General features: G+C 37.3%; 1 protein-coding gene across 1 annotated transcript; it reads left to right on the top strand.

The window, feature by feature from the left end:
* The first annotated feature begins 6,691 nt into the window (after window positions 1-6,691).
* LOC113357018 (protein PIN-LIKES 7-like) lies at window positions 6,692-11,659 on the top strand. Its single transcript, XM_026600272.1, has 10 exons — window positions 6,692-6,909; window positions 8,837-9,147; window positions 9,298-9,377; window positions 9,762-9,886; window positions 9,981-10,102; window positions 10,185-10,409; window positions 10,501-10,623; window positions 10,718-10,818; window positions 10,928-11,166; window positions 11,291-11,659. Exons 2-10 carry the CDS (start codon window positions 9,013-9,015, stop codon window positions 11,413-11,415), a joined length of 1,275 nt encoding a protein of 424 aa, XP_026456057.1. The 5' UTR covers window positions 6,692-6,909; window positions 8,837-9,012; the 3' UTR covers window positions 11,416-11,659.
* Window positions 11,660-72,089: the final 60,430 nt, after the last annotated feature.

A 72,089-nucleotide genomic window follows, 5' to 3' on the forward strand; every position in this document is an offset into this window, starting at 1 on the left:
GAAAAAAAAAAGTGATCAGGATTCTTTCGGTGTTTCCATCACGAGATATGGCGAAACTACCATGTTTTTTTTCTAACACCTGAGCTCTGTGCTTTTATGAATAAACTCTTAGATTGGTTCCTCAACTCTTACAACAAAAATGTCCCCATCCACTTAGATTGGTTAGTGCCAACCTTAATAACCATAAATTTCTAGGCTCTGGAGTTTATTTATCGCAACTAAAAGCTAGCAAAAAGTTTCTTCCCCACCCCCAAACTTAAATCTAATATTGTCCTCAATGTTTCTAATGATAAAATTAAAAGCATATGAACAAGGAGAAACTGTTACCATTTGAAGCAAAAGAGTTAAGGAAAGATATTACCGTGTTGCATGAGATTGGGTTACCTCCCAAGAAGTGCTAAGTTTAAAGTCTTCAGCCAGACATCGGAAGGAATTAGTCACCTCATAGAATCATAAAGTAATAGCCGGAATAACTGCGGATCACCAAAACCAAATAGGGCTATCACAAGTAAAAGGAATCTGCAACATCCCAAGAAAATTAGCAAATAAAGCACACCCTTGTCTAGTTTCCTGTTTAAGACAACTACATCTAACTATGGTTCAGGCTCAGGCTCTATGAAAGGGTCTAAATAAATGTCTTTGGGATTGTGTTCCTCATAAGTAAGATCCAAATTACCAGGTTGTAGAGTCTGGAAAAACTCAAATAAAAACTTTGAAATACATAATAATAACCTAAATAACTGCGGATCCTTAAAGTCAATCAGGTTTGACTCACACAATTGACCACGATGAAAGTGGTGGTCAATCTTAGGCAAATGTGTCGATTCTAATCTCCTAAAGTACTTAGGTTTAGTCTCAAAACTAAATAATTGACACATCTGAAACTTATACGTTCCCACAATTGGTTGAAAAATATTTGGTGGGAAAACAAAGTCGATCTTGGTATCATATCCTGGGCTAACCATATCAACCAGAGGATGGGTTTCTAGCAACCGAACTTCTTCCTGGACATTATTAGGTTCGGGAGAGCTATCATGAAGGTAATCTGACACAATGGTTAAGGCACATATATCAAGTCCCAAGTGAGGGACCTTTCTAAGAGTTAAAGCATATGGAGAATGATAATCACCCCCAAACTTAGAGTGTTCAGTGTCTCTATAAAGACTAGTCACAACTTCCCTAATTTCAAGGTCATTAGATTCCTGAAAATGGTCAATTGATTTTTCTAAGTCTGGTTCATCCTCACTCATCTCTATGAGTTCATTTTCTTTGTCTAAGACTAATGTTTCTAAATCGCTAGACTTTAAAATAATATTCTCAAAAGAAACTCGTTCCTCTAAACCATTATTAGCATCGTAATCAAAAGGAAATACTACATCGTCTAAAACGGGGTATCTCTAGTCAAATCCTCGTTCTTTTGAATAGGTGAATAATTATTAAAATTATTTGGATTTGAACTAGAAATAATATTATCATTATAAAGCTCAATTGGAGTAACAAATTCCTGATCACTATGCCTATATGTGTCCGATTATTCATCAACACTATCCTCATCACAATCATCATTATAATAACATGAAAATGGTTGAACCTTATCTAAACAAGTAGTGTTACCAATTATAACCTCGTCATCTTGATTATGTGAATATCTATCTTCATGTTCAAGGGTACTACCGGAAACACTATATTGAAAATTAAGATTATTTCGAGCAGTTCTTTTCTGGGCCTCTAACAAAATTTTCTGAGTCGACTCACATGACTTCCTGATTTTATCTAGGAAAGAAGGTTCACATGTTTCATTGCTTTCGTCCATGACTAAGTTATTTATTTCTGCTAAATTACGTGTTGACTCTAGTAAAGAGGAATTATCAGAATTTTGCTCGTATGATCGGTGGGTATGTGGATAGTAATTGGGCTCACAATGGTATGGACCATAAACTTCAAAAGTTTCGCGTTCTCAATCACTATTCACATTATGGTCATAAAAAGGATAATGTCCAAGCTGCTCAGTCGGATACTCATTGTATTGGCTATTATAATACCAGTTCGACATCCTAACTGCAAGGGAATTCTAAACAAACACAAAGAAGGCTGACTCGACCACAACAAGCCTATTTTATCTATCAAACAAAAAGCATGAAGGCTCCACTTATATTGTTTATAGACCAGCTTCAAATCCTTCAAAAGGGAATTCGTTACAATTTAAGCAAACCCCTCTGGAATCAATCCGAGTCAAAGTAAGTTGAATAGAGGCGAGGGAAGATCGGTGGAGCTTTGATACCCAAGGCCTCGCCGGTATTACAAGTCGGCGCAGTCACGCATTCAACTCACAGAAACCATCATGAACTTTGAAGTATGCTTAAAAGAGTAACCAATATTTTTCGAATGACTTTCCTATTAAGCTCGTTACCCTATCGGTCTCGTTCTAGTCAGTATTTTAAGCTTAGGTTCGCGTAGGTTACGTGTTCCTAAGGAAGGCAAGAAGGAAACGGTGATGAAATCCGAGTCCTTATATTGATTTGGCCAGGCCTTGCCCTTTACTAGAAAATTAAATTCGATTTCAGGTCCTCAACATATATGCATACAAAATCATCCAGTAAACCCGCTGACAGGGGATTCGCGGGTGTTTAGAATTCTTATCTCCCGTTCCAAACGGGGGATGAAACGTTGAAGTCGACTCGGGCCACGACTCCTATGTCATGTACGAACCCGAGGGCTCGAGGCGATATCGTAATCGTCGTCCTTCTCTGCAAACAGTTTATTTAAAACAATCCTTCCGTAGGGTTTTTAAAAATAGAATAAAGTCCAATGTCCAAAAATAAAGTCCAAAAAGAAAAAGAAAAAAAATGTCCAAAAAAAAATTACAAAAATATAACCCTAACTACAGTTTCTAAAAAAATAAAAATTATTTACAAAATCTTCTTCTTCACTCCTTTTAGATTTCTTTTTTTTCCTTTTTGGACTTTGCCTTTCTTTTCAGCACTTTCTCTTTTTCTTAAACTTAGCTCCAAATCTGAAAGCAAACAAAAATACCAAAACGCGTAAAAAATAACAAATAAAATAAAACTTAAAAAAAAATCTATAAGCAAATCCGCATCGGCGGCGCCAAAAATTGATTGAATTTTGAATAGTGATAAATAAGGTTGTCGTTCACTCGGATTTTGTTGGAATTGATTCTAGGCTTAAATATAAAAAATACTAAAATAATAAAATATATACAAAATAGGTCACAAGATGAAGAATTTACTGGGACTCGGGATTTCACTGTTTTTTCATGTTCAAGTGGTTCAGAAATTAATCCTAGGCAATTATAGCTCAAAACAAAAGAAATATTAACTCTATTCTTTGCCAAAATAGATTTTGTAAAACATCAATTGTAAATTACAAGCATAGTGTATCTAAAGCACCTAAGACTAAACATACACTATCTAACAAGATAACAATTGATTAATAGAAATCATAAATCATTTAAAATCGATGCAAAAAGTAAATAAGGAATTAATTAAATTACCCCAAGGATGAAATACAACTTCCTCCGTTGTTCCAGTGACAGGGTTTAGCTCATCATGTTGTTGGAAACACGCTAAAAAATCATTATTATTGCTTAAAGGGTGTTTACAGATGATGAAAATGGAGAAATAATTCAAAATCGGGTTTGTAACAATTATATTTGTTACAAACCAAAGAACGATACAGAGGATGTGTCACTGTTACTGTTTCTCTAAGACCCACGACTCTGTGCCGCAAACTCTGTAGCAAATAAGTCTGTCGTCCTTGTGTCGCTGTCACTGTAGCATGAACGACAGTGCCTGTGGGTGAATGTTCTTCGTGTTCTCGTGTAGCAGCAGCGATGAAGGTTTCTGCAGCTTGATTTTTCGACTCTGTGGTGCTCTATTCCTCTCCCAAACTCTTCATCCCCCACTCTACTGATCCTCCACGACTTATATAGCCTCACTTCCCCCAAATATCCCCTCATAACTACATGTAATTCTCCATTGATTGCGATTATTCTCAATTGCCAATCACGGGAATAATTTCCTTTTACAGATCCTTCACGCGTTATTTTCTCTCTGACATACTCCAAACACATTATTTCACGTCCCAACTGGAGTATAACTCTGTTAATACACATATTATCTTCTATTATGCACAGGAAATCGCATGAATATCTCGTGTGAATATTTCTACACTGTTTTGTATGTTGACACGATTTCTCCCTGTTTTTGCGGAACTAAAAGACTTACCATTCTTGTTATGGTAAAACATGATATTTCCACTTAAATTGCAGGAGAATATCTCATGAAATCACTACCAAATTAATTCCAGAATATTACGTAGACGCAAAGAATATTTTCCCGCCAGAAAGAACTTCAAACGTGGAAGAAAGGCTGCCCCCTAACCAGATTAGGGTGCGAATAGCAATGGGTGCTGAAGACAAATTTGGGCTGCACATACCCGTGGGTGCCCCTTAGCCAAATCTGGGGATCCATATAACAAATGTCTTTCGAGGGTGCCCCGGACAACTTTACGAGCCGAATTTTCCAACAATATTTATTTCCACAAAATACCTACAAACACACAAAACACCATAATAAGCACGAAATCGAGACCAACAATACAGAAAATTGAGGACAATCTTAGACATAAAAATGTGTCTATCAAGAAGGAATGGTATTCGGAATTATAATTCGACCATTTTGATTTGTTTTCTTCTTTGAAAAGAGGTGCTCCTATGAGAGAGGAGTAATTTTCCCAAAAAATCTTCATGTGTAGCGAATAACCCGAAAAATTTAGATCTATTTTTTTTATGAACACTTGATCTTGTCTGCGTTAAATCGCCGATGTACTTGTATCTCGATAACGAATCACGAACAAATCTAAGGAAAGAAACACTATGAAAGTGTAAATAGAATCGCCCTAATAGCGAAAATAAAATCGCCATAACAGCGAAGAGAAAATCACTCTAATAGCGAAAAATTTATTATAATCGATTTCTAATCACGATTAACTACAAAACCAAAAAATCTTTGCTCAGATCTGGCCCCTAAAGGACCAGATCTGAGCAAAGAAGGAAAAAGATGAAGAGGTTTTTTTTAAGGATATGAGAGGAAGGATTGAGATGAGAGAGATGAAGAAAAACTTATGGGTCTTGCGATATCTTAAAGCCACTAATCAATTGACACCTACAACAACTCATGGTAATAATTCTCTCAATGTATCATTATTGCCAACCTGAGGGATCTTGTTTTTTTTTTTTTTTTTTGCTTTTTTGAAGCATATATTTATTATAAAAAGATTTAGTTTACAACTTGTCTTGGGTATTTGGTACCCACAGAATCTTGAAATAAAATGTGACTAATAAAAGATGGGATTACCTGGTTCCAGATTTTGGTTGAGTAGTTTCCTGTTTGACTTCCATCCGCTGCATGGTTTGCCAGTCCGTCCACTACTTGATTTCCTTCTCTGTAGTTGTGTTGTACAGCGACTTGCGGAATTTGTCTCAGTCTGTTTTTTATTTCTTTAATCATTTCTGCTATGTACCACGGTGGTGTTGTAGTTGGTTTTTCCATTAATTCGGAAAATTATTTTGTTCTCACATTCGTGAGGGATGCAGTCCTCGCGGTCGGGTATGAAGTACGATCTGGTTAAAGTTCCTTTTACGTTTTTGTTGTTTGAGCATCTCAGACTCCAATAATATAGGTCTAATAATTCAATGCTGCTAATGGGGTACCATTTTGCTTGGGATGTACCAAATTGAAGAAAAGACAAAACATATTTTGGTAAGGGATTGGTACATCCGAAGCAAAATGATACCCCATTAGCAGCCATGTAATAATTCAATGGGGAAGTCGTTAAACTTTCATTTGCGAAAAACATCATTAACCCGTTGATGTTTTACGGTTTGAGAATTCACTTGGGAGGCGAAATATCGGCCAGGTACGTATATGTATGGTTTTCTTTTATTTTCGAAAATCTCAGATGGACGTTTGAGTTTCCTTCAAGATATTATACAACCCGAAGCGGCAAAATAAGTGTTTTTCACACCTAAGTGGTATTTTGCTACTCAATGAAGATTTCCGGGTACTACTTCATTCCAAATGTTGTTGGAAATATTAATGTCTTCTCTGATCTCATAGTGGGAGTTAATTTGATCAAATTTACCACGCTATTCACTTTAAATAGTGTTCTACTCCCCGTAGCCTTGCTCTTAGATGAGAGCTAATTTGATTAAATTTACCACACTGCTTCCCTTTAAAGTAGTGTTCTGCTCTCGGTAACCCCTGCTCTTAGATGGAAATAGATGACTAGAATCGATCCTGCCTTATACCCCACATTGATAAACTAGCAAGAACCAACCATCCTGTCCGATGCATACGTGGATATAGATATATATGCTTATTTGGAGAGAGTTTTTTTATAAGGTAGTGAATCAAATCAATGATATCTTCAAGATCTTTAATTTAATTATAGGGATAAAATTACTAATTGAATGCGTTACAATTTTAACTCACATACAAAAAAAAAAATACACGTAAACCAACAAAACATGGTATTATGGCAATAATGATAAAGGTCAATCTTGTCATTCAGCCAATCAATCATGCATAACCACCGCCGTATAATGACGCTAGCTAAGGCCTGAATACGCCTGATGGTCTGTCTTCGTATGAAACTATAAATACCTCCACACTCACAACCAGGTTTGCCACACCATTTCACTCTCTCTAATCAACCATCCAATATCCATATACAACCTTTCTCTCTGCAATCTGGATACCAAAAATATACTTAGATCAAATTGGCACTTTTGATGGCATTTTCTGATTCACGGTATAAAATATCGATTAAAACTTTTTTGTCGACTCGGATGTTTTCTGAATCCTTTACTCAATACACACCTGACTGCAGGTTCGTCTCTTTCTCTCTGTTATCAATTATTTCCCTATTTGTTTCTGCTTAAGGGACTCCGAACGTTATATACATATATATGATATAGTAGCTGATTTTCTGTTCTTCTTATTACTTGTGGCAATCAAAAATTTCAAATTCTTTGAGTAGTTTTTATTTTTTAAATTCAATAAATATACTTTTTATATATGTTTTTTGGTTTAATCAGTGTGATTATGTTAATTTTTTTTAGTTTTACTCTTCTTATAAATTAGAATAGAACATAGAGTTTGGACTTAGTCATCAGTACCATCAAAAGATCAGGTGGAGTGTTGGAGATTCATCAATATTCTCGCTGCTCAGTGCGGAATAACAAATTCTTTTTTTCTTTCCAGCCAAACCTTTTGAGTCTTGTTGATGATTCCTTAATAGACAACTCCTGGATCAGAAAGTTGCTGCTCTCTTGGTCCCATTATTTAGGAAAAGTGTTTCACCAACAGGGATAGTCCTTTTCTATCTATCTCCTTCTAGTGACACGGAGGAGATAGGTTCCGTTAGCTTAGCTGTCTGCAGATAATCACATTGAATGTTTTAGATGCCTTAACGAAATTATTACTTACCCAAATTGGACACTGGTCGAGTATTTCCTAGAATGTCCATATTCAATTCAGCCCTATCTTTTTTTTTGATAAAGAATAAGGATTGTAATCATATCTCTCGATGATTTCAATCTTTTCCTTTTCCTTTTCCTTTTTACTGAGAATTATTGGCAGGTGCTATAAAACTACCTTTCTAGTGGTTGGTAAACCTTTATGTGAATGCCAAGGATAATAGCATCGTACAGTTGTTAGATGGTAAATACTGACTTAAAAGTAACGCGGGAAGTAACAAATTTCTTTCCCAATTAACAATTTAATTTACCAAGTTTTTCCTCTATCGGCTGATCTATGTCTACATCTATCCGAAACAAATAAGAGTACATTTGCAATTACAAACAGATTAAAATCCTAGATATTGTTCACCGTGGCATATGCCGCATGTCTGAGCGCCAGCGCGGATCTGACCACTCAAATTTCTAACTAAACCCAGCTGTATTCTATTTGATTTGATTGCAAGAATTGCTGATTGTCAACTTCATGATTAAGCACTTGGAATCGGAGACTTTCACGTTCTTTGTTTTTATATTTTATTAAGCCGCCCCCTATTGTTTGTCACATCGACAGAACTTCACGTACCTTTATTCCAACATGTACAACATTCTAAGAAGTACTCCATCTCTGTAAACAAATTACCGACCAATAGAATGTTTAGAATTTTTGAAGCATCCAAAGTAGCATATTTTTAATATTTCACTTTTGAGATTCTTAAAAATAAAAAATCAATTATAATTACCGGATCTAGAATACCAAAACTATGTTTTAGTATGAAATCTAATGGTGACTCGGTTACATAATATAATCAAATTTATGCATTATTGGTTGGCTAGCTAAGCCACCTACTGTCACTTAATTAAGTAATCACTGTATTATTTATAATCTTGTACTGAGCTTTCAGAAACCGGGAATAACTCTGAATTATTTAGGAAAAAACAAAAGTTTTGTTCAGCAGTAACGTGGCATAATAAATAAACGTAGGAAGGGTTTCGTGGCATGGGTCTATTCTTGCGAGCATGTCGTTTTCTTGCTGATCTTACGGATTTGTGTTTCGTGTGAGCATGTCAATATACATGCTGATGTTTATATAATGGTGGCAGATTTTGGTTTTAGCAGCGGTACTAATTTAGAATGTCTGTAACAAAAATATGCCGCCTACGTTGTTACTTCTTCGCAAGACCAATTCAAATCTAACTTGGGTTTAATTTTAGTTCATTATTTAGAGCATCTTTCTGTCGATTCGGGATTAATATAAGTAGACTAGTGACGCTCATTCTTTTGTTTTCTTTTGTCAGGAACTTCTTACTCTTCTACTAGAGAAGAAACTTTACAAAGAAGTAGCTAAGAAGAAACAACCAAAGAGAGAAATAAGAAAAATCTCAACTCGTCTTCAAGCAGTCTTTATCTTAGTTATTTCGATTCCGTTTTGAAAAAACAACAACAACAACAGAGAAAGAAAGAAAGTAAAAAAATGGGATTTTTTACGCTATTAGAGGTGGCAACCATGCCTGTATTACAGGTTCTGATCATCAGTATTCTGGGGGCTTACATGGCTACTAACTACTGCAATCTTCTTACAGCTGACGCTCGCCGACAAATGAACAAGGTAACCTCTTAACATAAAACTGACCCTTTCCCTGTATTTGGTTGAAATATATAAAAAAAAAACTCATTTTAATCGGTTGCTGTGAATTATGTAACTTTGTTATTGTATATAATCTGATTAAGGATGAGATGTTCTTGTTCATGAATGCAGATTGTATTTGTTGTGTTCACTCCATCTCTCATGTTTGCAAGTTTGGCTAAGACTGTAACCCTCCAAGACATCATCTCATGGTAAGGCCGTGAGAATTTACTTCCTTACAAGTCACATGCAAATATAGGTGTATCGCCGAGCGGCCTTTCCAAAAAATAAACCAAATTCTAAGAGCAGATAGATGGTAGGGCCAGAAGGTCCAAATCACGATCTCAGAAAAAATAAAAAATAAAAAAAATAAAATAAAAAACAATTACCTAAGAGCACTTGGGGACCAAATGTCATTTTTGTTTCAGCTTCTGTCTCCAGAACCTTTCGCCTATCTCCGTCGATGGGTGGCCCTCAGATAGGTTCATTCTATTACGGCATCCACGCTAGGGAGAAATGCGCATGACATAATCAACTCGATGCTGAAATTCAAAATTTGCTGGATAATGATATTATCTCAATTTTGTTACATGCAGGTGGTTTATGCCAATCAATATTGGGCTAGTATTTCTAATCGGGGGAAGCCTCGGATGGGTAGTTGTTAAAATCCTGAAACCTGAGCCTCATCTTGAAGGCCTTGTCATTGCTACATGTTCTGCAGGTGATCATTCGTTCCCTCTCTCTGTCTCACTGGATTCGATCTGAATTTGAAGTTCTTGGAGTTAACATGATTTTTTACTTATCTATTTGAGCAGGAAACTTGGGAAACCTTATGTTGATAGTAGTCCCTGCAATCTGTAATGAAAAAGGTAGCCCATTTGGTGATCAGAATATTTGCAACAGTGTCGGGCTCTCGTATGCATCATTCTCAATGGCGGTAATTGACTTATACACTGACGCCTGAATTGATATTCAATGAGATGAAACTAATTTCCTGTTTGCGATTGATATTGACGCAGCTTGGAGGCTTCTTCATTTGGTCCTACACCTACCATCTTATACGAACCTCGGGCATAACATACAGGGCAATGCAATTGGCTAAAGAGACTATCCCAAAGTTACCTAATAAGGATTTTGATGCCGATGGAGAAACTAAACTTCTAAAAGAAGATGACGAAGAAGAAAAATTTGCTGTAGTTGTGTCATCTCCAGATCTCTATGACGAACAAAATGAAACCCTTGCTGTAAGTCATCAATTTTTTAACTCTAAAGATCTGTTTTGGTTGATACATTTCAAACTAATTATTATGTTTTGTCGAAATCTCCCAATTTCAGATTATCACACAAACATCATCTGGAAAAGTAGTTGCCGACGAGAAACAATCGGTCTCTGACAAAATAGTATCAGTTCTTCACCAAATCGTGGAAGAGTTGCTTGCTCCTCCAACTGTTGGTGCAGTAAGTTCGCAGATTGATTTGTATGTGCAAATACAATTCTCCTTGTAAACTGTTCAAACTTTAACTCAACAAATGACTTGTCCTTTCTCATCAGATTTTGGGTTTCGCTTTTGGAGCAACCCCATGGCTAAAAAGTCTCATCATTGGTGATGGAGCTCCTTTGAGAGTCATCCAAGATTCCATCAAATTACTAGGGTATGTATCAATTTCTCTTCCACTCTTGGCAATCAAAACTATTTTCATTTGAATCAAGTGTTCATTTTATTCCTGTCAATGTGAATAGTTTTTTCTTTTTTTTGTTTAGGGATGGAACAATACCCTGTATTACTCTTATACTAGGAGGAAACCTCACCCAAGGTTTACGTTCAGCAAGATTAAAGCCTATGGTGATCATCGGAGTTATTGTCGTGCGATATATGATCCTTCCAGTGATCGGTATGGGTGTTGTCAAAGCAGCAGGTGATTTTGGTCTACTGCCAGCTGACCCATTGTTCCGATACGTCCTAATGTTACAATTTACTCTGCCACCTGCCATGAATATCGGTATATAACGTTTTCTTCTATCTGCATTTGTATCAAGTTCTTCTTTTTTTTTTTTTTTTTTGACATCATAACCATTATATAATTCAATACTTGACTCAACATTTTCTGATGCTAATCAATGTAGGTACCATGACACAATTATTTGATGTGGGTCAAGAAGAGTGTTCCATTCTGTTCTTGTGGACATACTTGGTTGCTTCTCTTGCCATTACCCTTTGGTCAACTGTGTACATGTACATCTTATCTTGAGCATCTATATGTACGCGACATCCTCATGCTACAGATAGAGCATTACCATCGATCCCCGAGACAAAGCTATCATTGTTAAATTTAATCAGTTATTTGTGTTCTATGTCTGTAATACTTATTCTTTATATTGAAATTGTAACATTGGAAGTAAAAGTTCAGGGGTCACTTCAATGAGTTTAGAAAAGTTATGTTTGCATTATTTATAAGAAAATTTATGCGGAATAAGTATGGATCATGTGCCTCATTCTTGATTTGATCGGAATGAATAACTGAAAAATTAAAGAACGCCAGAAATCTAATTGCTTCAGGGATTAATAGAACTAGATTTGTGCCCGTGCTACGCACCAGGCATTTTTCTTCCTGTAACTTGGTGCGCACGCGGTTTCGCCCTGTCCCGTGGCGATGATTCGGTATGCGCGGGGCTTCGCCCACCCCGTATAGACGTATATTTGATTTGATGTGCGCGGGTCTTTCTCACGTTCCGTGGAGATGTATATTCGATTTGATATGCGCGGAAGCCCACCCCGTGACGATACATTTTTGATTTGGTGTGGCGGGGCGAACACATTAAATAGGTAGAAAAAGAATACGAAATACGTGCAGATTTAACATTTTTTTCTTTTTATTTTCGAAAATTAATGTTTGGATTTTTTTTTCTTTATCTATTAATTTGGAAAAAAAAAATCTTAATATGATATAGGTGCCGACTATCCGATTAATTTTGGACTCGCATAATATTCCAAAAACCGTAAGTGAAAAGTCTGTCTCTTTTGAAGGCACAATCTTATCTAGTTTCACTGTGATATTGAACAACATGCAAAATTATGTAAAACGTAATTCTTTAATTACCATTCTCAATCAAGAAAAGCACATGTAAAACGTAATTCCTTAATTACCATTCTCATTCAAGAAAGGCACATCTGTTTTACTCACTACACAGGATTCTATCCTACCGTTAAAGGAAGAAAAAAAAAGGATTTTATCCATGCGTACAATGTGGGTGTTTGATTAACTTCAACATAGAAGTCACTAACAAGCTGGTTAGGACAAGATTAGGAAATTGATGTAATCCTAAGGGAATTAGAAGTCATCTAGTTCTAAGAAAAGGAAAAACATGTAATAAGGTAATAGGACTAGGAAAAGGAATTCATAGTTCTATATATATATGATCACCAAAGTTGTGGTTGATCATATGAGCAAGATTAGAGTTTGTGTTTAGTTTTGAGAGATTTTCTAAACATCAATAAAGAGAGTTGTCTTTATATAAGCTAAGTTTCATCTTGCAGTTGCCATTAATTGGTATCAGAGCGTGTTTCTGAGCCATGGAAAACGAAACCACCATTGTGGGTGCAAAACAGTTCACGCCACCATCAATATAAGTTCCAATCCTCAACGCCACAAACTACACAGTATGGGCCATGAGAATGAAGGTACTGATGAAAATCTACAAAGTTTGGGAAACAATTGATCCTGGTACATTGGACCCAGACAAAAACAATGTTGCCATTGGATTACTCTTTCAAGCAATACCAGAATGTCTTGTTCTACAAGTTGGTGAACATGAAACTTCAAAGAAAATTTGGGATGCAATAAAGGCACGTAATCTCGGAGCTGATCGAGTTAAAGAAGCCCGTCTGCAAACCTTAATGTCTGAATTTAAAAGAGTGAAGATGAAAGACACTGATACTATTGATAGCTTTGCAGGAAAGCTATCAGAGATAGCCTCAAAAGCTGCGTCACTTGGACAATCCATTGATGAAGATAAACTGGTAAAGAAGTTTCTCAATAGTTTACCAAGATCCAAGTATATTCATATCATAGCTTCTCTCGAACAAGTCTTAGATTTAAAGAAAACTAGCTATGAAGATATAATTGGAAGATTGGAAGCATATGGAGAGAGAATCCTTGATGAAGAAAACAATGGAGAAACTCAAGGAAAACTCTTGTACACAAACTCTTACCAACAAAACTCTGCGACAAGAGGAAGAGGTCGTCGAAGAGGTGGTAGAGTAAACAGAGGCCGAGGAAGGGGAGGAAGGTTTAACTCACAAGATAGAACAACAAGTCAGAATGATCAAAACTAAGGGAAAGAAAAGAAGGATAGATCAAACATTATTTGTTACAGATGTGATAAACCAGGACACTTCTCCTCTGTATGCCCTGAAAGAATACAAAAGATGGAAGAAGCAAACAAGAATGAAACAAGGGAAGCCGATACTTCTCTTTTCATGCACGAAGTGGTATTCTTAAACGAAGGGAAACTAATACCAAAGAACTACGAATCAAAGGATGGAGAAGAAGGAATCTGGTATTTAGATAATGGAGCCAGCAATCACATGACTGGTAAGAGACACTACTTTTCTAAACTCAATGAGAAAATCAAAGGACAAGTGAAGTTTGGTGACGGATCCTTTGTAGAAATTGAAGGGAAAGGATCAATTCTATTTCAGAGCAAGACCGGAGAACAAAAGTTTGTCACAAACATCTACTTCATCCCAAACTTACAAAGCAACATTCTAAGTTTAGGACAAGCTACAGAAGTTGGATGTGATGTTAGAATGCGACAAGATTATCTAACAGTTCATGACCCAAGTGGAAGACTTTTAGTTAGAGTCTCACGCTCACAGAATAGACTCTACAAGATAAGTCTCATGATTGGAAGGCCATTGTGTCTGAATATGAGACTGGAAGATCAGACATGGAAGTGGCACGCAAGGTTAGGACACATAAGCTTTAGAAATTTAAAGGCAATGTCTCAGAACAAGATGGTTCGAGGACTACCACAGATAAATGATGAAGCAAAAATCTGTGAATCATGTTTAGTTGGGAAACAAACTCGTCAAGGTTTCCCAAAAGCAACAACATTCAGAGCCTCAAAGCCATTAGAGCTTCTTCATGCTGATTTATGTGGTCCTATTACACCACAAACCCTTGCAAATAACAAATACATATTTGTTATTATAGATGACTTCTCAAGATATATGTGGTCTATTCTTATGAAAGAAAAGAATGAAGCATGTAGAGAAGAAATTATTTCAATCAACAGAAACAAGACTTGGTTTCTAGTTGATAAGCCAGGTGAGGTAAAAGTGATTGGTCTTAAGTGGATCTTCAAGGTTAAAAGAAATGCTGATGGAACTATTAACAAATACAAGGCAAGACTTGTAGCTAAGGGATACGTTCAAGAATCAGGCATAGACTTTGATGAAGTTTTCGCACCAGTTGCTAGACTAGAGACAATTCGTCTCTTAATAGTAGAAGCTGCATCAAACTCATGGGAAATTCACTACTTAGACGTTAAGACAACATTCTTACATGGTGAATTGCGAGAAGATGTGTATGTTGAACAACCAAAAGGTTTTGAAGTAAAAGGACAAGAGCATAAGGTTTATAAGTTATCAAAATCTCTATATGGTCTAAGACAGGCTCCTCGAGCCTGGAATACAAAGTTAGATCAAATCTTAAGAGAAATCAGATTTGTTAAGTGCTCTAAAGAAACATCAGTATACAGAAGAGAAGAAAAGGGAACGCTTCTTGTGATTGCAGTCTATGTAGATGATCTATTTTTGACTGGCAACTCCCTTAAGGTGATCCATGAGTTGAAGAGAGAAATGTCATCAAAGTTTGAGATGTCAGACGTCGGAAAACTCACTTATTACCTTGGCATAGAAGTCCATCAAGGAGTAGATGTGATTCAGATTAAACAAGAAGCTTATGCAAAGAGAATTCTGAAAGAAGCATGACTTGAAACTTGTAATCCAACTAAGATACCAATGGAGTTTGGAATTAAAGTTTCAAAGGAACAAGAAGAAGCAGAGATTGATTCAACGAGTTATAGAAGAAATGTTGGATGCCTAAGATACTTATTACACACAAGACCAGATTTGGCTTTCTCTGTGGGAGTAGCAAGCCGTTATATACAGAGTCCACGCAAGTCTCATGGTGATGTAATAAAGAAGATATTGAGATATCTAAGAGGAACAATCAACTATGGATTGAAGTATGGTCGAGGGGGATCAAAAGGAATTGCTGGGTATAGTGACAGCAGTCATAATTTTGACCAAGATGATGGAAAAGGTACAACTGGTCATATATTTTATCTAGGAGAAGCACCTATTACATGGTGCTCATAGAAGCAAGACACAGTAGCTCTCTCATCATGTGAAGCTGAGTTTATGGCTGCAACAGAAGCAGCTAAACAATCAATATGGCTTCAAGAACTGTTGGGTGAAATCAAAGGAAGAGAACCTGAAAAAGTTATCATCAAGATTGATAATAAGTCTGCAATTGCACTCACTAAAAATCCAGTGTTTCATGGGAAGACGAAACACATTCACAAAAGGTATCATTTCATACGAGAATGTATCGAGAAGGAGATCATCAACGTTGAACACATACCAGGAACTGAGCAGAAAGCAGACATATTGACAAAGGCATTAGCTCGGATCAAGTTTGAAGAAATGAGACAACTGATTGGAGTACAAGATATGTCACGGGTAAGGTTGAAGCTTAACGGGGAGAATGTTGGATTAACTTCAACATAGAAGTCACTAACAAGCTGGTTAGGACAAGATTAGGAAATTGATGTAATCCTAAGGGAATTAGAAGTCATCTAGTTCTAAGAAAAGGAAAGACATGTAATAAGGTAATAGGACTAGGAAAACGAATTCATAGTTCTATATATATATGATCACCAAAGTTGTGGTTGATCATATGAGCAAGATTAGAGCTTGTGTTTAATTTTGAGAGATTTTCTAAACATCAATAAAGAGAGTTGTCTTTATATAAGCTAAGTTTCATCTTGCACTTGCCATTAGTGGGCTCTATATCATGAGGAGCTCATCAGATGGGGTTGTTTCCTTTCTAATCAGATCAATTTGCATGAACTGCGTAAAAGAAGTTGTACTCTTGTGGTTTTAGTGGCTTCGGATCGTCTGTTACAAAATTCCACTGTTCCTCTATTCCAACCAATCCCCTATAGCCAAGTGTCTCCTATTATAACTACCCCATTTCCCAAATTTAGACGTGATATACTTGACTAAATTATCAGATTTTCTAAGAGAAATATTAGGAAATATTTGACTTACCTTATATCTCTACTGTCCATCGTTAGCATATACTCCATAATGTCATCTTCTTTATTTTCTTAACATTTTACTTATTGTTCTGTTTCCTTAGAACAAATTGATAGAGACTTTTGTTAAACTATGTAAAATAGGAAATCTATGAATTGCCTTACTAAACATTTTGATCCTGAAAGAATAGCTCCAGTTTATGTGCAAAAGTTGCAGGGAAGATATTGTCTACTGCGCGTGCTTGCATTCACACAATCTTTAGCAAGTTCTCCGATGGGAAAATGTAACTGGTCTTGAAATGCTCGCAGGCACTGTTGGAGTAAAATAAGTTTGATTAAGTACTTTGCTGCTTTGTCAGTGGTAACCAGTTTAGACAGTTTACGTAACAGTTGATAAGCAGACTATCAATGACTAGTTCATGTTCGAAATCCATATAAGTATTTACTGCTAGCATAAAATGACCTTCAAAATTGCACGGTAGTGAGACAAACTTTAATTTTAGATAATCACACTTAAGAGTTAAGACTAGGGAAACCGTGTAACATCCAAAGTTTCCCATTTGATTCTCAAATCCTTTAGCACATAAACGAACACAATTTAAAATATAATTATCCTTAAAAATCTTACAGATCCTTGTCATGGATGTTAAAAATTCAATTGATTTTCCAAACGAGGTTCCAGGATAAATTAACTGGGAGGACTTGCACGTTATCGCAGCAAAAGCAAATACAGTTAAGTTGGAAATGTACTTAATAGGCATGAATGATTTATCAACTGTCTAGACTAGTTGGGAAAATATATTGGTTGCATTTCCAAATGTCAGAAAAAAGAACTGCTACGGGGATCATTAATTCATTATTAGGAACTCTTTGGTGTTGAACTGTAGACAAGCAATGCTCGCAGGCACTGTTGAATTCTTCGGTCTTAAGCTCTGCAAAAATTCAGATTACGAACTAGACTGGGACTGGGGATATAAGTTGCTAGACATGGAAGTTAGGAGTATTCTATGGACAAAAGAGAGATAAGGTACACAAAATATTTCCTAATTTTTCTCTTAGAAAATCCGTTAATTCAGTCAAGTATATCACGTCTATCTTTGTGAAATGTGATAGTTATAATAGGAGACACGCGGCTATAGGGAATTGGTTGGAATAGAGGAACAGATGGATTTCGTAACAGACGATCGGTAGCCGGTTTTAGTACTGCACATGCCCTACCGTTAATGGCATGACGAGAGACATTAAACCACATGTTCCGTATCTATCGGAGATAAACTCAGCCAGGGGTCGGTCCTTCGCTGAGGCCAATTTTGCCTCTCTTGTTCGCTAATAAAACTTCACGTAAGCCCTTATTTACTTTATCGGTAAAAAGAAAGAAGTGCATAGGACACCTTTGAGCAAACTGCTTTTGATTTTTTACCGATCAAGACTTGGCAGTTGTGCACTACTTTAATATTTTGAGATACAACAACATCGTAAATAGCGTAAATAGCCCACTGTCAGCTCAAGGCCACGACCGCTAGAGGTCAGCACTCTTGTTTTTGACTGGTTGTTTTATGTTCCCGTGCTATCATATTTGATCAGAAGATATCTTCGTAATCATCATGCAGCTAAGAAGTTCTTGCAAAACTTCTGTTGCACAGTAACATTTGTACGATGTGTTTCATCAATTTAACTAAAACGTATATGCAAATTACGGTTAATATCTTTACCCTAGAGCAAGAAAAAAATTAAGATAGACAACTAATTCTGAATAACCTAGAGTTTTAACCATCATTTGCTAATAAAATAAAGTCGGGTGCTTGACCTGTAGAGACATGATGACGATGCATTGCACCTATATATGGCAAACTCGGAAAGAAAGAAAGAAAGAATGCGCTTCTCCCCTCGTGACGTGATAATATCTAGGAGCAGTGGTATGTAATATTTGATGGGTCACATTAAAGCCTTTATATATATATATATATATTAGATTTCTCTTTTGAGCTGAGCTGAGTTTAGTTTCCTATCCTAGTCGGTTCTTGAATTCCACATTTTCACGGTTTGACTTCCAAATTTAGTTTGGTTTTCTTTTTCTTTCTTCTATTTCTTTTCTTTTTCTAACTAATAATACGTTGCCAAGCGTTCTCACCACAACTCCCGTTTCACAAAACTCGGAAAAATCTTATTTCGACCAATAGGAAGTGAGGAAGTTTTATTTGTATAGGCCTTTAAGTTTTTAGAATGCCGTCGAACTAGGGATGGATTTGGCGTTTTATTAGCCGGGCTTAAGGCTAGATTTATGCTAGGGGAAGCCGGGCCCTGGAACCAGTACATCACTGTTTTCTTTACTACCCAATCATCACCTACTGCATGTAAGGAAACCGTTTCCGTCTCAACCTTAGGCTACCTATATAAACTGTCTTTCTTTCTTTGTGGAGATTCTTTTTTCACAAGGAGAGGAAGATCAGAGAGAGTGAACCGGGAATCGTCCACCGCAACCGACAGACAAGATGAGGAGGACTCCAGCGAAACGTAAGACAGACACTCCAATGTCTGCCGATGGTAAAACCCTATAACATACATAGTTATATATTACAGTTCGTCTATGCTCGGAACTCCATTTTTTTTAGGTCTTAATTCCGTTTTCTTAATCTTTCTCTGTTGATGTATAGATTATTATACGCGATATTTTGGGGGAGTTGAACTACCGGACTTGGAAGGACCATTACCGGAGAATATGAGTAATAATGTGGCCAATTAAATTTTTTCAACACAAAATCGGTTTCGTTATCCGTTTTCATTACCTCGATTATAATCCTTTTATTTTTCTTGGATTCTTCGCTTTGTTCTTTAGGTATTTTTGATTATGAAACGATGCAATATGAACAAATTTTGCAACAACAACCTGAAAAGACCAAAGAAGAAGAGCTACTGGCGGAGGAACAAAAGCGCCTGGCAGTGAAACAAAAGAACGAAGCCGAAAAGAGGGAACAAATTCAAAAGAGAGAAATGAGGAAGTACTTTAAGAATAACCCGTTGGATGAGAAATCTTTCGTACTGGATATTGGAAAATACAGTAGCCTCTATGTTTTCTGTTTCGGTTATGCAAAACTTGAAAGTCCCGAGTACCAGAAATTCATGAAATCTCTCAACGACGACTTCTCCAGCAAGTATTAATATTAATGACTATTGCATGCAATAAAATACTGTAATTATCTCTGTGCAATCTAAATTTATGATGGTTTGGTTTGTTGCAGGGTTTATTTTGGATTTAATAGATCTCTGTCAAGGATTGTTGGAATGGCACCTAAAAACAAAATCGACAAAAAACTCAAGCCTGGAGATGGAGGACATAAAACTGAAGAATTGCAACGTGGCCTCCATAAGATTGGAATTGTACTGAAAAATATGCTAATAGGTACTTTTGATCTTTGCACGTTTTATCTAGCTCTTTAATTATGCTACTATTGTATCCTTATTAGTTGGGCCTTTTAATTTTGGAAAAATTGGGAAACTGACCCAATTTGGACTGCAATCTTGGAAAACTGCCCCAACGTTAAAAAAGGTTGGAAAACTGCCCCACTGTTAGAAATTTCAGTTAACTCCGCGTGTGCGAGTTCTCACGTGTCAAAAAAGACAAAAATACCCCGAATCGCTAAGATGTTGCCACGTATGCGAAAGATCTGATGGACTGAGATGAAGAAGTAAGCACGTGACTCGCACGTGATATTCAGTGAAGTTCATCTACGAGACGTGTCACCGTCCAGTCACGACACATGTCACCTACGTGTCGACTTCTTATGGTGAGATGTGTCACCGTCACACGTGATATCTAACATGGTTGTAAGTTCTGCCCTAAAAGATATCGAGAAGATATTTTCTTCTTTGTTTCATTTAGATCTAACCAGAGACGAGAGAGGAGAAAGAATGAGAAGAATATTAGGTAAGGTGACTGGCACTACAATTTCATCTCGATTGAACTCGAAATTTTTTAACTGTTAATGATTAAGATTCTTCTCTTAATGTTACAGCGATGAAAGATCCTGAAGAACATACTTAGAGACGATGAAAGTATAAGTTTGAAAAATTTGCAGTTTAATTGGTCGATAAACAAGTAAGTTATTGAAACCCAATCGTTGTTTATGCTTGAATCAGATGATATTTTGTGCTAATTTGTAAACGAAATGAAATTATAATTTAAGGGTTTCATGAATTTTTTTTTCTTTTGTAATTTAGGGTTCAATTTGTGTGAAACTGAAAGTTTTGATTGTTATTTAACATGAGTTGTATGTAATATTTTGACTTGCTGGTGTGGATTTTGACATGCATGTATTGAATTTTGTTTGTATATATATCAGGGTAATATGGATAGGAACATCAGAGTTACTGTGAGCAATGGAAATAATAAGTTTACACCTATGTATTTTCCAAATGTTGTTGCTGGTATTAGTGGTCTTGGGTTTATACAAATGGTGAAGGATAGGATGATCAAAATGGGTATGGAAGAAAAGTTTAACCTTATGTTGTTTGATAAAGAAAATTTTATGTGTGAAAAGGAAAATGACTTTATTAAAATGTGGAACAAAGCTGTCCCAGATGAAGATGGATTTGTTGAGTATAAAGTGTTTATGGTTGATGGTGATGTACCATTTGTTGTGGAGTGATAAGGTAAATAGTTCAGTTGGTGGTGCACACAGTGGCAGTGGTAGTGGTTTGTCTAGTCTACATAGTACTCCTCCAAAAAAAAGGGTTAGTAAGAAGCTTAATGTTAGGAAGAGTCCAAGACTAGCTGAACTAGCTAAGAAACAGTCTACAAAGCAGCAACAGAAGACAGAGTTCAGACCAACTAGATTGAACTTTGGTAATGAAGATGTGCCTGAAGTTATGACAACACAAGCTAGTGTGGCAAACAATATACATGATCAGCAAGAAACGGAGTTCTGGGATGATGCTGTTACACAATGTTCAATTATTGAAGATGCTAATATTAGTGAAGACCTAGTGAATCTGCAGAATGAAGCGGAAGATCAGTGTCATCCAGATGATAGGCCAGAATTTCAGTATGATCTTAGTGCAGATGATGAGGACGATGAAGACGAAGACGAAGATGCTGTTGATAGTGCCTATTATGAAGAATTTTTGTCCAAGTTTTTTAATAATGAAGATGTTAGGGATGGAGTTGGTGATGTGGAATGGAATTTGGATGGGTCTGGTGATGAGATTTTGCCTGATAGTGGTGGGGCTGGTGATGAGAATTTAGCTGGTGGTACTAGTGGGGCTGGTGATGAGAATTTAGCTGGTGGTACTAGTGGGGTTGGTGATGAGAATTTAGCTGGTGGTACTAGTGGGGATGGTCATCAGTATGAGATGGATGAAGATGAAGATGAAGAATGGGAAAAAGACTATGGTGGCTATATTGGGAAACAAACTCTGACAATGGAGAATGAAGAAGCACCTGACCCTGAACCTGGTGTGTTGTGTACTAAAATGGCATTTCCAGACATAGTTGCTTTCAAGAAACATCTAAGAGAATATGCAGTACTGAAATTTATGCAGTATGAAATTAAGAAGACAGATAAAGAAAGATGTTATGCTGTTTGCAAGTTCAGACACATCAATGACTGTGAATGGAATGTGAGTGCAAGAGCAATTCCTAATTGTAAGACTGTAACTGTCAGGAGATGCAACTTAGAACACAAATGTAAGAGGACTGGTGCTGATAAAAACCCAAAATGTAATTCTAGATTTGTAGCAGATTACTTGTTGAAGACAATGACTGCTTCCACTTCTTTGAAGAAGGGTAGAAAAATCATGAAAAAAATCATTTGGCCCCAATTAAAGGTTGACATACCTTATTGGGTTGCAAATGATGCAAGGGTATGACATTTTTTAACATTATTTCTTCTTCAGTTTATTGGTTCTTTGTTTAAGAAATTCACATGGCTAACTTAAGTGAAAATTCAATTTTTTTGTGTAAACAGAATCTGGTCCTAGGCAAGTTGAATGGCACTTTTGAGGAAAGTTTCACCAAAGTTCCACAACTTTGTACTGCTGCTACAACTTTGAACCCTGGAAGCATTGGCCACTTCACTTATGCCAAAGATGGAGATGTTGATAGATTTGAGAGTTTATTTATATCATACAGCGCACAACTTAAAGGATTCTCAAATGGTTGTAGATTGGTTATAGGGCTTGATGCAATGCACTTGACAGGTAAATTAGGTGGTGTAATGATGGCTGCTACAGGTTTAGATGGTGAAAATAGCATATTCCCAATTGCTATGGGTGTTGGTACGGCAGAGACAGAGGCTAATTGGTACATTTTCTTGAAAGAATTGAAGACAAAAATACCAGATCAGTATGGATTGACATTTATCTCTGACAGACAAAAGGGTCTTACCGAGGCAGTGGCTGAGTTATTTCCACTGGCAAATCATAGGTTTTGCTTTAGGTAATACAACTTATGTTTATTATTTGTACCACAACAATTTTATTTTGGATAATTTGGATAACCGTTTGTTACCTTTTTTGCAGACATCTATACCAGAATTTCCAGAACAATGGATACAAAGGGGAAAAACTGACAACCCTTCTATGGCAGGCTGCGAAAGCCTATAAGTATAGTCACTGGAAGGTACGTACTATTTGTAAATTTGTACTTTTTTGTGGTAATTGTCAGTAGTAATTTACTACACTATTACATATTTTTTAGGTACATATGGATGAAATGCTAGAAGTTAATAGTGATGCACATGAGTATTTGATGGATTTGGACCCAAAACACTGGGCAAGGTCATGGTTCCCACACGATGTTGCTTGTGAACATATAAATAGCAATTTTTCAGAAAGCTTTAACAACATGGCTAAAAAACTTAGAAACAAACCTATCATCAAGTTGGTCACCATGTACACACGGTTAATGGATTGTATTACAAGAGAAGGAAACTAGCTCAAACATGGCAATCTGGTGATCTGGTACCTGCTGCCAAAGATCTCATTGAGGTGATGGAGTCCCTTAGAGGAAACTTTGATGTTGACCCTGCAGAAGAGATGAAGACATATGAGGTGACTAATAAAATCACAAAGAAGGTCTTTACTGTTGAAATTGAAGAAAAAACTTGCACTTGCAGACAATGGCAACTAAGAAAATTTCCATGTGTGCATGCTACCTGTGTTTTGCATAGATTGAATCCCAATTGGGCAATGTGAGTAATCTTTCACAATAATAATCCCTACAATTTATAGAATATAGAGCTTCAATGAATGAGTGGTGTGTGTTATAGGTTGCAGTAACCAATGAATGGGTTATTTATGTTTGCAGGTACTGTAGTAAGTATTATACTGTGGACATGTATAGGACCACTTACTCTTGGTCAATAACTCCACTAGGAGACATTGATGAGTGGGAAAGTCAGGTGACCTTTATTGCTTGTTTTGAGAATCTTTTTTTAAATAACATTATCTTATTTGTACTTTTTCTTTATAATTTTTTTTGTTTTCTTTCTAGATCTAGGTATATAAAGAATACTGAACATAATCCCTTTCTTCATCTTGTGTAGTCTAAGGTGGATCTGGTTGCTCCAATCAGATTAAGATATCCTGGAAGACCTTGTGTAAGAAGGAAGAAATCTTGGATGGAGAAGAATAAACAAAGCAAACCTAGGCATTGTAGTACATGTGGTGCTGATGATCACAACAGCAGAACATGCAAGGGTGGGCCTGTTGGATCTAATCCAAAGAAGAAAAGAGTGAGAACAGAGATTCTTGTTGATGGAGATACTATTGTTGTAGGAACTATAGACACAAAGAAGATCAGGAAGAAATCTGCATTAAAATCTGCATCAGCAACTGCATCTTCAAGCAAAAGTGCTGCTACTGATAGAGCTACATCAACCTCTGCTGCTGTTGTTGCTGGATCTACATCTGCTGCTGGATCGAAAAGGAAGGCAAATGGAACTGCTGCTGCTGCACGTTCAACCTCTGTCCCTAAAGCTACATCTGTTGCTGGATCGAAAAGGAAGGCAAATGGAACTGCTGCACCTTTGACCTCTGCCTCTAAAGCTACATCTTCTACTGGATCGAAAAGGAAGGCAAATGGAACTGCTGCACCATCAACCTCTACAACACCATCTACATCTGTTTCAAAAAAGGTAACTACTGCACCAACCACCTCTTCCGCAGGTGGTGCTGGTTCTTCTTTAGCTGCTGGTTTGTTTAGTCAAACTTACCATGGCACAGTTAACATACAGAACCAGACAAATAATATTTGTGAACCATCATCAAAAAGGCAAAGAAAGCCTAACTCAAAGTATGTCTAGTCTAGTTTTTCTTTGTTCTAGTGGTCAGTGGTATTATGGTTGTATTAAGACTTACGGTTATGTTATGCTTCCCAAAAACTTTGAAGACTGGCTATGTTATGCTTCCCAAAAACTTTGAAGACCGGTTATGTTATGGTATGGCCTTTATTATGGTATGATGGTATGATCTTTATTGTTATAAAATTAGTAGTGCAATTCATATGTTATGCTTACATAATGAAAGCATTTTACTTTCAAATTGTTCACGTAGAGCATTTTCCTGATCAGCAAATTTCTTGTGCTGTGCAACAAAGTGTGCATCGGAAACCCTTTGGAATGCCTTGCATTCTTTACATGACACGTGGAAGAATCTGGTAGTGTTATCAATCAACGGCTGTAAGCATTTACTCCGGCGACGTGTCGCAATTTGAGACAATGGTCACATAAGTCAAAATGGGAAAAGGTAATATTGTTTTGGTAATTTCACTGAATATCACGTGCGAGTCACGTGCTTACTTCTTCATCTCAGTCCGTCAGATCTTTCGCATACGTGGCAACATCTTAGCGGTTCGGGGTATTTTTGTCTTTTTTGGCACGTGAGAACTCGCACACGCGGAATTAACTGAGATTTCTAACAGTGGGGCAGTTTTCCAACTTTTTTTAACGTTGGGGCAGTTTTCCAAGATTGCAGTCCAAATTGGGGCAGTTTCCCAATTTTCCCTTTAATTTTCCAGATGCTTGATGATGATGATGTCGGTGTTCTTTTAACTGACAAAACCAAAGAAAAGGTACTCCGGTAGGGTTGAAGTTTTGGTCGCTAGAATGTTGTTATTAGGAAATTTGCACTTTGTCCTGCTTCCTTTAATTCCCGTTATATTTACAGTAAGTTTCGCGAGTATAGAGAATTGGACTTTGTAAAGCCAGGCAACACACCAATGGAAAAGGTAAGGAAAAGTTATTGTCTGAGGTGCTTGTATGGTTTGGCAATTGTGTTACACTTTGATTTTCTCACCATTTTTTCCTTGGAATTATCTTTGTTGCAGCTGGATTTTGAGAAAGATGATGTTTTATCTTTACCTCCCGGTTCAAGTACAACGAAATTGTGTCCCAAATTAAAGGAATTAGGCATGCCTGTTGAACTCAGTGGCGGGTTTTGTTATATAATGGTAATTGGCAATTTACTTATACACTCGTAACTAGTCGTTGATTGTCTCTTATTTGGCTTCTTCGTAGGCGGGGTCATTAAGCTGACCGAAAAATTTATTGTTTGTGAAGATGGAGTACGTGTGACAGAGAATGCAGCTAAAATTCTGGTATCTACAAATCCTTGAATCTAGCAAAGCCTTGGCTATAAGAGGAGCAGTGGGCCTTCGCCGCATTTGGGATGCCTAGCCTAGTTTTAATTCTTCCTTGCCCAAGTCCAAGTCTAGTGCAATTCACATAACATTTTGTTTGATGTGTTGTTTTTTTTTTCTGGGCCATTTACAGAATGGTCATACTTTTTGTAATTGGGTCATAAAATTGTCACACTTTTGTAATTCGTTCAGGGAACAATCATATTTCCATCCGATTTAACACTTTTGAATAAAACGGTGTTATCTTATCCTAAAATACCCTCATTCAAAATACCCTTCCCATTTAACTAATTAGTTGAAGTGGTGGTGGTGAAGCGGTGGTGGTGGCGGTGGAAACTTAAGAATCTTCACTAACCTCGGAGGGGAAGCGGTGAACCCTTTGGGTGAATGCTGTGTAACGAACCTGAATGTGGTCTAACGATCTTGAATGCGGTGTAACGGTGTGTAAGTGGCGGCACCACCACTTACAAATAGCACCACCGTCAAAATAATTACAATGAAAGCAAAATTTAAAATTGTGTGCGGAGGGATAAATAGGGATGACACATAGGTAATTTGGTTAACATATTTAACTGTGAGTCATCACTTAACTCTCTTTGTAACAGAAGTGTGACCATTTTTTTAATAGTTTGTAACAGTATGATGGTTTTGTGAATCGGGTCCTAATACTAGTGTAGGAGTGGAATATCGCACATATCAATAAGTATGCGAAGTAAGGATTATCTGATGTAAGCGAGGACTATCGCACATGTCAAAATTGAAGTGACGTATTGGATGATGTCAGCGAAATCACGAGTAAAGTGTGATGTTCTATGCGAGGTATATTCTGTGCGATAATGAGTGATTATAAATGAGCGAATGTATCGCACAATGATTCCGAAAATAGTGGATCTCTTAGCTTTCATCCACTATGAGGAATCACTATATAAAGGAAGGAAGTCATCAAGAAGAGAGAGATCATTTAGTGAGTGTTAGACAAGAAACTAGGAGAGAGAAAGTTTATTTGGAGAGCAAGTAAGGTCATTGTAAAATCATTGTAAGGTCAATATATCCAATTATAATCTTTGAAAGTCAATAAAGAATTCATTATGATTACTTGAGTGATAGTCTAGAAATATTGGGGTGTGGTTGTAGGTTTTCCTGCAACTACATTTTTGGCGCCAGAAACAGTTGTGGGTGATAAAACCTGATAGTTAATTCATAGAATCTTGGAAAAAGTAAGATCTGGAAATTAAAGATGGCAAGACTTGGATCTACTATTGAACAGGGAACAACAGCCAGAAGGAGCAATAGAATTGTTGAAAGAAAAAGAATTACAAATCTTGACCAACAAGAAGACAGAATAAGAGAAAATCAAGAAACAAAAATCCATTTGGATCTCGGCGTGAACAAGAGTGTAACAATGATATTGATTATGATAGAGTAAGTGTTCATACTTCACAAACAAGTTCAACTGAAGAGGAAATACAAAGAACTGGAGATACAGGAAGAATTGAGAAGAATGATGAGAATATGACAATTGCAGAGCTTAGACAAAGATTGCTTACAGAACGAAAAAGAGAAGATGAAGAGCGTGCGAATTTGATGCGTCAGAATGATGACTTAAGAGAAGAGAATCTTAGATTACAAGAACAGAGATCGAGAAGTACTACACGATCAAGGTCAAGATCAAGCAGGAGTTCATCAAAGCAAAGTCGATCTAATCAAGAAGATACTAGGAGAAGAAAACGCATGGAAGCTATTGAAGAAAACATGCAAATAGATGATAATCCACAGTACCAACAAAAGAGAAGGGATGTATTTCCAGATTTGGGAACTAATCGATATGAGCATCCGCGTGAACTTCTACGTCACACATATAATGATTTTGAAAGAGAAGAAGAGGATCGGAGGCAAGCGCAAATGATATTGCATGGAAGAGAAATATTAAGAGAAAAGAATGAGCGTGAAAGGGAAGTTACACGTGCGAGGAACGAAAGAGACAGACAAAGATGAAGGGAAGAAATTGAAGAGAGAGAATTACAAGAAGTATTACGCCAAAATAATCATGATAATCGAGTAAGGAGGCGCAAACGTCATCGCATGAATAATATAGAGCAAGGATGGGTTGCACCACAAGAAAGAGAAATGTCAAGACATCGACATGATCTCACAGGTGAAGAGGAACGACATGATAAAACACAGATCGAAACGAACACTGACATGCGTAGGAGAAGGAGAGAAGAAGCTGAAGAATATGAGATACAAGAGGCAGTACGTCAGAATAATCATGAGAATAGAATGAGGCAAGCAAGATTAAAAAGACTTATGCGAGAAGATATATATCAAAGCTTCAGTGAAGAAATTCTTAAAGAAATGGCGGAATTAAGAGAAATGATGACTGCGAAAAGAAATGGTGGAAGGAGACAATTAGAAGAAGCAGTGGAGGAAGCTGGGAAAACTCCCTTTACAAAGCAGATTCAAAGGGCAGTGATACCGTCTAAGTGCAGTTTACCAGCATTCACTAGCATATTTGATGGAAGCACCTGTGCGATACAACACGTAAAAGCTTACACACGATCTTTATTGCAGTGGGAGAACAATGATGCAGTAATGTGTAAATATTTTGATGCGATCCTGACAGGAGAAGCTCTAAAATGGTTTTAAGGACTACCAATAGAATCCATTGGATCATTCCACCACTTACAGAATGTCTTTTTAGGACAATATATCAGCAATAATATGTCAAGACCAGGGATTGAGACGACATTTGGACTTCGCAGAAGAACAAATGAGAGTTTGCGTCATCTGACAACACGCTGGAGAACCATGTGTAGTGAAATGGGAAGACGATTGGATGAGCGACACCTTATTCTTGCATTTATTAATGCTCTTTTCGCTACAGATTTATTATATACACAAATCTTTAGGATAAATGATACAATAACAATGTCAGAGCTGCGCGAATTTCAAGAAGAGTACATAGAACTTGAGGAGAAACAAAGAGATATGGAGTCATACCCGGTTGTGGTACCTGATGAGAAAGGTGGAAATGCAAGTTTACTCCCAAGACTAACAAATGTTGTTGCGAGTACATCGCAGGGAAACCAAGGAAGGAATATTACAGAAATGGAACAAAAGCTAATAGCCATGGGAAGTGCAGATCAAGCAGAATTTGACAAAGAGTATAAAAATAGACAATTTCAAAATCATGGAGGTAGTAATAAGATTGAAAGAGTGGATAATCCGCCAGAAAGTTCAGAACGTCAACAACCATATTATAATAAAAGACAAGGAACTGGAAGGATAGTATGGGAACAGATAATTCTGCCGAAGCTGAATACTACAATAGATAAAGTATGGGAAGCTGTCATCCTAATGGAAGAAATCCCGGAACCACATAATGTAGGGGATGACCAGGGAGGAGAAGCAGAGAATTTTGTGTATATCATCGCTTTCATGGTCACACAACAAGTAATTGCAGAAATGTGAGGAAAATCATATTGCGAATGACTGAACAAGGAATATTGGATCATTTCTTAGCACAACAACCAAGGAATTTACCACCACCACCATCGGGAGGAAATATATATGCAAAGGAGAAAGAAAAGAATACATTTGTAATTGAAGTAGGTGCGAAAGCAAAGAACCTTTATTGTAATTCAATTGTACATTCATTCAGAAGCATAGAAGACTTCCATGACAATGTCTTAAGAAGGGTGTATGCGAGAGATACTGATGTAAGGGAAATTCTTTATCTTGCGAAAATATCACCATTGAAGGATTGGCAAAAACAAACTATCTCATTTAGTGCGGAAGAAACACCAGGAGGAGGGGAATCACATGAATGTCCATTGGTAGTGAGATTAGGAATTAATCCGAAAGCGAAGGTAGAAGATGATGAGGAAGATGAAGCAAACACTTGGGGAATAAATAGAATACTTATAGATCCCGGAAGTTCTGTTGACATTCTCTTTTGTTCTACATATAAAACCATGGGTGGAAGGGACGACGAATTGATTCCTTCAACGTACAAAATTTAAGGCTTCAATGGAACCGCGAACAAGCCAAAAGGTGAGGTGACTATGAGGACTCTTCTTCAGCATATGTGATAGACACATTTTTGTGTCTAAGTTGTCCTCAATTTTCTATATTGTTAGCACTCAATTTTGTACTAATTTTGGTATTTTATGTGTTTGTAGGCATTTTTGGGAAACAAACATTTTTGGAAAAATCGGCTCGAAAAGTTGTCTACCGCACCCCCCGGAGGATATTTGCTATGCGGACTCTCACTTTGGTTAAGGGGCACCTCAATTACTAAGGGACACCCCAATTACTTTTTACACCCCAGGGGCACCAACTGCTATTCACACCCCCATCTCTGTTAGGGGGAGGTCGTCCCCTTCTTTTGAGTTTTCAGTTTGGCGGGAAACTATGTGCATCAATGGAAGAATTTAGGGTTCGCGTTTTGGGCAGAATTGAAGGAGACTCAATGGCTGAAATTTCATGGGAAGGCATGTTTAGGCTTAACAGGCATGGTATGATCAACGTTTTGAGTTATAATTGGCTGGAGATTCAGATTGAAGAAGTCAGGGAGTTGGGTATTTTTCTTTTAAAAACCCGATTATCTCTGTTTTGGATTTGAAGGAGTTTTAAGGAGATTCAACGGCTGAAGTTGATTGGGTTTGTTCCTCTGAGTGTAACATACGTCGTACAGTCGTTCAGTTCAGTTAGATTTGACTGGAGAATTTGTTATAAGTAAAACAGGGAAGTCATACACGGTGGCTTTATTCTCGGGATTTTGGTGATATTTTTGGGTAGCTGGCATGTGGATAGGCAGTGTTTTGCTCCGACTGATATGAGGATCAACGAGTATGGCGTGTGTAAGCCTCCAACATACGCATGCATTGAAGAAAAAGGAATAAAAATATAATACGGAGCTGGCAGAGTTAATGAGGATTACTCGGATTAGTGATCGAAGATTTTTGATGTTGTCCAGTATATATGGGCTGCTGGGATGTTGTAGAGGGGGAATGGAGAGTTTGGGAGAGGAATAAATCACCACAGAGTCGAAAAATCAAGCTGCAGAAACTCCATTTCTGCTGCTGCAAAGCTGAAGAACACGAAGAACAGACTTACCAGGATAATCGTTTTCCAACAGCGAGAACGACACTTAGCCGTGGGTCGTATAGCTACAGTGGTTGCGACACATAGTGACAGTCGTAGAAGCTACAACGTCAGTAACAGTTTATTGTTGTATCTGTAACAATTATAACTGTTACAAAGGCCCTGTTTTATACCTTTTCTCCTTTTAAACACCTTTTTGAGCAATGAAAAATTCTCTTGAGTGTGTTTTCACCATGCAGAGCTAGACCCCATCACTAGAACAACGGAGGAAGCAACTTTTCATGATTGTGGTAAATGAATTAAATTCTTTTATTGACTTTTTGCATGGATTTAATTGTTTTATGATTTCTATTAATTATTTGTTATTTTTTTAGATGCCGCATGCTTAGTTCTAAATACTTTAGATGCATCATGCTTTTAACTTACAAATAATATTTTACGAAATATATTTTTGGCAAAGAACTAGAGTCACAACTTCTTTTGTTTGAGCTATATTGTCTAGAGTTAATGACTGAACCATAACAATATGAAAAGTAGTGGAATCCCGCGTTTCAGCGTCTCTTCATCTTGTGACAAATTGTGTATATATATTTTTCCTTATTTTCTTTTTTAAGTCTTAAAACAAATTCTCAACAAATCTGAGTGAACGAATCATCTTACTACAACATCATCGAAAAATACCATCAATATGCCTACATATATTGTGTTCTGTGTTGTAGATGTTGAATCGCCCTATAATGCTCTAATTGGAAGACCATGGCTGCATAGTATCTTGGGTGTGGCCTCAACATTTCATCAGTGCATAAAATTTCCTTTACCTCGGGGTGTTGGTATTATAAGAGGAGACACGGTTGAAAGTAGAAATTGTCAAGAAATTGACATTGACAAGTGCGAAGAAAGAGAGAGTAAGCGACGAAATTGGAAAAAACATGCTGCAGATAGTCAAATAGCTGAGAGGTTAATGGTGGATACAGTATAGTTGAGAGTTGAACAAACAGAAAAACAGAGTACTGAAACAGGGTTTTTTGCGGATAATGATACTAAACGAACCAGAAATATTACTTCTACTGAAGGAGGAAAAATACAGAGGCGGAAGTTGTGTTCTCAAGACAAAAATAAAGGGTGCAATAGTTATCGCACAGAGAAGATTGAAAGGGGTATGCGAAATAGTATTCTGAACAGTATTTGCGAGCTTAAAAAGATACAAAAAATGAAGGGGATAAATGAGTAATAGGGAGAATGCAAATGTCTTTCTTTATGAGAAACAAGTTCATAGAAATCTATGTACTCAAAATTTGAAAATGGAATGAAAAATTCTAGTTTCATGAAGTGATACCATGTCGAGAAAAGAAAAATTAAAATCTTTATAATAATACCTTAATAAAAGACACCAGAAGTGATTTTAATCAGATTGGCTAGGAATTCGAATGTGGCGTGCAACCTAGTTCGCATACATGCAAGAGGCAAAAATGTAAGACCTATCGCACGTCATAGTCGGAGAACCTAGAAAGAGTGACTCAAGGGAAAGCTATACCGACCCTGGAACTTGAGTCATGGATATTTGGGGTGAGAACAAACGAAAATGCCCATCCGGGAGAGGTACCTTAAATTTTCAGTCTAAGATAATAATCTTAGATTGAGAGACTAAGGTGAGAAAGTCTCTCCTAAGGAGTGCAGAAACTCGATCAGGGCGCCGAGGTACACGGTTGAGTCAAGAGTGCCTGGGGCGTCTGGAGCATACCTTGTCATTCTTGACAAGTCCTGACTATGATGCACTCGGTCCGAAGATACCCCACTTAGGGTGTGGTCTCGCAACCATAAACCTCATTGGTGTTGGAATGTGAGACTACGAAATCAAATGGTTGCTGAATTAACCAGATGGGAAGATCCATAACCTTAACCCGGTAGAGGTAAGCTTCCTTGAAGGGGCAATCAGGGGGAAGATAAGGACAACACCCTCCATTAGAGAGCTGAATTGTGTCAAAAGACGAAAATGTCATAAGACTTTTTACTCAAGGGAGTATTAAGACTTATCATATTTATGTGATAAAACCTGAAGTGGAAATAATACAAGAAAAAGATAAGATGAGGTCAATGGTTCGATACATTACAGTGTAAAGACCGCCTGCGATTTCATCGCACAGAATTGAGGCAAGATAAGACCTTTACATAGGAAGGAAAAATAAGACCTTGTGAGAAACATAAAATTTTATACTAATTTTGTTTTGCAGGAATTTACAGGGAAAAAGGAATACTGCGAACGCATTCGCACCAAATGCATGAAGAACTATAAAATAGAATTAATCATACCAAGTCTATCAAGATATGTCAATTAACAGAGGCAAGAATGGGAATGCAAAAGGGAATGTTATTAGCCCCATTTGATAGACTCATATACATGCGAGAGAATGATATTTTGGACGCGAATGCGAACATAGGGAATTTGTATTAAAGGAGTGAAAATTAATGCTCAAAAAGTGCATGTTTTTAAGGTTACATGAAAATATTCAGAAGGCAACGAATTTACAAAGAATTTACAACAAGTGAAAATAATTAATTTTCATCTCGCTCAGCCTCAGAACCACTTATTTCTTCTTCAGATTCTTCATATTCTCCCTCACTGTCTGAAATATCATGAATATGTTCATTATCAGGGATTTCTGGAAATTTATACTTTGTTAGAGGGATGTTATTCTCAACGCAGACTTTCTTAACAGCAGCTTCGCGAGCACGATTAGCATCATTGTTATTGTTTGAAACCATGATGATGAAGTTCTTCTTCAATTGCTGATACTTAGAGTTGCGAGCAGATAAATCTTTTTCTTCAGAAGCTAAGCGAGTTTCTAATTCTTCAATCTTCTGAAGATAATTCTTCTCCTTGTCTGCGGAATATGAATAAGCAAGTTAGAATACATAAAAAAAAATAAAAAAAAATGTGTTATTCTCAGAGAAAAGATAAGTATTAAAAGAGAAATATTTGACCTTCATAATTGGAAACAATGTCTGTAACCAATGCGGAATGTTTAGCTTGAAGACTCACGTTTATGGCTATGTCCTTTCTAGCATCATTCAGAACCCTAGCAACCCAACTAAATTCATCTTCGCTTTCTATGAGAAGGCAAGAGAGAATTAAATTTCTTTCTTAGACAAGTATGTTCTTTTCGTTCAAAGCTAAATCACGTTCTTTTTGAACCTCAACAATGGATTCTTGGAATTTTTCTAGTGCTTTCGCACCCTTAAGAGTGATCTTATCTTTCTCATCAATAAGCTTATTCTTCTTTGTTTCCAAAACTTGAATTTGTTCTTGACTCTCATGAAGGCAATGTTTAGTTATTAAAAGTGGTCAATAAAGATCTATGGCTTTTTCTAAGAGCAGCATATTTCAATCTTAATTCTTCCAAACTCAGATTTTCAGATCCTTAGTTGGGATAACTATTTAAAGAAGAATTAAGGTGTTCTAAAAGGGTTTCATCATCAGGGAGATTGGCAGCTTCATCCGAAAGGTTATAAGGTCTGCGATTATAGAAAAATAAGAAATGTGAATTATCGCATAAAATTAGAAGAACAAGTAAAATAAAGGCTACATACCAATGAGTTCATCATTTCTTTTTCGGGCTCTGCGAATCAAATCAGAATTGGTCGAATTTTCAGCTTTAAAGCATTTTTTTTTCTCAAGCTTAATAAGTTTTCTTTGGTAGTCCGAGGAGATTACATAAGATAAACGCGCTCCATGCTAAAACGAAAGAAAGTATTACGGTTATGAATAAAGCAAGATTAAAGAAAAGACAAAAGGTAAAGTTGCAAATATTACCAAAGAGCCGATTGTGAATTGAAGGTTTGGATTTATCGCAAAGGAAGCTCCACGAAGAGATGGATCATCTAAAGTAGGAGCATCACATATTTTAGAGACCATTCTAAAGGTAGGATTTAATTCTTCATTATCAACAACAGTCAAAAGATCTCCAACAAAAAGATTGGACAATTCTCTCAAAGAAAAAGGAACTGATGAATCCTCAGAAGCAAAGATGTCATCCTCACTAGACTCCGAACTTGAAGAAGAATCGTATCTTTTACGCTTCCTAGAGAGTTCATCCATTGTAGATGTCGTGTTTGATGAAGATTTAGACGTAGGCCTTTTAGGAATATACTTACCTTTACTTGAAGTCTTATCACCCAAAGATTTCACCTACGTGAATAATCAATATAAGAAACAGAGGCAACAATATTGTTAAAGTTAAAAAGAATGTTTCATACTTTATTATTCTGCGAAGCTGATACATTGTGTGAAGTCTTGACCCTCTTAGCAGCCTGCAAAAAACGGGACCATTATGCGAGATTGAGAAGATTTATGCGACTATAAGAAATTGGAAGGAAATTATGTGAAATTGAGAACATTTATGCGAAGCCCCATACCACTTTCTTTGTCTCAGCTTCCGAAAGTACAAATTCCCAAGGTTGGTAAGAAGATAACTTTTCGGGAAGAGGAATATCAGAACCATCTTCAGTTTTACCAGAAATATAAGGACCCTCTAAAATGACAGGGCAATTAAGCCAGCTTGAGTCATTAGATCTGCGAGTAGAAATGTTAAATTTGTCATTCCAATCAACATCTCGCATGATCCCATCACCTTCGGCGATACCATCTTTTCTTCTTAAGCGAACGACCCATTTAGTTAAATTGCTTTTCATAATTGCAACATAATAATTTTTGAAGAAGTTATCAAGAGTATATTCGGAAAAATCAATGACCTTATCACGATGTGATTCTTTTCGCACCTCATAAGTGTAAGAAGTCCCTAAACCAGCTGCGCGACGAGAACATTCATATGCTATTCTGATCGCATCACCACTTAGTTGGAATATTCCCCGTGTGAATCGAGCATCAACAAGAATTTCATAGAATAAGGGTATTTCTGGGTTAAACAAGGGAATTGGAAGAATGGAAAGTTGTCCCAATGAAATAATAACTCTTTGATTATTCCAATGATCGGAATTGATCAAATCAAGACTGAGTTTGGATGAATAGTCAGATGATGGGGGAAGAGAAAGTGAGTAACCTCTCGAATGGAATTCATTCTTCAACCTATTGAATTTTGTATCCATCTTCTTGCCAGCAGGAGCCATTTTTAGAATGGGAATGAAGATGGATATATAAAAAAAAAGTAAGTTGTTTAATGAAATGAATTTAACTTTGATCAGAGAAAGCAGTAGCAGAGAAGATGAAACAAGAAAGTAGAAAGAAGAAAGAAGAAGACGAAAGAAGATATATAAGGAAAGATTAATCCCATTTTTCAAGATTTCATTAATGCGAGGAATGAATGGATAAAAACAGGCGGTTAAAAGGACGTGTCAAATAATAAGTGGTTAAAAATACACGCATAATTAAGAAAAACTGGAATTCCGGAGGAATGTCGGCAAGATAGAATACGAAAAGATATACACATGCGATATTATAGGATGAAAATTTCTCATATCGCTCACTTCACAATGTAAGCGAAATGAGAAGAGGAAAAATGTAGGAGTTGAATATCGCACATATCAATAAGTATGCGAAGTAAGGATTATCTGATGTAAGCGAGGACTATCGCACATGTCAAAATTGAAGTGACGTATTGGATGATGTCAGCGAAATCACGAGTAAAGTGTGATGTTCTATGCGAGGTATATTCTGTGCGATAATGAGTGATTGTAAATGAGCGAATGTATCGCATAATGATTCCGAAAATAGTGGATCTCTTAGCTGTCATCCACTATGAGGAATCATTATATAAAGGAAGGAAGTCATCACGAAGAGAGAGATCCTTTAGTGAGTGTTAGACAAGAAACTAGGAGAGAGAAAGTTTATTTGAAGAGCAAGTAAGGTCATTGTAAAATCATTGTAAGGTCAATATATCCAATTATAATCTTTGAAAGTTAATAAAGAATTCATTATGATTACTTGAGTGATAGTCTAGAAATATTAGGGTGTGTTTGTAGGTTTTCCTGCAACTACAACTAGGACTGTTTTGTACATTTCCTTTTTTTTTTTCTGAAATAATCTGTTGCAGGAACATTTTGGAAGAAGGATGTTCGATTTTGTCCTTGTACCACTTGGCTGCTGGCATTCCTCCACCGGAAAAACTGAACATTTTGAGTAAGAAGTTTCCTCTTGTTATTGTACTTCTGCTGCAGCTGTTATCCTCACTACTTCTACTTATTGAATGCTATTTTTTTTTTTTTGTGGTTGTTATAATTTGTGCAGTTTGCACCTACCTGAGAGACAGTAAACTGGGCATCTCCACATTTTGGTTTGTAGCCAAGTAGGCAGATCTTTTAAATGACGATCATGCCAAGGGTGAAGATTTGAGTATGTTGGTTTATATTAAGCTAAATTAAGAACATTTTCAGTTGCTTCATGCTTATTATTTCCCAGTGAGTTAAGATTACGATAACGGTTTCCTCATTGTTCAATCTGTGTGTGCAGTTATTTATGTTCTTTTTGTTGTTGTGACCCAAGTATGATCTTACACAATGATTCTTAAATAAGCTGCCTAATGTGTCAAGAAAAGGTCGAGGTTGGGGTAAAAGATTTTCTATAAAATGAGTCAAATGACTGATATTGCCAATATCCACCGATTTTGTACACCATGCACCTTCATCCCTTCTGAACACTCTCCACCAACGCTCGGTGAAAATAAAAGATGTAACAAATCCCATGAATGTCCTTGGGGTTTCAATACTAGAGAACTTATGTTCACCACCTTTTTCATTCTTGGAAGACATGGCTAAAGAGAAAAAAATAGAGATAAGCAAGACTTGTGAAGCACAGACATACCGGTATTGGTGCCGTGTCCGCGTCCGACGTACGTCGGATACAGGACACGCGTTGGACACCGACACGACGCACATGTAAAAAATTATACTATATTTTACTAGTTGGGTACTCTAATGGATCATGGAAATTAATATAATTGATACGGGACGTATTTGGCAAGTCACGTATATTCCAGGATCTAGCTAATATCTTGGATATTCATTAGGATATTTGTTAGTTTTTGGTATTTTAATTATTAGGATAATTAGTTTCTTTATTAGATTTATCCTATTTTATGAAAATAATATATTCTCTAGGCTAGTTTAGGAGCATTCTAGATTTCTAGGTTTTATGTTTGGAAACTATAAACAACCATTTCCTTTATCATTATAATCAGCTGCGGCTCGTCATTATTATTGATTATTAAACTATTAAGTTTGTTTGGTTAAACACCGTCGTTATCATCCTTTAACTCTTGGATTAGAGTCTTTGCTCCTGGATTGGAGTGTTCTACCATCACCCTCAAGGAGTGGATTCTCCTTGTCTTTTATCGCTTCCGCTTGTGCCATACCAATAATAGTTAATTTTTCTACATGTGGACTAATCTAACAACATAAAATTGAGTTTTTATCGTATAATTGTGTGATTAATGTATTTGATATACCATAACACTATGATTTTAGTATATAAAAATTATTTAATTAGTATATATATTAACGTGTCCGTATCCTGATGATTTTAAATTTTGGAGGTCCCTGTGTCGTGTCCGAGTCCCGTGTCCGTGTCAATGCTTCCCAAAGCAAGATAGATGTACAACTCTACAAAGCTGATGATTTAGACACGGTTTAAACTATATTTTAGCTTTTGAGTCCCATAAAAGTGGACACTAGTAGCAGAGAATCTTCAAAGTGTCTGGTGCCGTGCCGGCCTATTATCAACTTTTAATTTGGAAAGTCAATGCAGTATAAGAGTTGATCATGCAGTGGGTCAGGGCCGTCAGGAGTTGGAAGTTAAACCAAGATATGGTGATTTGGTTCGTGAATCAACATATGATGTTGATCCACTCCAAGTGGATAACTGCTGTAGTTGACGCAATCAAGTTGGATCAACATACAATGTTGACACAGTGTGCGATATTTGGAAGTTGGAGCTAACTTGAGAAACAAGTTGTGTTGGTTGTTGTGTTTAGAGTTTCTTTGTGTTTCTAGAAGTGTGTTTTATTTAGAGTTTGTTTTTATTAGGAAAGTACTTTGAGTGATTGTCAAGTTTGTGAGACTATAAGTAGGCTATTGAGCCATAAGAATTGTACACCAAACTGATTATCAATGTAATCGTTTTATTGCTTCCGCGTGTGCTCTCCTCTCTTGCTCGATCCTACATTTGGTATCAGAGCAAGGTGAGAGGAAGGGAGAGGAGAAGGAGAAAGAAGAGAAGTTCCGTTGTTTTTCGTTCTTAAGGTTTAAGAGAAAAGTTGAAGAAGTTGTGCGAAATTCTGATGGTTTAAAGTTCGAGAAGAAAGAAGCAGTGTTAGGGTTTGAGAGTTTGAAAGAAGTTTAAAAAAAAAAGTTTGAAGCTGTGAAGAAGTGGTGCTGGATGTTGTACCCGTAAAAAAAAAAAAAAAAAAAAGTTGAAGGTCTGGAAGACGTGTTGCTGTGTGGGCTAAGTCTTCACCAAGGATTCAAGAGTTTTAAAAAAAAAAAAAAGACGAGTTTGCTTGCTGTTGTGAGCAAGTACAAGGAAGAAAGCTTTGTCGCTGTTGTGGTTGGATTTTTTCATCCCAAGTTTTCGAACAAGAAGATGATTTGGTGTTGCTACAAGGTGAGGATGCTGGAGATAGGAAATTGTTTGGGTGAGTTGGACAGAAGTTATGACTGTTGTTTAAACAAGGAAACTTGGGGTTTTATCTCGAAAAAAAATAAAATAAAATAAAGAGCGTTGAGATGTGATGCTGCGAAGTAAAACAGAGATGGAGATTGTTGTTGTCGTGTTTGTGGCTTGTCCGCGAAGATTGAGTTGCTTCTGCTACATCAAGCTGGGAATCGAATTGTCTTGAGTTGTTGGTGATTCTCGATGCTGCTGCTGAAGAACGGATGATATGTGCTTATGCTATGGAATTCTTGAGTATGCCATGAGCTTGCTGCTGATGGTGATCGTGATGGTGATTACAAAGAAAGAGCTCGAGCTGGTGATGAAACTCGATGGAAGAGAAGAGAAGCTGCTGGAGCTGTGATGGCGTTGACGAGTTGAGTAACTTGTTTAACTATATGTTAATGGAAGAACTAGAGAAACCAGGGACGTGCCATACTACTGCCCTACATTTCTTGGGTATGTTCGCTTTCAAAGTTGGCAACAAACTGCAGTGATGAGAACCCGATGCCAAGATGGTCACAAGGTTCGTAAAAAAAAATGTATGGATGTTACGTGTGAAGATACAGAAGTGTGACTGAATAATTGTCACAGTTGGACAGAAGTGTTACTGGGAGATAGTAACAGTATGGGGTTACAAAAGTTACAGAAGAGTTGTTACAGTTTAGCAGAAGTGCGACAGAAAAAAGTGTCATAGTTTGTAACAGTTGTAACAGTGGGGAGGTGTTACAGTTTTTCTGGCAGAGGCGTTGTAGAAAGCAGATTTGATGTTGGTTGAGGTAAGAAGCTTTGGGAGAGTGGTTGATTCGAAGGGTTAATCTATGGATTCGAAATAGATGCAAGAGAGGATCAAAGTTGGTATTGCAGTCAGTGAGGACTGGTACAGTGTGATGAAGTTGATCGAATTCAGAAACTTAGAATGACAAAGAAAGTTGGGTGGTGATGTTTGAGCTTAAAGGAGGATTATAGGAGTTTAAGCTCAAAAATATTAAGCTTAAGTGTGGTTGAAGAGTTTGTGAGAGAAACTTGGAAATCCTACAAAGTGTGGCAGACTTTGTGTTAGTTATCGCTTGTGACAGAAGCGTAACACGAGAAATATTGTGAGAGAATCTTGAAAAGAAAAGAAGTGTGAAGGTTTTGTAACAATAGCGTGACTGGAACAAAGAAACAAAGAAGAAAAGAAGAAACAACAACAAGGTTGTGAAGAAAGAGAAGTAATCACCAGGTGATGATGAGAGATTGAAGAGAAGAGACGTCACAAGAGCGTGATCATGAGAAGTGAAGCAATCCCAGTGGGGATTTGGCTAGAGAAGTTAAGTAATTCCAGTGTGGAATTTGTGTTTGGTTGAGTTGCAGTTGGTTCTGCAATTTGAGAAGAGAGTGATCAACAAGAGGAGGTTATAATACCTATGAGTTGAGGAGAACATCACAACAATTAACAAGGTTGTGGTCGTGAAGATATGGCAACATGTATACTTTAGAAGAGAAGAAAGGTTTGTGAACTGTGAAAGATCAGTTCTAAACATCACTAACTGACGGTTGTAACTCTTTTTAAAGTAACATGTGAAGAGAAGATCAAGAGATGAAGATGATCTACAATGCTCGGTGATGAGTTTAATAATTTGGTTTTGTGTTTGGTTAAGAATGGTGTTCCTCTGCGATGAAGAAGAATGTGAAGGAAGAAAAGAGGTTTGTGAATTTGTGTTTGCTGATTTGATAGTGATGACGGAATTCAGGAATGATAAAAGACAAGAACGTGTTAATGTTTATCTATGGAAGAAGAGGAATGAAAAATGAGAAAAGACAAGGACGTGCAAACGTCGATCAACGGAAGAAGAGGGTTACAGAATTCTCGTTGAATGATATCTTAGTTTAAGGGAGGATGTTGGAAGTTAAACCAAGATATGGTGATTTGGTTTGCGGTTCAACATATGATGTTGATCCATTCCAAGTGGATCAACTGTTGCAGTTGACGCAGTCAAGTTGGATCAATATACGTTGTTGACACACTGTGCGATATTTGGAACTTGGAGCTAACTTGAGAAGCAAGTTGTGTTGGTTGATGTGTTTAGAGTTTTATTATGTTTAGAGTTTCTTTGTGTTTCTAGAAGTGTGCTTTACTTAGAGTTTATTTTTATTAGGAAATTACTTTGAGTGATTGTCAAGTTTGTGAGACTATAAGTAGGCTATTGAGCCATAAGAATTGTACACCAAACTGATTATCAATGTAATCGTTTTATTTCATCCGCCTGTGCTCTCCTCTCTCTTGCTCTATCCTACATCATGCATTGTCTTATTGATGTCAAAGTTCATCTGAAGGCCTAAGAAGTGATTAAGATTGTCTCATAGGAAGGTTGTTTTAGACGTTGCTCAGATTGTTGGAGTTTTATGGGACGACTGAAAGGAGTCTGTTTAGTGATGAGAAATTGTAGTATATACGTCGGTCATATTTTTGTTACCAAAAATTAATTTTTTTTTTTTTAAAAGAATCATCCAATGAAAGGAATTTGTTAGATCGAAATTTCAACAAATTTCATCCATAGAGAGGAGGTAATCTGCACCCAGATTTTAAAGGAGTGCGTAATTTGCAAGGATAAAAAGAAAAAAATTATTGGAAGGCTAAATGTATTAACCTAATGTAGATTATCAATTTCTTGCTTTGTGAAAACATTGCATGAAATAGAAGACTTGTACACTTGCTGTTCAAGATTTGTTGAAATGCATTGTAGACTTTGAATCCTCACTACCATCGAGTACGTTGTTGTGTTGTGCTTCTTGTTGATGAATTTTATATGTGCTTGAGGAAGGTCTGCCAAAATCGGAGCAGTGTTTTAAATACCCCTCAAAATCTACCTCTTGAAATATACTCTTATATAATTTTAAAAATACTCCTACCCTCAAAAAGTTGAAGCAACTAGCACAAGTTGTTTCCAGAAGTGGAGGCAACTAGCACAAGTCATTTCCAGAAGTGGAGGCAACTTTATACAAATTGCTTCCAAAGAAGAAAGCAATTTTCTCAAGTTGACTCCAAAAAAATTATTTTTTACCCCTCGGGGGTATTTGTGCAAGGTCAACTAAAATGAACGGTATACATTCCCACTATTTTCAACTAGTTATTGCAATCCGTGACAAAATATTATTTTTTAGGTAGTTGCTTGCAATCTAGAGAGCATGTCCTTCTGCTTGTAAAGCAGAAAAATCCAGCTAGATCGTGCCTCAATATGCACAAAAGATTCTTGGTCTGTAGAATAAAGTAGAAAAGCGTATCCCGTAAATAGATCCAACTCCTTAGAGGAGGCATCTATAAACATAATCCAGTCTGTATCCTGGTTAGACCACGAGGTTTTAATTAAATGATGAGTGCTAAAAAGTGCATATTTCTATATATTTTTCTTGGCATTTAACTCATCTTTTGTGCATTAATTCTACATTTTATCCCATATTCTGTATTTTCTTTGTTTTCAAGAATAAATATTTTTATTAATTAATTTTGCATTTTTAGGTCATAAATAAAGTTTGGATGAATAGCGGAGCGGAAAAGAGCAGAAAAGCGGTGAAAAGCCGGGAGGAATTACACAAGGAAACCGCGAAGAATGTTGTGCAAAAGACCAAAAGGCTAGAAGTGGGCTTGAAGAGGAAGAATTGTTCTTAAAGAAGATATGGGCTTGGCATACCCAATGCCCAAAACCCTCACCCAAGTCCATTTCCTATATCCATACCCGTTTCCCTTTCTAGCCGTCAGATTGGATCATCTCAGCATCCTACGGTCGCAGCATCGCCATTACATCAAAGTCTGAAGCTCCTGTCTAACACTACAGCACCTAACTCCATCTTGAGCCGTCAGTTTCGTTGTATCAGGCATCCAACGGTCGCTCATGATCTGTCTCCATCTCGCCGTTAGATCCGTCCCAGAAGATATTATCCCACGGCTCAGCTTCGCAAGACATCAAAATTTGCTGTACCCGCCTCACACTCGAACAACCTAACCCTATACCCTCCAAACCAAACACCCCCTACTCCAAAAATATCGAACCCATCCTCTTCTCCCCCCTTCTGTGCACAGTGACGCCATCACCACCACCTGCTCCGTCTGCCACCACCAAATCCATCATGGCTCCTACCAACCCTAAACCCCATCATTACTACCACTTTCACCTACTTTATAGCCTTCTAATCTATCAATTTCACGCCTCACCGATATCAGAAACCCTAGAGGTGAAATTGGTAGATTAGGTTGGAATAGAGTTGCAATTAGAGCATGGGAAAAGCAGGAGAAGAAGAGAAGGAAGCATGGGTCGAGACTATTGAGATGAAATCAGAGAGTTAGGTGAGTGAATTTCGTTTTTGGTGAAACCCTAATTTTTGGGGATTTTGATTTTTTTGAGCTCGCATGTATAAATTGAAGCTTTGGGTGTTGTTATTAGGTATGCCTGGACTAGCCAGTGTGTCAATTAGGTTTAGTTTTAGATTTCTTTGTTTTCCAATTTCAACTTATGCTTCACTGTTTAGTTCTTAGGTTTTGTTTAAATGTTAGTTTCTTCAATTAAATATCAGTTTCATCATGTGAATGTATTTTTCATGTTATGTTTGTGTTAAGTTCTATGTATGTAATGTTTCTTCACATGATCCTGTAATTTCCCTGTTTAAATCTTAGAGAAGACAACTGAACTTTGTTGGTTAGCCATTTGGGTTAGACCCTGTTGAGCTCAAAACATTTAGGTTAGTAACATTCCAAAGGTTCACTGGCTTGTGATTAGTGGTGCTTTAAACAGACCATTAATGCTAGGAGTTAGTGGTAATCTAAGGGATTCATAAAGCCATATGAGTTAGAGACCTAGACCCTAAATGACCTGTGATTGCCTATGCTTTAATCAGATAGGTAATGCTAGGGGTTATCCAAGGACTTTAGGTAGTTAACTAGCCACATGACAGGGATGTAACCAAAGTTAACTAGCCACATGACAAGGATTTATCCTAGGCTAACTAGCTAGGTGAAAGAGAATTCTCATCCATCTCCATACACTTCATTACCATCCACATTCACAATTCACATCTTCCATGTCCTGTTCTTGTTAATTTTCTTTCATGTCCTGTTTTCAAATTTTAATTTTCATGTTTTCACTTTTGCTATAACTGTTAGTTCTGATTTTGTTCACTTCTCACAGCTCTCATTTCAGTCCATTCATGCTCTGTTAGCAGTTAGAGATAGTTAGGAAAGAAAGAAAACAACAATTGTTCCCCCAAGTCTCTGTGGATCGACCCGTACTTGCACATTTGCCACTTTCGACTCCGTGCACTTGCGGTTATAATTTCTGTGACTCTTTTAGAGAGACACCAAGTTTTTGGCGCCGTTGCCGGGGACTTGGCGTTGTGTGTTAAGTTTTTCTTGTGTCTTGCATCATTTTTGCATTGCATTCTAGTATAAGCATTCTAGTATAAGCATTTTTGCATTTCTTGCATCATCCTGCATTCCTTGCTTTCTTCCCTGTTCATTGCCTCTGCTGCTGCTGGTGCTCTTGTGCTGCTGTGGTGCTCCTGCTTGTGCCAGGCCAAGACTCCTGTGAGCTGCTGGGCTTGTTACTGTGCTGCTAAGGCTGAAACTTGCTGAACCAAAGCTGCAGCTAGAACCCAAGCCCTGAACTGGTGAAGCTGCTGAGCCTTGATTGCTGCTGATCTGCTCCTGCTGCTGAGCCTTGATTGCTGCTGCTGGTGCTAGAACTGCTGCCTGAAGCCTACCTGTACTGCCTGGTGCTGCTGCTGTTTCCTGCCAGGCCAAGCCTGTTGCTGTTGCTGAGTTGATCTGGTGTTGTTGTCTGCTACTGCTGTAGCTAGACCAAAACACAACTAGGCTACACAAGCCAAAGAAGAAAGACCAAAGCCCAACTGGGCCTTGAGTGTTGAAGCCAAAGCTTAGGATGATCCAAAGCCCAACTGGGCTTTTGCAACCAAACTGAACAGCTGGGCTGTGCTTCAAAGGTAAGCCTAAACCCATTAAGAGAACCCAACCTGTGGGCTTCCATTTTTAATTTGTGGGCTTGTAATAATTTTTTCCATTTTTTTGTTGGGCTTGTAATTTAAGTTAACTTTTGGGTTTGTATTTGAGCTTAACTGTGGGATTGTCCCTATCAAAATTTTGGGCTTCAAAAACCCAACAAACAACCTAAACAAGTTTAACTGAACCTGCCAAGACAAAAATGGGCCAAAACTAAATTTCAAAAAAAAGGCTGTGCTTAGTTTTAAAAACAAATTTTGGGCTTCACCAACAGTGGGCCTACAAAATTCAAAGTTTTAAAACAACTCCCAAACCCAACAGCTAGGGCCTCGATCTTTGGCTAACTGAGAGCCCAACAATAAAAAAAACTCGCAGCTGGACCTCGTCTCTGATTTCAACTCGTTAGTTGGGCTTCGTCCAAACTTCTGAGCTGGGCCGTGCATCCTCCATCAATGTGGGCTTTGCTCCCTTTAAAAAACCAAAATTTTTCTAAAACCCATTAAAAACCAAATTTCTTTTCCAAACCCGACAAAACCAAATGTTACCCATAAAAACCAAATTTTGGGCTTTGTAACATAGTTACTTAGCTTTTGAGCCCAATCATGTCTAGATCTTGGTCTACAGTTGGGGAATACAACAAATCCCTTAGAGAACTTGCGTGTGGACATACTTCACGTTATGAACCTCCCATAGACCATGATGTCAATAGTCATAGGAATTATTATGGACATTTTCAAAGTCCCGAGCCTCAATACATGAAACCTAATGACTATTCACACATGCATCATTCGCCACAACGTGAAAATGAACATTTTGCTAATACCTCACTCACACAATCATCTCTTGTGGATCAATTAGAAGCTCGAATCGCAGCTTTAGAAATGCAATCACATGAGGAATCTGTCACATCTAATTTTCTTAGGCAACCTGAAATCTATGCATGTCCCGCATGTGGTAGTTTAGACCACCCTGTTGAGAATTGTCATATTTTGCATAATTTTAGGCAATCTAGAGAAAATCCAAGGTATGAAATGCCCATAAATTGTGAGAATGGTAGTCATTGGGACCATAATCAATCCTTTGAGGGTTGCGATCAATCTTTTATAAACCCTAATGACCATGCACACATGTACCAATCACCACAATTTGAACATGAAGAATTTTGTACTCCCATGAATTTAGACTCCACCACAGAAGCTTTCAGACTCAGTGAGGAAAACTTCGATAGATCTACATCACGAATTCAGGCATATTTAGATCATATTTTGCTTCACCTACAAAAGGAGAAAATTCATGAGGAAATGTATGTTGTCCCTAATGAAGTGTCTAGTCCCATTCATGTAAATGATGTTGAATATGAACCTAATTTAGAGGAACATGAATCGACTAATGACACCACCACTTTTAATGAGGACCAATATGCATGCTACCATGATGATGATTATGATGATTATGATGATATGTTAGAAGAACATGAAAATATTGTGGAACCTGTTGGTTCAATAACATATGGCTTCTCGCCCTCGACCTTCATGAATGTTGTTTTTTCTAATACTCATTGTAATTCATATGATTTTGATATTGACATGGGATTCGTACAATTATTCTGCGAAGATGAGCATGACATAAGAATAGTTGAATCTTCTGTAGATACTAATGCTAATATGCATGAAAATATATTTGATGTGTCTGATTCTCTACCTAGGTCACATTGTGATATTTCTCCTGATTTGCCGATGCATGAGAATAAATTTGTTGATGATGTTGATGACTCTGATTGTGATCTTGCCAATTTGTTTGATGATTGTGAGCATATTGTGACACGTGTAGAAGACTTAGGAGATGTTGATGTGATTAGTAATGATGTGCCTATCGTCCTACATAAGTCACAATCTGATGGCCTTCCACCCAACCTAGATTTGGTTTGTACCCATATTGTCAAACCGACTTTTCTGAGAGTCCCTAATCTAGGTTTGGAACTGTGTGCTTCCCAAGTCCTTTTGGACTATTTTGCATCTAAGTATAATATCTTTGAGGAGCCACAGTTGGAATTAGCATGTTTGCCCGTCCCTAGCACAGTTCACTTTGAGTTAGACCTTGTACATGATGAACCCCCAAAACTGCGAGATTTTGTATCCAAAATTTTATCTGTTGAAAAATCCAGGTTTGGGGGTAGCTCATTTTGTTTCACAGCTTCACTTGCATGCCTATCATATTATTATTGTGTGAAGCTGTTGAAATATTGACACTTTTTCTTTTGGGTTGATCCTCAACTCTTTAGATTGTTAGTGTATGATGAATTTTTTGTATATAATCCAGTAGATAAAATTTCTTAAAACCCTTTTGTTCCTTTTGTATATATTTTTCTAATCCAATATGATCTCGGCTGACATATGTTGGATTCTTTCCTTGAATAACGGAGTTCTAATCTTGCTTTCGCCGAAATCGGGTATTCTCTCTCCTTTTTTTCTCTACTCAGCATGATCCTCTTCATATGTTGTATTATAATTTTGTTAATATTTTGAAACATTGAGGACAATGTTTAGTTTAGGTTTGGGGGTGAAAAGTAGATACTTTGATAATATGCCATAATTGAAAACAAGAACTCCTTCTTTTTGAAAAAATTGAAAAATTAAAAATTAAAAATTAAAAAATTAAAAAATCATAAAAATGGAGCTCATTTACCTTGAAATGTTGACTCTTGTGCAAATATGTAATTATTAGGAGTCTTAGTCTAGATATTTAGGCACCCTGATTCTAGCACAATTCACATAGTGATAAGAAACTTGCACGCGCACGATCTACCAATACATGTATAACCTCATCCTTGAGGTGTTCTATCGGAAGTTTTAGTTGCCAATCACTTTAGAATACTGAACAAAACTTGACTAGCTTGTTCTTTGGTTGGTTGGGATAGAAGGTGGAGGTTACATTAAGAAAAAACAACCATCGAATTTAATTGGGTGCATCAAAAAGGGCTACCTCTTGCAAAGTGTCATGTAATTTTTTGTTTCTTTTTCCTTATGTATCAAAAGTGTTTCCTTGTTCAAAAAAAAAAAATCAAAAAAATAAAAATAAAATAAAAATCAAAAAAATAAAAAAAAAATAAAAAAAATCAAGTATTCAAATTCCATTTGTGTCATGTAAAGAAAATAGTTCTCTCTTATCCAAAAATAAAAGAGAGTAGTCAATAAGAGTCATGTAAAGAGTCATTTTGTTGTTTCATTATAATAAGCAAGGAAGGGTGCAAGCCATTGATGTACAACGCGAGTAATTGTGAAATACCTCCAACTCATTCACAATTCTCGTAAAGTCCGGACAGCTAGCTAGATTTCGACCTTGGTTCTTAGCCTGAGAAACTATCTCTTGGTGATTAGTAGTCATAACATCCGATCTTTCTTTACACATGTGTAGATACACTTTACACTCTTATCACGTGTCTTTAGTTGTTATCAGTGCTAGGATTGTACCTTAGATAGCTAGATTGACATCTCCATTTTGCTGTGAGCTTCCACTGTCTTGCACATGTCACATTTGATGGAATCTGAGCTTATATTTTGTCCTACAACTTTGTAGGTACGTTCTAAGCAAACCTTCACGAGACTTCACTCGTCCACTAGGGACACTTAGTGGTTTAAAAGGCTTAGTGCATATGCTAAATGCATTCGAGAGACCAGCGACAGTGGTATAGGTAGGATTTCCTTAGTTTTGTTTTACTTGAGGACAAGTAAAATTCAGGTTTGGGGGTATTTGATCAGTGCTAAAAAGTGCATATTTCTATATATTTTTCTTGGCATTTAGCTCATCTTTTGTGCATTAATTCTACATTTTATCCTATATTCTGTATTTTCTTTGTTTTCAAGAATAAATATTTTTATTTATTAATTTTGCATTTTTAGGTAATAAATAAAGTTTGGATGAATAGCGGAGCGGAAAAGAGCAGAAAAGCGGTGAAAAGCCGGGAGGAATTACACAAGGAAGCCGCGAAGAATGTTGTGCACAAGACCAAAAGGCTAGAAGTGGGCTTGAAGAGGAAGAATTGTTCTTAAAGAAGATATGGGCTTGGCATACCCAATGCCCAAAACCCTCACCCAAGTCCATTTCCTATATCCATACCTGTTTCCCTTTCTATCCGTCAGATTGGATCATCTCAGCATCCTACGGTCGCAGCATCGCCATTACATCAAAGTCTGAAGCTCCTGTCTAACACTACAGCACCTAACTCCATCTTGAGCCGTCAGTTTCGTTGTATCAGGCATCCAACGGTCGCTCATGATCTGTCTCCATCTCGCCGTTAGATCCGTCCCAGAAGATATTATCCCACGGCTCAGCTTCACAAGACATCAAGATTTGCTGTACCCGCCTCACACTCGAACAACCTAACCCTATACCATCCCAACCAAACACCCCCTACTCCAAAAATATCGAACCCATCCTCTTCTCCCCCCTTCTGTGCACAGTGACGCCATCACCACCACCTGCTCCGTCTGCCACCACCAAATCCATCATGGCTCCTACCAACCCTAAACCCCATCATTACTACCACTTTCACCTACTTTATAGCCTTCTAATCTATCAATTTCACGCCTCACCGATATCAGAAACCCTAGAGGTGAAATTGGTAGATTAGGTTGGAATAGAGTTGCAATTAGAGCATGGGAAAAGCAGGAGAAGAAGAGAAGGAAGCATGGGTCGAGACTATTGAGATGAAATCAGAGAGTTAGGTGAGTGAATTTCGTTTTTGGTGAAACCCTAATTTTTGGGGATTTTGATTTTTTTGAGCTCGCATGTATAAATTGAAGCTTTGGGTGTTGTTATTAGGTATGCCTGGACTAGCCAGTGTGTCAATTAGGTTTAGTTTTAGATTTCTTTTTTTTCCAATTTCAACTTATGCTTCACTGTTTAGTTCTTAGGTTTTGTTTAAATATTAGTTTCTTCAATTAAATATCAGTTTCATCATGTGAATGTATTTTTCATGTTATGTTTGTGTTAAGTTCTATGTATGTAATGTTTCTTCACATGATCCTGTAATTTCCCTGTTTAAATCTTAGAGAAGACAACTGAACTTTGTTGGTTAGCCATTTGGGTTAGACCCTGTTGAGCTCAAAACATTTAGGTTAGTAACATTCCAAAGGTTCACTGGATTGTGATTAGTGGTGCTTTAAACAGACCATTAATGCTAGGAGTTAGTGATAATCTAAGGGATTCACAAAGCCATATTAGTTAGAGACCTAGACCCTAAATGACCTGTGATTGCCTATGCTTTAATCAGATAGGCAATGCTAGGGGTTATCCAAGGACTTTAGGTAGTTAACTAGCCACATGACAGGGATGCAACCAAAGTTAACTAGCCACATGACAAGGATTTATCCTAGGCTAACTAGCTAGGTGAAAGAGAATTCTCATCCATCTCCATACACTTCATTCCCATCCACATTCACAATTCACATCTTCCATGTCCTGTTCTTGTTAATTTTCTTTCATGTCCTGTTTTCAAATTTTAATTTTCATGTTTTCACTTTTGCTGTAACTGTTAGTTCTGATTTTGTTCACTTCTCACAGCTCTCATTTCAGTCCATTCATGCTCTGTTAGCAGTTAGAGATAGTTAGGAAAGAAAGAAAACAACAATTGTTCCCCCAAGTCTCTGTGGATCGACCCGTACTTGCACATTTGCCACTTTCGACTCCGTGCACTTGCGGTTATAATTTCTGTGACTCTTTTAGAGAGACACCATTAATCTCGAAACAATAATTTGATTTTTAAAGGTTTGATGTAGATGTAAATGCTTTTATATGCTCTAATTGGTCTAAGAATAATTTATGGTTAGGATCTATCTTTTCAAATATTACTCACAACTAGTGTTTTCAAATAAACCACAAAATGGTAGCAACATTACTAGACAGGTTTGAGTGCACTGGAGATGTTATCCACTTGGATACCCAATCATGACCATGTGAACGGTATAGTAGTCACCGATGCTAAGGAAAATGAGAACCGAATTTATCCGGTGAAAGTGCATTATAAAAGTATATGATTTTTGTTTCCGGGTTTTGAGCATTGCATATAGAATACTCCATGGGGATAGCTGAGACATGGGTCGCCAATATACAAGAGGTTTTTGGATGTCTTTGCATTAATTTCCATAAAAATAGTCTGATTCTTGGAATAACCGGATTCTCTTAGAACCATAATATTGGGCATACCAAAATCTTCCAAGGCATACTGAATGAAGACAAAAAAGGTTGTGAAATAGCAAAATCAGATAACCCCTTAACCCAAATTTTGTTTAATGGCAAATCTGCCCTTTACGTATTAGTGTTAATAATCTTGATTAGCGATTAAATATTTTGTTTAGTGATTAAAATAATTTTCAGAATTATAAGAGTTGTTTAGATGAAAAATTTGAGGAAAAAAAATCAAAGTTTTGGTTTGGTTAAGAAGGAGAGAAAGAGAAGGAGAAAGTGAGAAAATTTTAATTCTTGATTCAATGGAGGATGAGGAGTGTCATATATCATCTAAAAAACCTAGGAAAATACACATCAACTACACCAATGATTCCCAAATGGCTGATTTCTTAGATTATGAAAATGATTTTACACCCACTCAAACTCAAGCTCAAACTCAAACTCAAGATAATGATTTTTATGAGCCAAATCCTGATGATGAAGACATTGATGAGGAACCCAATGCTTCTAATACACATGTACAATTATATCCTATACTTAATCTCACTTCTATAGCTCTCAATTATCAAAAGTTAGGTTTTTTGAATCATGGTTCGGCTCACATCTATGAGCCGAATCTACCAATTGATGAACGGTTCGGCTTACTGAAAATGTTTACTGCATGCGCCGAACCTATAATTTCCAATTCCAACCCTTATGCTAGACACTAGTTCGGCTTATATGAAAGTTTCATAGTAAGACGAACAACATCCTGAATAGCCCAGAATAGAATCATTACTAATTCGGCTTACATATCCAAAATCGTATGTGCCGAACATAATTTTTTAATTTCTGGGTTGAAATATTGTTACTGGTTCGGCACATATGGAGAATACCGTATCAGCCGAAACCTCTTATGTTCAAGGTTCGGCACATAATATGATTATCGTCTGAGCCGAACATGAATTTGTTAATTTTTGGGTTAAAATATTATTCGTGGTTCGGCACATATTGAGGATATCGTATAAGCCGAAACCTGTAAATGTTTATAGTTCGGCACATAATGTGATTATAGAATGCGCCGAACCTGAAGGACAAATGATTCGGCGCGTAACTAACATTAGAGGATAAGCCGAACTCTATAAATTCGGCGCATAACTGTTAAGCTATTCATTAAAACATGAAATTGAAGGTTTCCATAACCCAATCCCAGCACCATTAAAAAAAAAGTTCAGGAACTAAAAGCAAAGGTGTTTGCAACACCATAAAAGTGTGTACCATAAAAGTGTACCATAAAAGTGTACATAAAAGGGCATTTAACCACGACCCCTCTTCTTAGTTGCACGACCACCTCTTCTTCCACCTTGGTCTTCATCTTCCGACGCATCATTACCGGGTTGGAAGGTAGCACCACCTTGGCTTGTACCTTCACCAACTTGTCGAGACCTCTTAGTGGTAGACCTTTGTTCGGGTTCCTCGGGTCCTTGTACTTTGTTGATGTTTTTATCCCACTTGTTGATGAGGTATTTTTGTTCTTCCACGGTCATTGGTGTTTTGCAACCAAGTTTGGCCTTCATTTTTTTCAACATCTCTCTACCCGCGGCAACCTATTTTTTCATTTGTCAACAACTTATAACCATGAGGTTGAAGACATTTTTACCATAACTAATATATGAAAATAGTATAAAGTGAAGTCATTCTTACCATAATCTTGAAAGCCTTGACTACATCTTCGGAAGTAGACTTGTTGGTGATCTTGATTGGCCTCGCCTTCCCCTTATCAGCTATCTTTTGCCTTTTTTTATTGATAATGAAGGGATGAGAAATTTGGTTATACCAATCCATATAGCCCGGATCCTCTTCACATGGATCATCAAGTAAAGGTGTTAACTTGGACGCATCTAATGTGTGATTGTCTAAATTATTCCAAAACTCAAAGGTGGGATCAGGATCATACTTTGGTTCCCAGGATGAAGTGGTGCTTTTAGTTCCCTTACCACTCTTTGGTAACAACCTGAATTTCTCGTCAAACAAAGGAACCTTTTGGACGCATCCTAATTGACGGAGTACTCGCCTAGGATTGTATATAACATAACCACCGGGATACCACAATGGCCCATGATACATACCTACCGGCATATCCTCATCTTCAACAACTTCATCTTCTTCATCTTCCTTATCATATGGTTGAAAAGTGACATCATCAACACCAAGACGGTCTAACGTCTCTCTCAAACTTGCCACCAACTTCTTTTTGTTCCTTTTCTTGGAGTCCTCGTACGTGTACTGTGCTGCAGTTGGCTCAGTATCAACATAATCGACATCTTTCTCAAATACTTTGGCCAAGTTCAAAATTGGGAAATGGTCATATATCCACACCTACATCCAAAGAACCACATAAAAAATCAAAGGAATTAAATTGATAGAAACAAGTTTTACTTGGAAACATCAAAGTAAGACTAAAGTTCCGAACTCAGAGAATTGTTCGGCTTATATGGATCAAGTATTATAAGCCCAACCAAGTAAGTAAAAACTTCGGCTTAAAAGATTTTATGGTTAGAAGCCGAACCATACTCTGAACTTCCAAAAGTTACCTGGAGCAAAGTGAAGTTCCCTCCGATGTTTGTACTTGTCAACCTAGACCCGGTGGAAAGTTGGTCCAGCAGGTAAGCGAGCGTAGCCGTTCCCCAAGCAAACTTGTTACAAGTTTCAAGATTCTTTACGAATTGGAGATAATTAGCATTTACCTTGTTTCCGGTAGTGTCGGGAAAGATGTCTCTACCAAGAGTATAAAGCAAGTAGGCAGTTCTGGTTTGCTTCACTTTGACGGGATCCATTATCAACAAACCTTGTGTGACTCTTTCCTTTGTGTTCTCAAACTCCCTTTTCAAGTTAGTCAACTTGATCTTCTTATTCTTCTTATTTCTGCCACCTGGTATGCAAACGGTATCGACATCTTTAACTGATCGACAAAACTCCAACTCAGTTTTCATTGAACCCCAACCAAGGCATTCCAGGTACAAATTGTATAGCTCATCCCAACTCATGTCATAAAAACCAGCATCCACACTTACACCCCTTGCTTTAAGGCCTGTAATCTTACTAGCCTCATCAGGAGTGATTGCCATCTCTCCAAAAGGTAATTGAAATGTGTAAGTTTCTGGACAAAAGCGCTCGGTAAATGCAGAGGCCGACACACTATCATATTCCTTATGTCCATAATTGATGATAGGCCATAAAGCACTGCGTTGTACGTAAGAAATCACCTCAGGAACCTCTTCATCAAGACTCCATTCCGCTGCCCTCTGGTGTCTCAATACTCGGACTGCACGGTTGTGATCAGGAGTCTCATAAATTTTCTTCGCCCAAGAATCGGCATAACCAATCAACACATTTCCTCCATCTTCCGGAAGACCATGAGGCAAACCATCTGATCGAGGTGTAATTACTTCATCTTCATCAGGAATGTGTAAACCAGTGATCCGTCGATCATCATCGTTCTTCTATTTCTCGGGTTCTGCCACCTTCTTACCTTTCTTGTCTTTCTTGGGTTTTCCTTGGGGTTGTGTTTCTTGATGAACTTCTTGATTATCATCAACTTCTTCATCTTCAGCTATTCCTTCTTCTTGTCTTTCAATTCTTACTTGTTCAGCTTCTTCTTCTAAAATTCCTCATCTACCTCCCGCTCCCAATTTTTTCTTACCTCCTCCTCTAGGATCGGGAGTTTTAGAAGTAGAAGGTGTTACCTCCATCTTCTTCCTCTTTGTAGCTGCATTGGTCCTGACACAAGTATGAAAGTTATAAGACTAATTCGAACAACAAAGAGATTTGGAAAGCCAAAAACTTGTAAGAAAATAAGATGGCTCGGCTTACCCGAAATAACACATATGAGCCGAATCATGTCTTGAAATTTTTATTAGCTTACACAGAGAGTGGATCGGCTCATACCACAAAACAATTATAAGCCGATCTTATATATTCGGCTCACAACCGATACCGTCGAATAAGCCGAGTCTATGATTATGAACTCAAACATGTATTCGGCGCAACATGATATCATATAAATAAGCCGATCCTACACACTAGTAAAATTTATGAAATTTTAACAATGATATTCGGCGCAACCCTAATACTATCGAATAAGCCGAATCTAGACTTATGAATCGAAACCTTTATTCGGCGAAAAACTAATACAACCATACAAGCCGATCCTAAGCACATGCAAAAATTCTGAAATTCAAACAACAATTATTCGGCACAAAACTAATACTACCATACAAGCCGATCCTACGCACATGCAAAATTTCTGAAATTCACAAAACATATTCGGCACAAAACTAACACCATCTAATAAGCCGATCCTAAATATAAGTCTTTGTGTCACTAACTTCGGCTCAAAACGGATTTCAGATATACGCTGAGCCGTTCATATGCACTTTCAGGGTTCAGTTTCAAGAACAGCTCGGCGCACATCTAAGATTTGTTTTGCGCCGAACCATACCCTATAACCGCCGCAGAAACATGATTTTGACGAATTAAATCAATCAAACCAATCAAAAACATCAAATATGAGATGGGTTTGTAAAACTAACCTTCTTATTCTCATTTCCGGAGTTGGTTCTTCTTCAATCTCTTCTTCCGATTGATTTTGTGGTTGATTTTGATTTTCTTCTTCACTCTCTAAATCTTCTTCTTCTTCAATGGGTTGTTCAATCACTCGATTAGAACGAGATAATGGCTTACGACGAACCATTATATAGATGAGTTTAATCGTCGACTAAATTTTCACGAATCGACGATGAAATTTCGGCGATGATACGATGAAAAAAAAGGAGAAGGTGGGTTCGGCTGTGGAGGATGAGGAGGAAGAAGAAGGGGTTGAAACTGATTTTAGGTTTATGATTATAGATTTTTGTATTAACGTTAGAGATAAATTAGTAATTTACAGGATTTAAGGACATATAGGTAATTAGACCACCCATAGGGTACCCCTTATAAGGTCACCCAAGTTAGGACTAGTCCTTTGTATGCCTTGAAAGTTTTTGGTATGCCCAAAATCAGGGTTCTTCTCTTAAAAAAGATCCAAGGGAAATCTATATTTGGTTGGGAGCCCGGGAGGCTAAATTGTTGTACACGTTTTTAACAGATAAAGTGTTAGATCGATAATGTTTCCAATGAATCAAATGTACTTTGTCTATTTGAGGAGTAATGGATAAAATATTTTCTTTGATCTCTAACAGAAAATTTCATCCATTTTGGAGTTTTCCCAATTTCCTTCTGGGAAAACCAATTCATGAATCATGTTCGGAATTTGTTCTTCCGTGTCATGTGGATTTTGAGTGGTAGCCGAATAAGGAATCCTATGATTATCTCAAATTTTGGTGAATTTATTGTCCCTCACTTGGAAAATGAAATTATCTTTAATGATTGCTAGCCATTTCTGGATACTTAGTCCAAATCCACGATAAATTGGATTCTTTTTGTTCCCAAGAAGGGATGGGAATAGGAAAAATACTTTGCTTTCAGGAGTTGAGACCAGAGCTGGTATGGTTGCGTTATGAGACAACTAGCCAACTTAGTTAGGACAGTGATATTGAACATGTGGGGATTTTTAAATCCTAAACCACCACGTGATTTGAGTTTACATATACTTCTCTAAGCTTTTAAGTATTCACCTTTCCCTTGGAATTATTATTATTCCACCAGAAATCCTTTTGAATCCGATCAAGTTGATCGAGAGTAAATTTAGGAAGGGCAAGGCATTGCATTTGGTAAGTGGGATATGATTGAAAAATTGACTGAATTAAGACCGTTCTCCCAGCTTGTGATAAAAATTTAGATTTCTGAACTTGTAAAAAAGAGTAACATTCCTAAAAGAGATGCTCGAAATATTCTTTTTGGTTTCTATAGAAGAAAAGAGGGGTCCCTAAGTATCGATCTTTTGTAGTTGTCAAAGAGACTTTTAAGATGTTGGCTATTATTTTAACATGCTTGGGGTGAATTTCGGGACTAAAGTAGATCCCTCATTTTTGGAGATTAACCATCTGTCTCATAATATCTCCGAACTTTATAAGAATTCCCAGTAAAAATTTTCCAAGATACTGAAATAACTGAGTTTAAGGAAGGGTGAGTAGACCAAATTCTAAAACAACAAAATGGTTTTTGTAAATTTTTCAGATCTGGGTTTACATTAAAAACAAAACGGGTATGGTCAGACCCTATTCTAGGTAGATAACATACTTTGGTTTCCGAAAAATGTTGGGACCATTAGTAGTGAAAAATCGTGGGTCTAACAACCACACCCAATATTTCGTTTGGCAATCTGAATAGAGAAACTCCAATACACTTTCAAGAGAATCAACTAGACAGTTAGACTCAATCTAGAGAAAAGTATATCAAAGAGTTTTATATCTCTGTTTCACAATGTAATCAGCAAATCAAACAGATAGAAATCCGCGAGCCTGATTATTATGTGAAACAACTTGAACGATACCAAAGACCAATGTTCAAGTGTCAATCAATTTATATCAACAACCAAAGGGTGGATTATCTAATTGATTGATCTCAACGCACAACCTGTGACATTTTAATTATATAACAAAATATAATGCGGAAAAGAAATAACAGAGACACCAGAATTTTGTTAACGAGGAAAACCGCAAAAGCAGAATAACCCCGGGACCTAGTCCAGCTTTGAACACCACACTGTATTAAGCCGCTACAGACACTAGCATACTACCAATGTAGGATCAGAATCTCGCAACGACAATGTTTCAGCGAAATCATCAATGACACAACACAACAGCGTCGCAGAACAATTTCAGGAATAAATGACGTCGTCAAAGATCATGAGAAAGATATGATAGTTCTGCGAAAATTAGAGAGTTTGCGAAATTAACATTTGTAAGGTTGCGAGAATGTCGCAAACCATACCCGAAAATAAAGGACAGATTAGCTGTCATCCACTATGTATTTCTTTATAAATAGTCGTTCGAGTTGAAAAGAAATGGAGAGATCTTTTTTGAGTAAGAAACAAGTTAATAGGAGAGAGAAAGTTCATAGCAGAGATCATTCTTGACTTCTTTATCTTTCTTTTAAGAACATTCAAAGATTTATCAATAAAATTAAGAGTGTAAACCTAAAAATGAGTTGATCAACAATGAAATCATATGAGGGGTGTAGTGTAGGATTTCCTGCAACTACATAATGGCGCTAGAAACAGGGATTTGAAGATCGAAAGTTGAAGATTGTTGATTGAGAATATTCAAGTCAAGAAAGTGATTAAACAAATCAGTGAATCAATTAGAAGAAAGATGAACAGAATTAGTGAAAATGGCAAAAGATTGGAGTGTAATATGATAACAAAAACGATGATTAATGAATTCCATGAAAACATCAAAGGAATAATACATAAATGAAATTTTGAAGGAAGGAAAGTTATGGCGGTAGAAAAACATCACCCTTGAAAGATTGGGAAAAGCAAAAAATTTCATTCATGGCGGAAGAAATACCAAAAGAAAATTTAAACCACACATCTCCGTTGGTCATCACAGTGCCTATTACACGAAAAGAGAAGGAGACAACAATAAAATCCACAGGAGAATGGATGTTGAACAGAACTTTAATCGATACAGGAAGTTCAGTTGATATAGTATTTTATCACGCATTCCGGGGAATGGGATTTAAAGATGAAGAAATGTCCAGTTCAACATATTTTGTTCACGGCTTTGGAAAATCCACAACAAAACCTAAAGGAGAGATAGTGGTACGAATTCCACTTGGAGAAATCGAAACACATGTAACATTGTTCGTGGTGGATATGGAATCGCCATATAATATGTTATTAGGAAGATCATGGATACATGCGATAAAAGTTTTGGTGTCAACGTTGCATCAATGTATTAAATTCCCCACTCCAAATGCAATAGGTGAAATCAGAGGAGATGTTGACAATGCGAAATTATGTCATCAAATTGAAGTCAAACATTATGAAGGACAAGCAAAAAAGAAACAATTTCGCAGAAAATTGGAAAAGGAAGCAAAGAAAGAAGAAGAATTTAGAGTATATATGATAAGGTAAAAAAAAGGCAAAGGACTACCCAACGAAATTTCGGAAGAAGGAGAAGGACCTATGAAAATAATAAAAGAACCAACACCAATGGGAGAACCTAAACCCACTTACACGGCCGCAGAACCAACAAAAGAAATAAACGTAGGGACTATAGAACAACCTCTAATATTGAGAATTGGAACCAAAATGGATATGGAAGAAGAAGAAAGAACTGTTAACTTGTTGCGAGAATATAAAGATGTTTTCGCAGGAAACATGGATGAGATACCGGGAATAGATTTGTCAATTGCATGCCACAAGTTGGAGATTAACAAAAATGTGAGACCATTTAAACAGAGAATAAGAAAAATTGCAACAACTTACCATTCCCAAATCAGAATTTGCATAGATTTCACTGATTTAAACAAAGCTTGCCCCAAAGATAGTTTTCCGTTACCAGATATTCCTCAAATGGTGGAATCCGCAGCGGGAAATGATAGGGTATCATCTTTAGATGGGTACAAAGGGTATAACCAAATCCCTCTCGCTGAAGAAGATCAAGAACATACTGCTTTCTTTGCCCCTAGAGGTTTATATTGTTACACGAAAATGCCATTTGGTTTGCGAAACGCGGGAGCGACATATCAAAGAATGGTAGAGAAGGTGTTCGCAAAATGGATACACAAAACATTAGAAGTATACGTGGACGACATGTTAGTAAAGAGTAAAGAAGCTAAAGACCATGTACAAGACCTGAGGGAGGTTTTTGAACAAATGCGGCAATATAACATTAAATTGAATCCTGAGAAGTGTACTATTGGAGTTGCTTCGGGAAATTTTTAGGCTACATTGTATCAAAGGAAGGAATACAGGTTGATCTATAAAAAGTACAAGCAGTTCGTGACATTCCAACACCAGCAACAATAAAAGATGTACAGAAGTTGAATGGGATTTTAGCTTCGCTGGAAAGATTCATTTCGCGATCATCAGACAAATGCAAATATTTTTTCGATATACTCAAGAAGGGTGCGAAAGTTAAATGGACTGATGAATGTGAAAAAGCTTTTCAAGGAATCAAAGAACATCTTATGAATACAACTATTTTACAAATGGCAGAATCAGGAGAAGAATTATTGATCTATATTGCGACGATGTCGCATGCATTAAGTGCTGTGTTATTGCGAGTAGACGCATGAGTGGAGAAACCCATTTATTACATTAGCAAAACCTTTAATACTGCTGAGAAGAATTACTCAAAGATTAAAAGGTAATCTTAGCATTAATTTATGCATCGTTTAAGCTCCGCATATACTTTAAAGAACACAAGATAAAGGTATTAACAAAAGTACCAATTGAATCAGTGATGAAGAATTCTAAAAGATCAGGAAGAGTGGGGAGATGGAATGCACAAGTAGGCCACTTTGATATTAAATATGAAATTTTTTCTTCACCAAAATCACAAGTTGTTGCAGATTTCTTGGAAGAATTTCCTTTAGAAGAAGATGAAGCAGTAGAAGAAATGATGGATGTAGAAGAAGAACATGGAGATCCAAAAGATTTATTAAGAAAACCAAATAGATGGGAGATATTGGTAGATGGATCATCAAATGGATAAGGAAATGGAGTTGGAATTGTTTTAATTTCGCCAGAAGGAATAAAAATGTCTTTTTCATTCAGATTGGAATTTGCATCCACTAATAATGAAACAGAATATGAAGCTGTGATACATGCATTAAAATTCGCAATAGAAATGAAACTAGAAAATGCCAGGATTACTAGTGATTCGCAGCTAGTTATTCGCCAAATAAAGGGAGAGTATACTACAAATGAACCATCCTTGAAGAAATACAAGAAGTTGGTTGAAGAATTGTCAGCGAAAATCCCAAAAATAAAATGGAGGCACATTTCAAGAAAAGATAACAGACTCGCAGATGCTTTTGCTTTCATCTCAAGCATGATGACAAATCCAACTGCGAGATGTATAAAAATGCAAACACTTCTGTCACCATCAATCAATAAAGAAGAAGAAGACGTGGACGTGATGATAATAGACAATGAAGAAAAAGAACAAATGAACAATATCGCAGACTGGAGAATGGAACTTCATGCATATTTGGCAAAAGGAGAAACACCAAGAAATATATTGGAAACACACAAGTTAAAAATCCGTCCAACAAATAATGAATTAAGAGATGGGTTGCTATACCGAAAATCCTTTAATGGACCATCACTCAGATGTTTGACACGAGAGGAAGGAGAAAAGGTGCTAAAAATGTTACATAGTGGGGATGCTGGCAATCATAGTGGAGGAAGATCTTTGGCACATAGAGAAAAAATGCAAGGTTATTACTGGCCATATATGCATGAAGATGCAAAACAAATATCAAGACGTTGCAAAAATTGTCAGCGGCATGGAAAGAAAATACATGCACCTAGAGCACCATTGTCATCTTCAACTAGTGTATGGCCTTTTGGAAAGTGGGGCTTAGATATTGTAGGGCCATTTTTACCAGGATCTGGACAAAGAAGATACTTAATAGTCGCAACAGATTATTTCACGAAATGGATAGAAGTGAAGGCAGTACAGCATATTCGCGACAAATATATCTTTACATTCATATTCGAAAATATCATTTGCAGATTCGGAATTCTTGCACAGTTGGTATCTGATAATGGGAAACAATTTGAAGGACAGAATATAGAAATGCTACTTAATGCATTCAAGATAAAATGTGTAAAATCTACTCATTTGTATCCACAAGCTAATGGGAAAGTAGAAGCAACAAACAAAACAATTGCAGATACATTAAAGAAGAAATTGGAAGGACATCACAGAGCATGGTGCGAACAAGTACATAATGCAGTATGGGATTCTAATACAACTAGAAGAGAAGCTACTGGAATGTCACCTTTTTGTTGAACATACGGAGTTGAAGCGGTGTTACCAACAGAAGTTGTTATTCCGACAACGAAAAGAGAATCTTGGGAGAAAAATCTTAGTGCGGGCTTGATTTTAAATAAACTTGATGAATTAGAATAAAGAAGAGAAAAAGCTTTACAACATATGGAGAATTATCAGGGAAGATTAGCAAGAGAATATAATAAACGTGTCAAAATACGCGAATTTCAACCAGGAGATTTAGTTCTGCGAGAAACACCAATATATCAGCGAGAAAATGGTGGAAAATTAGCGAAAAAATGGGATGGACCTTATATCATTAAGGAGACAGTTGGAACAGGAGCTTATAGATTAATGGATCCAGAAGGAAGAGATGTTGGTCATAGATTAGACAGACCATGGAACAGGTTGTATTTAAAAAGATATTATCCGTAAGAAGCTTTTAGAAGTTATGAATTCTGAAATAATAACTGCAGGATTACTCATATCAAAAGAAGATCATGATGTGCTTCGCAAAGATAATCACAGAACAATGACATAAAAGAAAGGGGCGAACCTTTATGGCGTACACCCTAGTTCGCAAATAAAATTTCGCAAGAGGAAAATGTAAGACCTAAAGTACGTCATATTAGGGGGTACCTGTTACATGGCTCAGGGAAAGGCTACACCGCCACCGGAACCTGAGTCATGGAGATTTGGGGTCAATAAAGCCCATCCGGGAGAGGCACCTTGGATTCTCAGCTTAAGCATATGACTTGGGTTGGACGACTAAGGTAATAAGGACTCTCCCAAGGAGTGCATATATGATCAAGGCGCCGAGGTACACGGTTGAGTCAAGAGTGCCAGGGACGTTTGAAGCGTACCTTGACATTCTTGACAAGTCTTGACTTATACTGCACTCGGCCTGAAGAAAACCCCACTTAGGGTGCAGTCTCGTAACCATAATACCTATAGGTAAAAGGGATAAGAGGCTGCGAAAACAACTGGTTTTTGTTAAGACTGGATGGAAGGAGCTAACCTTGTATGGTAGAAGTACGCCTCCTTGAAGGGGAAACCATGGGGAGATAAGGGCGGCACCCTCCATTAGGGAGCTGATAAGTGTCTTAAGACGCAAATGTCATGAGGCTTTTTATTCGCAAGGATATTAAGGCTTGTCATATTTGTGCAACAATCCTGAAGAGGCAATAATACAAAAGAAAAGGATAAGACGAGATCAATGGGTTTTCGCATGAAAGTGTGAAGACGTCCTGCGATTTCGTCGCAAGACGGCAATGTCATGGGACTTTATTTTCGCAAAAATAATTAGGCATGTCATATTATCGCAACATTCCAGAAGAGGCCATAATACAAAATAAAAAGTTAAGGCAAGATCAATGGATTTTTGCATGAAAGTGCAAGGACGTCCTGCGATTTTGTCGCAATGACAAGAGGTGGCATAATAAGACTTTTAATTAGGAAGGCAAAATAAGACCATATGATCAAACAAAATATTTATAAGTATTCGTAACAGATTATTTTTTTTGCAAGAAAGATAATGAGAGTCAAGTATGGGAATCAGTACACAAGAAGCATTATCTTTCTCATTAACAAAATATTAAAGGGAAAAGTTGACTCCAAAGTTGGTTGAAAAATGTAACTCGCGAAAGTAATAAAAATAAGAAAGTTCAAGAAGACATAGCTAAACGAGAAGCTCAAACTTCAGTATTAATTTCAGTAGCAGGAGATAACAGAAATTCTTCGCCAACATTCTCGCAAGCCTCTCCTTCATTTCGGTTTTGGTCTTCGCCTGGACTAGCATCTTGATTATCGCCAGCAATTACTTCTTCAGGAGAAATTTTTTTCTCATTCTGATTAACACCGGCAGATGCTTATTTAGAAGGAACCTCTTCTTCATCTTCTAAGAAATTATCCTCTGCACCGCTTTCGTAATCATAATCACTATCAGCAGGACGAGGAACTTCATCATCATCTACTTCTAAAGGATCAATTGATGTAGGTGGTAGGCTTTTAAGGATGTAAGAAAATAAGAGCAAAGAGGAAGCCTACTTGTTAACCGCAAGTGCACGGTGTCGATTGTAGCTTGTGCAAATACGGGTTGAATCCACAGGGACTAGGGTGTGAGTTGAAGTTTCCTAAGCTAATTCTCTAAACTAAATGACCTAACTAAACAAGGATATGAAAACTAACAGTGAATTGAACTAACAGAATTAAACAAGACACTAACAGGACATGAAATAGCAAATATTGAACAAACTAAACAGTGATGGATTTTTGGATGAAAGTGAGTTTTGGAAACTAGGGCTTGGATTCCCCTATCCACCTAATCTAAGTCCTCCAACTATGTTCTTATCCCTTGTTAGTTATCAGTGAGCTTCTAGGCTCACTGATTAACTAGATGACAGTTGCGGTTCAAAGCCGGCTGTTCATCTAAGGGTTCGTCTAGAAAGATTACTAAGAACACTAAGATGAATCTAATCCTAGTAGTAGTTGGGGCTCTCACACTGCAACTACCCGCAGAGAAGCTTGCTTAGTGTTTTAACAACCTAAAAGGATATTCAATCCTAGACAGTTCAAGCACAACAAGATCAGAGCATGGATGGGACAAATACAATTGAAATTTAAAAAATAATTTAAACTAAGAACTAACCCTTGAGGCACTGGCTGTTCCAGTCCTCTTGGGTGAAGCACTGGCTAGCCCAGGCATATCTTTTACAACACCACACACCATCTATTTATAGTTACAAGCACTCAATTAGGGTTACAATAATTTTCCCCCAAATCAGAGAAATTAGGGTTACTGATTTACCTAATTTGATGAATGATAACTACTCATGCGTCACCCATTCTTCTTCTGACTCTCCTGCTCCTCTCCATGCCTTCCAATTGCGTTTTCTAACTCGACCTATTCTATTGATTTCTTACCTAGGGTTTCAGAGAGAAATCAGGGAAGAAATCGAGAGAATAGATGGCTAGAAGTTTAGGGGAATGATGGGTTTCGGTGAGGGATAGCCATGATGGATTTTGGTGGTTGATTGTGGTGGTTGAGGCAGTGGAGTTGGCGGAGTTGGTGGTGAAGGTGAGGCTGTTGCAGACGGAGTGGAGAAGATGGAGGTGGAGTCGATGGAATTAGGGATAGGGGTGTGTTTGGTTCTGCGGTATAGGTGTTAGGTGTTTGGGTGTTGAGCGGTTCATCAAGTCTCGATGATTCGCGAAGCTGAGCCGTGGGATGCGGAAATGATAGATTGATCTAACGGCTACAAGTGAAGAGGCTGGTATCGACCGTCGGATGCCTGATACAACGAAACTGACGGCAAGATGGAGTTAGGTGTTGTAGTGTTAGACAGGAGCTTCAGACTTTGATGTACTGGCGATGCTGCGACCATTGGATTCAGATGTGATCCAATCTGACGGCTGACGAAGAGACGGGTATGGATATTGGAAATGGGTTTGGGTAAGGGTTTTGGGCCTTGGGTATGCCAAGCCCATATCTTCTTTAAGAACAATTCTTCCTTGTTAAGCCCATTTCTAGCCTTTTGGTCTTGTGCACAACATTCCTCGCGGCTTCCTTGCGTGATTCCTATCGGCTTCCACCACTTTTCTGCTCTTTTCGCTCCGTAATTCCATCCAAACTTTATTTAGAACCTAAAAATACAAAATTAATTAATAAAATATTTATTCTTGAAAACAATGAAAATACAGAATATGGGATAAAATGGAGAATTAGAGCACAAAAGATGAGTTAATTGCCAACAAAAAGATATAGAAATATGCACTTTTTAGCACTCATCAAATACCCCCAAACCTGAATTTTACTTGTCCTCAAGTAAAACAAAACTAAGGAAATCCTACCTATACCACTGTCGCTGGTCTCTCGAATGCATTTAGCGTATGCACTAAGCCTTTTAAACCACTAAGTGTCCCTAGTGGACGAGTTGAAGTCTCGTGAAGGTTTGCTTAGAACGTACCTACAAAGTTCTAGGACAAAATATAAGCTCAGATTCCATGAAATGTGACATGTGCAAGACAGTAGAAGCTCACAGCAAAATGGAGATGTCAATCTAGCTATCAAAGGCACAATCCTAGCACTGATAACAAATAAAGACATGTATAAGAGTGTAAAGTGTATCTACACATGTGTAAAGAAAGATCGGATGTTATGACTACTAATCACCAAGAGATAGTTTCTCAGGCTAAGAACCGAGGTCGAAATCAGCTAGCTAGCTGTCCGGACTTTACGAGAATTGTGAATGAGTTGGAGGTATTTCACAATTACTCGCGTTTGTACATCAATGGCATACACCCTTCCTTGCTTATAACACAAAAACACAAAAGATGACTCTTTACATGACTCTTATTTACATTGACTACTCTCTTTTATTTTTGGAACAAGAGAAGGAATTGATAAATACTTGATTTTTTATTTTTTTTATTTTTTTTTTGATTTTTTTTTTGATATTTTCTGATATATACATCTTTTTTTTTTTTTTTTAACATGGTAACACTTTTGATACATATACAAAAGGAAACAAAAAATTACATGACACTTAGCAAGAGGTATCCTTTTTGATGCACCCAGTTAAATTCGATGGTTGTCTTTCTTAATGTAACCTCCACCTTCTATCCCAACCAACCAAAGAACAAGCTAGTCAAGTTTCGTTCAGTATTCTAAAGTGATTGGCAATCGTGACTTCCGATAGAACACCTCAAGGATGAGGCTATACATGTATTGGTAGATCGTGCGCGTGCAAGTTTCTTATCACTATGTGAATTGTGCTAGAATCAGGGTGCCTAAATATCTAGACTAAGAATCTTTATGTTTACATACATGCACAAGAGTCAACATTTCAAGGTAAATGAGCTCCATTTTTATGTTTTTTTTCAATTTTTTCATTTTTTATTTTGATTTTTTCATTTTTTTCATTTTTTTTTTAAACAAAAAGAAAGAGTTCAGTTTTCAATTATAGCATGTGATCGTGGTATCTATACCATACCCCCAAACCTAAACTAAACATTGTCCTCAATGTTTCAAAAGATAAACATGATTATAACACATACCATGAGAACGATGCTAAGTGTAGAAAAAGGAAAGAGATTATCGGATATTGGCGAAAGTAAGTTTTGAACTCCATTATTCAAGGAAAAACCCAACATATTTCAGTTAAGAGTCACATTGTATTAGTAAAATATGTACAAAAGAAACAAAAGATTTAACTAAGAAACTATCTACTAGATTCTATACAAGAAAATTTGGTTTTTAATAGGATTGGACTTTTTGGGAAAAATTTGATTTTATCGGGAGACATTTGGTTTTGATGGGAAAAAGAAAAATTTTGGTTTTTAGGGAAACATTTGGAAAACTTTGGTTTTTGTGGGAGAAAAACATTTGGTTTTTAATGGGTTTTGAAAAGAAAAATTTGGTTTTAAAATCGGGAGCAAGCCCACATTGGTGGAAGAATGCACATCCCACTAGAAATTTGAAAACAGCCCACAACTTGTGTGAAGTGAAGCCCAACGAATTAGTTTGAATTGAGCCCAGCAAAAGGTTTTGAAAAAGAAGAGGTCCAACTGTTTGGGTTCAGGAGCCCAGAAGTTCAGTTTCAGTTTGGTTTTGGGCTAACAGAATAGACAAAATTCGAGGCCCAGTTGGGCTTAAAAATTGTTTTTCCAATTGGGTCAAGCCCAGAGTTCAGAAATTCAAATTTCAGGGTTGAAACCCACAGTTCAGAAACAAAATAAGCCCACAGCTCAGCTTAAATACAGGCCCACAGTTTAGTTAAACTACAAGCCTAACATTCAGTCTTAAAATTACAAGCCCAAAAATTGGGTTTACTGATGGGTTTAGGCTTACTAGTTAGCACAGCCCAGCTGCTCAGTAATTGCAGTTGCACAGCCCAGTTGGGCTTGGTTCACAGCAACAGCAACTTCAGCAAGAGCACCAGAGGCTCAGCACCAATTAGTAGCAGCACCAGCAGCAGCACAGGGTCAGCAGTACCTGTCACTCAACCAAGTTCTTAGTTCCAGAAGTTTCAATAACTTGAGAGCAAGATATGCAACTGCTACAAGATAAACATGGCCAGAGATGCTTGCACTACACAGCAGGATACAGAGCTACTAAGATGCAAGAAAACAGATGATGCAGGATGAATATGCAAATGCAAGATGAATATGCTCCTAAGTTATGCAAATTATGCAATGATATGCAAGTATGACATGACATTATGCAATGCAGCTAAGTTACACTAAGTTACACTACACAGCAGCTAAGTTACACAAAAAAAAAACAGCAAAGTAAGATAAAAAGAACAACAACCACACAACGCCAAGTCCCCGGCAGCGGCGCCAAAAACTTGGTAGACTTTGAAGGATGTAAGAAAATAAGAGCAAAGAGGAAGCCTACTTGTTAACCGCAAGTGCACGGTGTCGATTGTAGCTTGTGCAAATAAGGGTCGAATCCACAGGGACTAGGGTGTGAGTTGAAGTTTCCTAAGCTAATTCTCTAAACTAAATGACCTAACTAAACAAGGATATGAAAACTAACAGTGAATTGAACTAACAGAATTAAACAAGACACTAACAGGACATGAAACAACAAATATTGAACAAACTAAACAGTGATGGATTTTTGGATGAAAGTGAGTTTTGGAAACTAGGGCTTGGATTCCCCTCTCCACCTAAGCTAAGTCCTCCAACTATGTTCTTATCCCTTGTTAGTTATCAGTGAGCTTCTAGGCTCACTGATTAACTAGATGACAGTTGCGGTTCAAATCCGGATGTTCATCTAAGGGTTGGTCTAAAAAGATTACTTAGAACACTAAGATGAATCTAATCCTAGTAGTAGTTGGGGCTCTCACACTGCAACTACCCGCAGAGAAGCTTGCTTAATGTTTTAACAACCTAAAAGGATATTCAATACTAGACAGTTCAAGCACAATAAGATCAGGGCATGGATGGGACAAATACAATTGAAATTTACAAAATAATTTAAACTAAGAACTAACCCTTGAGGCACTGGCTGTTCCAGTCCTCTTGGGTGAAGCACTGGCTAGCCCAGGCATATCTTTTACACACACCTACAACATCTATTTATAGTTACAAGCACTCAATTAGGGTTACAATAATTTTCCCCCAAATCAGAGAAATTAGGGTTACTGATTTACCTAATTTGATGGAATCATAACTACTCCATGCGTCGACCAATTCTTCTTCTGACTCTCCTGCTCCTCTCCATGCCTTCCAATTGCTTTTCTAACTCGACCTAATCTATTGATTTCTTACCTAGGGTTTCAGAGAGAAATCAGGGAAGAAATCGAGAGAATAGATGGCTAGAAGTTTAGGGGAATGATGGGTTTCGGTGAGGGATAGCCATGATGGCTTTTGGTGGTTGATTGTGGTGGTTGAGGCAGTGGAGTTGGCGGAGTTGGTGGTGAAGTTGAGGCTGTTGCAGAAGGAGTGGAGAAGATGGAGGTGGAGTCGATGGAATTAGGGATAGGTGTGTGTTTGGTTCTGCAGGTATAGGTGTTTGGGTGTTGAGCGGTTTCATCAAGTCTCGATGATTCGCGAAGCTGAGCCGTGGGATGCGGAAATGATAGATTCATCTAACGGCTACAAGTGAAGAGGCTGGTATCGACCGTCGGATGCCTGATACAACGAAACTGACGGCTCAAGATGGAGTTAGGTGTTGTAGTGTTAGACAGGAGCTTCAGAATTTGATGTACTGGCGATGCTGCGACCATTGGATTCAGATGTGATCCAATCTGACGGCTGACGAAGAAGACGGGTATGGATATTGGAAATGGGTTTGGGTAAGGGTTTTGGGACTTGGGTATGCCAAGACCATATCTTCTTTAAGAACAATTCTTCCTTGTTAAGCCCATTTCTAGCCTTTTGGTCTTGTGCACAACATTCCTCGCCGCTTCCTTGCGTGATTCTTATCGGCTTCCACCACTTTTCTGCTCTTTTTGCTCCGTAATTCCATCCAAACTGTATTTAGAACCTAAAAATACAAAATTAATTAATAAAAATATTTATTCTTGAAAACAATGAAAATACAGAATATATGGGATAAAATGGAGAATTAGAGCACAAAAGATGAGTTAATTGCCAACAAATAGATATAGAAATATGCTCTTTTTAGCACTCATCAAATACCCCCAAACCTGAATTTTACTTGTCCTCAAGTAAAACAAAACTAAGGAAATCCTACCTATACCATTGTAGCTGGTCTCTCGAATGCATTTAGCGTATGCACTAAGCCTTTTAAACCACTAAGTGTCCCTAGTGGACGAGTTGAAGTCTCGTGAAGGTTTGCTTAGAACGTACCTACAAAGTTCTAGGACAAAATATAAGCTCAGATTCCATGAAATGTGACATGTGCAAGACAGTAGAAGCTCACAGCAAAATGGAGATGTCAATCTAGCTATCAAAGGCACAATCCTAGCACTGATAACAAATAATGACATGTGATAAGAGTTTAAAGTGTATCTACACATGTGTAAAGAAAGATCGGATGTTATGACTACTAATCACCAAGAGATAGTTTCTCAGGCTAAGAACCGAGGTCAAAATCTAGCTAGCTGTCCGGACTTTACGAGAATTGTGAATGAGTTGGAGGTATTTCACAATTACTCGCGTTGTACATCAATGGCATACACCCTTCCTTGCTTATAACACAAAAACACAAAAGATGACTCTTTACATGACTCTTATTTACATTGACTACTCTCTTTTATTTTTGGAACAAGAGAGGACGGAATTGATAAATACTTGATTTTTTTTTATTTTTTTATTTTTTTTTTTTGATATTTTTCTGAATATATACATCTTTTTTTTTTTTAACATGGTAACACTTTTGATACATATACAAAAGGAAACAAAAAATTACATGACTCTTAGCAAGAGGTAGCCCTTTTTGATGCACCCAGTTAAATTCGATGGTTGTCTTTCTTAATGTAACCTCCACCTTCTATCCCAACCAACCAAAGAACAAGCTAGTCAAGTTTCGTTCAGTATTCTAAAGTGATTGGAAATCGTGACTTCCGATAGAACACCTCAAGGATGAGGCTATACATGTATTGGTAGATCGTGCGCGTGCAAGT

This window comes from Papaver somniferum, chromosome 3 (assembly GCF_003573695.1).
Source record: "Papaver somniferum cultivar HN1 chromosome 3, ASM357369v1, whole genome shotgun sequence".
NCBI classification, from domain to species: Eukaryota; Viridiplantae; Streptophyta; class Magnoliopsida; order Ranunculales; family Papaveraceae; genus Papaver; species Papaver somniferum.

Excerpts from the sequence above, each read along its gene's own strand:
- LOC113357018 (XM_026600272.1), top strand. The coding sequence starts at position 9,013 with ATGGGATTTTTTACGCTATTAGAGGTGGCAACCATGCCTGTATTACAG. Across the intron at positions 10,103-10,184 it reads ATGCATCATTCTCAATGGCG|CTTGGAGGCTTCTTCATTTG; the intron begins GTAATTGACTTA and ends ATATTGACGCAG. Across the intron at positions 11,167-11,290 it reads GCCACCTGCCATGAATATCG|GTACCATGACACAATTATTT; the intron begins GTATATAACGTT and ends TAATCAATGTAG.